Source organism: Microtus oregoni, unplaced genomic scaffold (assembly GCF_018167655.1).
Source record: "Microtus oregoni isolate MIOR12 unplaced genomic scaffold, Mior012 000005F_ref0000423, whole genome shotgun sequence".
NCBI classification, from domain to species: Eukaryota; Metazoa; Chordata; class Mammalia; order Rodentia; family Cricetidae; genus Microtus; species Microtus oregoni.
In genome coordinates, this window is record NW_024543064.1 from 40,753,254 (window position 1) to 40,821,972 (window position 68,719).

Sequence of the window (68,719 nt, forward strand, 5' to 3'; positions counted from 1 at the left end):
GGTCTTTAATCCCAGCATTCAGGAGGCAGAGTCAGGAGGATCTCTGTGAGTCCCAAGCCAGACTGGTCTTCATAATGAATTTCAGGACAGCCAGGCTATGTAGAGAGACGCTCTCTCAGAAAACAAACAAAGCAAAGCAAACAACAAAGCAAAATAAAATCATGTAACAGAACGCTGAAATCACCAAGAACGATGACAACGATAATTAATGACCGGGAATCAGAAGCTAAATTTAAAATATGAGCGTGAGCTATGGGCCAGCACTGCAGTCTCCGGGTTTAAAGCTCTGCCTGTCAGAAGAGCTTTAAAGGAGTCAACGCTTTGAGAAGGGAGTCTTTGCTAGGACGGGGCGGAGTCTCGAGGGGGCGGGACGAAGAGGGGCGGAACCTCGTGGGGCGGGGCGCGGCGGGCACGGGGAGAGGGGCGGGTCCTCGTGGGGGCGGGGCGGACACAGGGAGAGGGGCGGGGCGGGCACGGGGAGAGGGGCGGGTCCTCGTGGGGGCGGGGCGCGGCGGGCACGGCGAGCGAGGCGGAGTCTGTGTTTCGGTCAGGCTGCGGCTGCGGCTGCGGCTGGAGTGGTGTACTTCAGAAGAGCGAGGCCGAGGCCTGGGCCCAGCCCGGAGCCGCTGCCCGACCCGAGCCTCCTGGAGCCCCCTCGCCGGCTGATCTTAGGGGTGGGCTCGGGCTCGGCCCGCCGCCGCACGCAGGACCGAGACTGCATGCCGGAGGACCAGGCCCACGCAGCCATGGTGAGCTAGCGCGGCCTGCCTACCCCCACAATCCCCGGGTGGCCCGAGGATACCAGGCAGCCTAGCCTCCTCACCCTTCTTCCCGCACTCCGGTCTCCGCCTTCTCCGGCCCGTCGTTCCCCATCCAGCAGGAGCGAATCCCTTTAATCTCCCTCCTCTCCGGTGACACCCTTTTGTCCCCCCGTGACAGCCTCCTTCGCGTTCTCCATTCCCCCAACCCCCGTCCTTAACCCTTCCCTTTTCTCCTCAACCATTCTCCCTTTCTCCTCTGTAATCGTTAGCTCCCCCCCTTTTCTCCCTGTTTTTCGTTCCCGCATTTGCTTGCTTTCCCTCCTCGTCCCCCTTTCCCCTTCACCATTTTATCTCCGTCGCCCCCTCTTCCCCTTGGTCTTCGACCATCCGCATTTCCTCTGCCCCTTGTCGGATGTCCCCCGTCGCCGGCTCGCACATCTGTCCCTTTTTCCTTCTTCAGACTTCAGGGGGCTAAGCAGGAACAATTTGAAGGCGATTGCTTCCCGGGAGCTGTTGGGCGGGCACGTACAGATTCGAAGCCTACCTTTCCCTTTTCTGTTTTGGAGGGCGGAAGGGGGGAGATGGGAGGTATGGAGAAATAGCCTGGAAGCTTTACTACCCAGTGTCATTGCAAAAAATTGAGTGATAGTGTGTTACAGAGAACATATTGTGTCCGTATGTGATCATCTGGCCTTTTGACAGATATATCTAAAAAGGTTTTGAAAATTTTTGTTTCAAGTGTGTTTGCATGTGGAGTTACAGTTCCGGAATTTAAAAGCCTTTTTAAATTTGCAAACATGACATTTATTGCTCAGAACAAATGATATGTTTTTGTTGGGAGGCAGAGACAAGGGCGTTTGAGGTCTGAACATCACCTTGGCAGTCAGATTGTGACAGTCTTCTGAATTCCTTTTCTAAAGGTGCGTTTGTTTTGCCCTTTCCGCCCTTTCTTGGAGGGACCTTTCCTTTGCACATTTTCTTTCTGCTTCAAAATGGCTGTGGCTACAGCCCTTTGTAAGTGAGATGAGTTACCCGTGTTTTACAGTATATATATTGAAAACATTGTTCTGTCATATACAGTAAGCTAAATTTTGATCTACCTTCTAGTCAAAGGAATAATACATTCTACTGAAAAGGATTCAGGCTAATCATAGTTTCCTCGTTTCTTTATTTCTCCATCTAATTTTTAGGAAAGTCATTTACTGTCTGGTCGTTTAACATATAAACATTATAAACATTCCCTAGCTCCCTTGATTGCCATTCATACATTGTCATTCTCCAGTGACATTGCTGTCATTGTGTGCTAATCTGTTCCTTCCCGTAGAATCTAGATTTCGGAAACAACTGTGCCTTACTTAATTCCCTTTATTTCCAGGGCCCAGATCAGGTAGACACTTGAATGATTCGATTATTGGTCTTATTCCCCAGCTGACAAGCACAGTCTCACACTGAAATTGGAGGCACCTAACAGACTGAAGCATCTTGCTTTCGGTGTGAAAAGGAAGATAGTGGGCTGTCGTGATAGTGACAGACCAAAGAGCCATTTTGCTGGAGAAGATACAGACTGCTAGACTTTTGGAAATGTGGGCCTTCCCACTGGGATTCAAAAGAGTCATTTGAGCTGGGCCTGAAACATGTATAGAATGTATATGCAATATTTGGGAATGAAGGAGAAAGCTTCATTATAAATTTGAGTAGAAGGATGAACGAAATTTAAGATGTGTTGTGAAAGCCAGGTATGGTGGCACATGCATTTAGTCCCAGCACTAGGGAGGCAGAGGCAGGCAGAACTCTGTGAGTTCAAGGCCAGCCTGGGCTACACAGAGAAATCCTGTCTCTGGGGAAAAAAAAAAAGAAAAGATTTGTAGTAAAGGGTTTCCTGTTTACTGCCTGGAAGGAGGAAGGATGTGTATAGGAAATGAGGTGAGAAAGATCCTGTCTTAGTCCAGTTAGGGTGCTATAACAAAATATCAGCTGGCAAACTTACAGAAAAATGTAAGAGTTTTAAAGTATAGGATATCCAGGAACAGGTGCCAATACACTCGTTGTCTGAAAGGTGTTTTCTTGTGTGTGTGTGTGTGTGTGTGTTAACATGTGTATAGTGTGGGTGCATGCGTGTGTAAGTGCTCATGTACATGCGTATGTATATATGAATGTATGTGTGTGTGTAGGCCAGAGTTGCTTTTTTTAATTAAAATTTCTTTGAGATTTTTAATATGCAAAATGCCTGTGTGTATGATACGTACTGCTTGTGTGCCTGGAGGTCAGAAAAGGGTGTCAGAGCCCCTGGAACTGGAATTATACATGATTGTAAGAATGAATTGAACCCTGGTTTTTTGAAAGAGCAACAAGTGTTCTTCACTGTGAGCTCTCTCCCTAATCCTCTTATTTATTTAATGTTTTGAGACAGGATCCCTTACTGAAACTGAAGCTTGTCCGTTTGTCTAGGCTGGTTGGCCAGTGAGCTTCAGAGATGTGCCTGTCTCTGCCTCCCAGTGCCAGGGTTCCGGGCACACATCGCCATGCCCAGCTTTTTTTTTTTTTAAATATTTATTTATTTATTATGTATGTATACAATATTCTGTCTGTGTGTATGCCTGCAGGCCAGAAGAGGGCACCAAACCCCATTACAGATGGTTGTAAGCCACCATGTGGTTGCTGGGAATTGAACTCAGGACCTCTGGAAGAGCAGGCAATGCTCTTAACCTCTGAGCCATCTCTCCACCCCAGCTTTTTTTTTAAAAAAATATTTATTTATTTATTATGTATACAATATTCTGTCTGTGTGTGTGTCTGCAGGCCAGAAGAGGGCACCAGACCTCATTACAGATGGTGTGAGCCACCATGTGGTTGCTGGGAATTGAACTCAGGACCTTTGGAAGCGCAGGCAGTGCTCTTAACCTCTGAGCCATCTCTCCAGCCCCCATGCCCAGCTTTTATATGGGTGCTGAGGATCTGAGTTCAGGTCCTCCTTTCCAGGACAGCATTTATACGACCGCTATTTGCCCAGCCCTTTCTTTTACCACTCCCTACAGCAAAGCCTCAGTGTGGCCCTGTGTAGTGGAGGATAATCTTGAGCTCCCGAGCCACCTGCCTCAGCTTCCCTGGTGCTGAGATTTTAGGTGTGTGTCTAGCCTTGTTGAACCCAGACCCTTGTGCATGCCAGATAAGAACTCTGTCATCTGAGCTGTATCCTGAGTTGCATCCCACTCCTCCCCCCTTGTTAAATATGTTTTGTATATTTTATTTTTCGAGGCAGGATTTCTCTGTGTAGCCCTGGCTGTCTTGGAAGTAGCTCAGTTTACAAGGCTAGCTTCGAACTCAGAGATCCGCCTACCTCTGCTGGGGTTAAAGACATACACCCGGCATCCTTATTTGAGCAGCCTTGCTATCTGGCTTGCCATGTAGTTCTGGCTGGCTTCCACCTGGAGGGTGTCTGCCTGCCACAGCCACCTGAGTGCTGGCATGCACCACCATACCCAGTGTCTAGTGGGAATTTTTGCACTGGTTCATAGACGCATGTTTTCCCTGTACTTGTTGGATAAGCAAGGCTGCTCCCTGGGGCTTCTTTTAAATAAGGGCACTAGTCTCATTCAGAGGGTTCTGCCTAGCTGATCTAATCACTTTCTGAAGGCACCATCTTGTAGGCTAGAATCGTAAGACACTCATCATAAGCATTTGGGGGAAATACAATCAAACCACAGCAGATACTTGGGCGTTATTGGGTTTTTTGTTGTTTTGTTTTGTTTTTCGAGACAGGGTTTCTCTAACTTTGGATCCTGTCCTGGAACTCGCTCTGTAGACCAAATTGGTGTCAGACTCACAGAGATCTGCCTGTCTCTACCTCCTGAGTGCTGAGATTAAAAACATGTTCCACAACTGCCTGGCCAGCTTTATTGTGCTTTAAACTTCATGTTCAACTGACTTGTGTTGTTCTTGCTTGTTCAAATATGTATGCACAGTAAGAGTGTATGGGAGGGTGAAGAAGGAAAGTACTGGCCTATTGGGAGCCGGAAATTACTAGTAGGGGCTACTTTTTGTTTTCCTTGCACAGTGTGTTTAATAAATTTTTAGTAAATAATTGAATGGTTATTAGAAAGCTTTGTAGTATATATTTCCAAATGTTTGTTATGATGCATTGGATACTTGAGATATTTAAGGCAGCGATTCTCAGAGTTTACTGTGAATCAGGAAGGCTTTGTTGGGCTCCGTGCCTCTAGAGTTTGATTCATTAAGTTTGGAGTTGAGCCTGAGAGTTGTTTTCTTTCAAGAACTCTTGTAATGCTGATACGTAAGGCCTAAGACAGTCCTGACCTTCCATTCATCTAACAGTGTTTCTGCCATTTGACTGTGTTTGCATTGGGAATATCACAGATTGTGAAATAGGTGTGGTCCCTACCTTTTTATATGTTTGTGAATATAGAGTAGTTTTTAGGTGTGAAAGGTTTAGCATACTTAAAATGTGCTAAGAAAGACATGGTGGCATCATGGAGTATGATAGTCAGTGGTGGCTTTGGAAAGGATCCTTCTTTCAAATGGAGACCCGAGGAATTAATTTAAGAGAGTTCTGTTGTGGAGAGGCTGGTATAGTTAGAAGGAACCACGGAACCACATGTGCCGTTGACTTGCCATCCAAGAAAGTCAAGGAAATCCTGGTTGTCCTGCCTACTCCTCAAAAGACAAAAAACAAAATAACAACAAAAACCCCTAGGTCACGCTCATCTCTGTTATGCAGCTCTTTCATAGGATATATCTCAATTGCTATATTGTTATATTTTTAGCTGTTGTTGATTATTAGAGTGTCTCATCTTCAGAGTATAAAACATGGATGCAGAGATGGCTTCTGGCCAGCTGCTGAGACCTGGATGATACTGTATAGGCAGCTTGATTGCAGTGGTTTAAATAAATAAATAAATGAAAACTGGGTACAGTGGCACATGCCTTTAATCCCAGCACTTGGGAAGCAGAGAGAGGCAGAAGGTTCTCTGTGAGTTCAAGGCCAGCCTGGTCTAGTAAGGAGTTTTAGGACAGTCAGGACTACATAGAAAGACTCAGTTTCAAAAACAAAATCCACATGAGGAAATAGTGACTGGTTAAGAGCACTTGATGTTCTTCCAAGGGATCTAAGTCCAGTGTCTAGCACCAACATTAGGTGGTTCACAGCTACCTGGAACCCCAGCTCCAGGGAATTTGGTTTCCACAGGCACCAGCATTTATATGCACATATACTGACATACATATTTAGAAATCAAATTAAATCTTTTTAAAAAGTGGTGGAAGTGTAATAGGGACTATTGGGAGAAGATAGATGGGGACAGAGAGGTAGAGAGAATGGAGGGAGGGCCAACAAAACACATGTGACAGTGCCATAAAGGACCCTGGGAAGAAATTGCTTCGTGGTTCAAAGTGATTCTGATGCTCCTCCATAGGACTTCAATTTGGGTCTCAGCACCCCCATCTTATGATTCAGAACCTCTTGTAACTCTAGCTCCAGAGGATGTGATGCCCTCTTCTGGCCTCTGAGTGCCTCAGGCACCTGCACTCACATCCACATACTCAGACATGAATGCAACATAATTAAAATATATTAGAAACAACAGTATAATAGTTGAATGTGAAAAGTCTTCCATATGCTCCAGTGTCTAAAGTTAACTTCCGTATGGTCTTCTGTTGTAGGCTATAGAACCTGGGGAAGTGTGTTACCACGGGGCATGCTTTTTGAGTTAAAGCTGGGCCTGATTTAGGCCTTGGCTCTTTGCTGTCTACTTGCTGGTGGGATGTAAGCAGCTGCCTCACTTTTCCTGACATGTCATTCCCACGATGGCAGAACATAGTCTTGAACTGTGAGCCAAATCAATCTTTCCCTTTAATTGTTCTTGTCGGGTAGTCCTAGCACTATGACGAGAAAAGTCACGGATACCAAAGATGCTGAAAGTAAAGTGTGTAGATAAAGGCATGAGGATCAGGGCACAACTGTTGTGCTCTTAAACTCATGGTAGCTCTGGTTACTTGTGTTACAAGATCTACCCTAGACTGGGCTCATCACTAATCTGTCATGGAGAGGGAGAGGCTCATGGGTCCTATTTTTCTCTGACATGAAAATAGAAAGGGGGGCTAGTTAGGAAGAGTAAGGGGATCAGTGGGAAGGGGGCAAGAGAGAATAAGGCAGGGGAGCTTAGGTTAGTGCATACTTAGTCTCAGGTGACAGCAGGAAGATTCAGAGTCATTCTTGCTGATTTTCAGGTCTGGTGTGGGCAGTGCTTCTGTATATGTGTTGCTTTTATTGGTTAATGAATAAAGAAGCTGGCTTGGCCTGTGATAGGGCAAAGCAGAGCTGTTACGCCCAAATCCGTGGGTCCCCACAAAAGCCAACAAAGGAAACCAAGTCCCGTATGTAAAAGCAAAGAGCCTTTATTTTAATCAAGTTTGCAAGCTCGGTCTCTCCACATGTTCAACATATTGGAATATCTGGAGAGCCCCAAGCTTAATTAGAATTGGGTTTTTATAGTAGTAAAGGTGGGGGTGAGGGGTCTCTGAGGTTCAGGACCCCTGATTGGCTGACATTTGTCTAGGTGTCCTGGTGAAGTGCTGGCAGCTGTTTCTATACAGTGCTTGGAATGCCAGGAATTCCTTTGAATGGTCTGCTCTTGGGTGGGGGTCAGGTAATCTTGGCCTGCCAGGCATTGTCTCAAGGTAAACTACTGAGACTCCAGACTTCATTTAAATTTATCAATGGCCAGAGTCCCAGGTGGTAATGGTTGGAGGAAGTAAAGAACTTCCTTTCTGCCCAGACTTAGATTATCAGGGCTGGCTCTCACAGAGCTAGGAGGGGAAAATTAAACCGAATGCTGGGAGAGAGAAGGCAAAGTCAGTGAAAAGCCGTGTAGCACTGCCAGAGACAGACCGAAATTTGCCGGTAAGCCACACCCACACGGTGTTTCACAGATTAGTTGAAATGGGTTAAGATGCTAGAGCTAGCCGGGAGGTGGGGGCGCAAGCCTTTAATCTCAGCACTCAGGAGGCGGATCTCTGTGAGTTCAAGGCCAGCCTGGTCTACAAGAGCAAGTTCTAGGACAGAGAAAGCTACGGAGAAACCCTGTCTTGGAAAAAAAATAAGCTAGAGCTAATAGGCCAAGCAGTGGTTTAATTAATATAGTTTCTATGTGATTATTTCAAGTCTGGGCAGCCAGGAATGAACAAAGCAGCCTCCTACTACAGAGGTCAGCCTGTGCTACAAGAGACCCTCTCAAAAAGCAAAACAGAATAACAACAAAAGTCACTAAAGGTCACATGAAGGTTTAGCAGGATGTGTTCTAGAAACTGTGACTTTAGCATTGAGGGTGTGGTAAATTAGACAAACAAACCTGTGGTCAGACTGAGAAGACCCTGAATCACATTAAAAACCTTAGTCTCTTGAAAAGCTTGTTGTTTGCTGCTTTTTTGAGATGGGCTTTTGCAATATCCAGGCTGGACTTGAGTGGTAGATTCAGGTGATCCTGTGCCTCACCCTCCCAAGTGCTAGGCCTGCAGGTACAGCCACGGTCACCAGGTGGAAAGACTTCACAGGAAGTAGTGTCATATTTGAGATGGAGGAAGGATGGCCCTTAAGTGAATTATGAAACTTGGTCTGGGATGGGGACAGCTTTTGTTCAGTACAAGTAGGCAGTGTATAAACTCTCACTATGTCATAATAGCAATTTCCTTGAATTTATTTATTTATTTATTGGTTTTTCGAGACAAGGTTTCTCTGTAGTTTTAATGCCTGTCCTGGAACTAGCTCTTGTAGTCCAGGCTGGCCTCGAACTCACAGAGATCTTCCTGCCTCTGCCTCCCAAGTGCTGGGATTAAAGGCGTGCGCCACCACCACCCAGCTGAAATTATTTATTTTAAAATCATTATATTATCTGTGTGTTGAGTGTGTGTGGAGGTCAAATGACAATGTACAGTAGTCTTTTCCTTCCACCATTGGGACCTGTGGATTGAGCTCAGGTTGTCCGTTTTCAGCAAGTGCCCTTACTTGCTGAGCTGTATCACTAGCCCAGTAGAGTGGTTTATTTTTTTTTTTATTTTTATTTTTTATTTTTTTTGTTTTTTTTGAGACAGGGTTTCTCTGTGGTTTTGGAGCCTGTCCTGGAACTAGCTCTTGTAGACCAGGCTGGTCTCGAACTCACAGAGATCCGCCTGCCTCTGCCTCCCAAGTGCTGGGATTAAAGGCGTGCGCCACCACCGCCCGGCTAGTAGTGTGGTTTAAATTGGAGGAAGGAGTATAAGAAAACAAACTGCAAGGACCTGGCATGCCACTCTTCGGCTAAGTGCATTTTTTTTTCTTTCTTTCTTTTCTTCTTTCCATCCTTCTTTTTTTGTTTGTTTTTCGAGACAGGGTTTCTCTGTGGCTTTGGTGCCTGTCCTGGAACTTGCTCTGTAACCCAGGCTGGTCTTGAACTCACAGAGGCCCGTCTGCTTCTGTTAGTGTTGGGATTAAAGGCATGCACCACCACTGCCTGGCTAGACTAAGTGCATTTTCTATAGTGACCTCGCTTTCTATAGTGTGGAGTTGAGAGAAGTGTGTATTTATGTTAGTGTTAGAATTTTGCTTACTGATTCTCAGTTTCTTTTTTTTTTTTTTTTGGTTTTTCGAGACAGGGTTTCTCTGTGGTTTTGGAGCCTGTCCTGGAACTAGCTCTTGTAGACCAGGGTGGTCTCGAACTCACAGAGATCCGCCTGCCTCTGCCTCCCAAGTGCTGGGATTAAAGGCGTGCGCCACCACCGCCCGGCTCTCAGTTTCGTATAAACTGCCGTTAGGGATTTATGAAATTATTAAAAACAGTACACACTTGTAATCCCAATATTTGGAAAGTACAAGAGTATCTAGAGTTTGAGGCCAGCCTGGATTACATTGTGAGCCCTTTCTCAAAAAAAACCCCAAACAACACAGGGTTTAAAGTGTCGCTCAATCTTAGCGCACTTGCTCAGCATGTTCAAGGCACAGGGTTAGCGTTCCAGGACCACAAAACAACAGAATTACTAAATACAAACCACAGAATAAAAATAAATGTAATAAAATCCTTTATTCATTAAACAAAGTTCTTGTAAAAGTTAAGTATTAGACTATTAGCATTTTCTAACTTTATTAAATTTTTGGTTGCTTTTAAAGAATTTTTAGCATTACAGGTGATGCACTCCTGTAATCCCAACACTCGGGAGACAGAGGCAGGACAGCTTGGTCTACAAAGAGAGTTCCAGGACAGCCAGGGCTACACAAAGAAACCCTGTCTTGAAAAAAATAATTTTTTATTGATTTATGAGTTAGAGTCTCATGTAGCTCATGCCGTCCTTGAACTCCCGCTCATTCTGTTTCTCCCTTCCAAATGCTAAGCCTGGCTCTCCTGTTCCTTAAAGGAAAGGTAATTAAAGGTAATTACTGTTAAAGAGTTTAAGTTTTTCATAAACTTGACTTCTTAGATTTGAAGAATGTATTAATCAAACTTTTCATACCAAGGACTCTTGTTTCACTGGTGTTCATATTTGCTAATAACATAAAGGCTCTTGATTGGTTGGCTGGATTTTTGTAATGCTGAGGATCAAACCCAGGCCCTTGTGAATGCTAGATAAAGGCTTTACAACTTAGCTCTATCCTGAGCTCAAATTTTGTAGCATTTTATTTTAACTGTCACGATCAGAATTGAATCCAAGTATTCTGTATAATAGGGACATGCTCTTCCATGGTGCTACATAGGTAGTCTTTGGTTTGAGATTTACACCCACTATGCAGCTTTAGATGGCTTTGAACCTGCTTTGTTACCCAGGGTGGCCTTGACTTTTCATTCCTTCCGCTTTACTTTGCCTTTGCTAGAATTAGAGGTGTGCGCCATCATGCCTAGCTTACTTTAGTATTTTAGAGCTAGTTTTACACACATCCCATCTATTCCAAACTACAGTCTGATGAGATAAAGTAGAGGTCTAGCTTCACTTCTTCTGATGAGGAAACAAGGAAACTTAGACGTTAATTGCTTTTCCTTAGACCATCTAACTAATAAGTAGCAAAGCCCATAACTGCTCTTTACGTTATTAAACCTGTACCTGTGAACTCTGTTGTACTTTAAAACTCAGACTTGTGGCTAGGAGGGAAATAATGTTGAGGCATTTCTGTGTTATCACTCGGTATGATCCATAAATGCCCAGTGATTACTGACCTAAATTTTTATGTCTTAGGATAGCTTTATTACATGACCAAGGAAGGAAGCAGGGAGGGGATTGATTACTGTTTGAGACCTTGATCTTTTTTGCTAGAACTCTGCCTCCTTGCCCTTTAGGACATATCTACTTGCCATATTGGCTAGGTTCTGAAGTGATGCATGCAGAAAATTTAATTTTTAATCTAAGAGTTTCTAAAGAGTAATTAGTGATTTCTTTTAGTAAAGCAACTGGGGATAGCTTAGCAGTAGAGCATTCGATAGCACGGAGGAGACGTGATTCTGAGTTTGAGCCAGCTATCGTGTCACACGCCTTTAATCCCAGCACTGGGGGTGGGCATGGGGGAGTGCTGTCTCTGAATTCAACTCCAGCCTGTGGTAGGAGACTCCATCTCAAAAACAAGCAAAGGACCTTGGGTTTGAGCCCCAGCACAAAAAGACAGACAAACAAAAACCCTACGTCCAGTAGTTCATAATATCTGCATTCTTTTTTAAAATGTGCATTGGTGTTTTACCTGCATGTATGTCTCTGTGAAGGTGTCAGATTCCCAGAACTGGAGTTACAGACAGGTGTGAGTTGCCCCAGGTTCCTTGGAAGAACAGCCAGTTCTCTTAACTGTGGAGCCATTTCTTCGGCCCCTAATATCTGTATTGAGGATGATATCACCTATGTCCTTTAGACTACTTATTGACTTCTTCATTTGTAAGGTGTCAGAAAGGGGTAGAATAGAGGATTTGATTACATCTGGTCTCAGATGCTTATTTCTAGAAGCCTGACTTGATGGAATTATTGGTACAGAATAATGGGGGGGGGGCTATAGCTCAGTGACACTCTGTACTTGTATAATCCCTACCCTAGCACTGCAAAGAACCAAGAGGTGCTTTCTTATGAAGTATGGTGGTAGGAAGTCAGGATGGGTATGTGTGCGCTTCGGTGATGCTTGTCCACCTTTCAGTTCTAACCCGTGACTTAGTATCTCTGGGTACTAGACAAAGGCTTTACAACTTAGCTCTATCCTCAGCTCAAATATTGTGGCATTTTATTTTATCTGTCACGATCAGAATTGAATCCAAGTATTCTGTATAATAGGGACATGCTCTACCATGGTGCTACATAGGTAGCCTTTCTCTAGGTGTGAAGTACACCTAACAGTATATTTGTGCTTGACGATTCACTGTTTAATGCACGTTTGTTGCTATGATGTAGTAGGTGTTATTTTAGGCTTATGACTGTATCAGTGAACAAAACATTTTTTTCCTGGTGGAACTCACATTCTATAATAAGCACTGACTCAGCAGTTAGTACATGCTGGGCACTACTTCAGGAGTGCTGTATTTAGAGTGTATTTATTTCTGACAACAGATAGTCTCATGAGGTAGGAACTGCCTTATGCATTTTTCTAGATCATGAACTGAAATACAGGAAGACTAAGTCCTTTACCTAATAAGTTTACATAGTTTTGTAAATGGCATTTTAATCCAGACAACTGAAGTCCAAGTACAAGATATTACTTAGTCCTTCAAAAAGATGTTAATAAAAAAGGAATGAAGAGTGCCGCATTGGGAGTGTGGAGGTCACAGAGGAATGTGGCAGGAGTCAGTTCTCTCCCACCACGTTATTTCAGGGATCACACTGGGTTATCAGGCTTGGTGGCAAGCACCTTTACCTGCCAAGCTCTTCTCTGGCCCCTAGGCCAGTTTTAAGCAATATAGTGAGACCCAATCTCTAAAATAAAATAATCATTTCTATCAAAAATTGTTATCTAATTTTTAAAAATATTTATTTATTTATTTATTATGCATACAATATTGTCTTGTGTATATGCCTGAAGGCCAGAAGAGGGCACTAGACCTCATTACAGATGGTTGTGAGCCACCATGTGGTTGCTGGGAATTGAACTCAGGACCTTTGGAAAAGCAGGCAATGCTCCTAACCTCTGAGCCATCTCTCTAGCCCCATGTTATCTAATCTTTTAAGTTACTTAATTTCTTATCCAATATTTAGAAAATAAAAGATTGCTATAGCTTAGTGATAGTTTACTTGGCATAAAAAAAGCTCTGGGAAAAAAAAAAAAAAAGCTCTGGGTTTGAGCCCCAGCACTACAAACAATGATAACATTAAGCCAGGCGGCACCTCAACATCAGGATTGTTAGTTCTCAGAAGGCAGAGGTAGAAGGATGCCATGAATTAAGGACAACTTGAACTTCAGAGTGAGACTCTATCTCTAACAAAACCAAGACTGTGAAAGTAGCATAGTGTATAAAGGCACAAAGCCTGATCTCAGTTCAGTCCTTAGGACCCATGTGGAGAGAGAAACAAATCTTAGAAGGATTAGAAGGGTTGTTGAGGGAAGTGTATCACTGAGGATAGGCCAGAGTCTCTGTCTCTCTATCTCTGCCTGTGGATCAGGATGTAGAACTCACAGCTACTTCTCAGCACCATGTCTGCCTATGTGCCATCCCCAATCAAATGCTTTTAAAGAGTGGCCTTGACCGTGGAGTCTCTTCACAGCAGTAGGACAGTGACTAAGACAGGTGTGCTGACCTCTGCATGTATATGTTGGCATGTGCTCCCATATACACTATACATCCCTACATGTGTGCGTGCATACACACACACACACACAATAGCTAAATAAAAATGTAATGGAATGACTCTAGAGGAAGGTGTTTCTAGGCAGGGGTTTCTCTGTGTAGCCCTGGCTGTACTGGAGCTCTCTCTGTAGACCAGGCTGCCCTCAGAGATCCACCTGCCTCTGCCTCCTAAGTGCTGGGATTAAAGGTGTGCACCAGCACTGCCAGCCTATAAAAGTACTTCTTACAGATGAAACAAAAACAGCTTTCATGTGTACAGGAAAAGGTCACTAGTAGTGCCATTGTTGTCTCTTGATGGGCTTGTCAACCTTAGGAGCCTTTCAAGTAGTAGATGACATTTTGAATTTGATTCATAAGAATTAGGACTGAGACCACCACATAAAGGCAGGAATTCTAAAGTACCCACACTCCTGGTGAAAGGGAAGACTGTAAAAATACTTATTTGATAGAGTAGGGAGATGTGATGTTAATTATTTGTTAACTTGACACACTCTAAAATCACCTGGGAAGAATTTCAGTGACAGACTGTCTACATTAGGTTGGCCTGTGGGCTTGTCTTTGGGGGACTGTCTTGGTGCCTTCACAGATGTGGAAATACTTAGCCTGAAAGTTAGTGGTACAGTTCAGTTCTCTGGCTTTGGGTCCTGGGCTGTGTAAGAGTCGAAGGGTAGCTGAGTACCAAATGTGTATGACTCGTCCCTCTGCTCTTGATTGTAGATGTGATGTGAGCAGTTTTAAACTCCTCACACCTTGATTGACCTGTGATGTACTGAAATCTGGAATTGTGAGCTAAGACAAACCTTTTCTTCCTGCATTTCTCTATTAAGGTTCTGTCCATTCAGATAACTCTAGTTTGTGTGCTAAGTGGACATAGCACAGAAGGATTCAGACAGGAAAGTCAACAGTTTTAAGAATTTTTGGCTTTATGCCTGCACGTGGTGATGCTCACCTTTAGTCTTAGTACTTCAGAGGTAAAAGCAGGTGGATCTCTGATTTCCAAGCCAGCCTCATCTATATATTGAGTTCTAGTCCGGCCAGAGGTAGATACACAGTGAGACTCTGTCTCAAAAGACAAGAAAAAGGAGTGCTGTCTTCAGTGTGGGGAGAGCCTATGAAGACCTGATAGCGCATCGTGGTGATGACTTAGGAGGGCTAATCTGCCCTTCCTCTGAGGCCTTCCCTATCTGCCTCTGACTGGTTAGAATCAGCTGGGTGTTCACATGTACCCAGTGTGGTTTCCCTTGTAGTACTTAAGGGATGGTGGAAATTTGTTTCAGGATGTCTGTTCTTCTGAGATGCACATAACAGACTATGTCCTACTGCCTAACACAGTATCTGTTGCTGTCATGGTATTTATTGTCTGTCTCATAGGCAATAAATAGTTATTGAATGAGTAAATAAGCGTTTTATTCTCCACTTTTCTGGAAATTAATTTGTTCGCTTTTGTGTTTCCTTTATGCTCTTTCCTGTGTTCCAAGGAGGAAGCATCTCCCTATTCCTTACTTGACATCTGTTTGAGTTTCCTGACCACTAACCTTGAGAAGTTCTGTTCAGCAAGACAAGACGGAACACTGTGTCTGCAGGAACCCGGAGTATTTCCACAGGAGGTAGCTGACCGACTGCTTCAGACCATGGCATTTCATGGTAAATGATGAAAGATGGAAGACACAAATTGTGTGCTGTTAATTGGCATTGGATTGTAAAATACTGCTATGGCCCCTTTAATTGTTTTCTTAGAAATAGTAGAAAAAGTCAGATGAGCCTGATTCTAGGAAAAGGAATTCAGTTACTGACCTGTTTTTGCTTCAGATTTAATGCTTTTTTTTTCCTTTCCAGTCTAGGCAAACCATTATTTTTCTTTTTTGATTTAAGAAGTAATTTTTTAAAATACACACATATTTAGATTTATTTATTTTATGTGGATGAGTGTTCTGGCTGCTTGTATGTATGTGCACCATGTGTGTTCCTGGTGCCCATGGAGATCAAAAGAAGGTGTCAGATCCCTTGGAACTAGAGTTAGGGACGGTTGTGAGTATTTGTGGGTGCTGGGATCTGAACACTGACCCTCTATAGAAATGTCAAATGCTCTTAACCACTGAGCCGTTTCTCCAACACCTAAAAAGTGATTCTTATAGCAAAAGGAACTTTTCTAACTACAGTATTTCTACATAGACGTCAACAGGTATAGAAATACCTTACATCTTCTCTTGACAGTGGGAGAATCATACTATTATGAAAAAACTGGTTTCTGGTCTTGACTCTTTTCTGTTGTTGTTTTTTTGTTTGTTTGTTTGTTTTGATTTTGAGTCAGGGTTTCTCTGTGTAGCCCTGGCTATCCTGGAACTCAGTCTGTAGACCAAGCTGGCCTCAAAGTCAAGAGATCGTCTGCCTCTGCTTCACATACATGGGTATGAAAAATACTGTTGGGTGCTGGAGGTGGCTCAGTGGGTAAAGGACTTCAACAACATGAAGTACTTCAGCATTAGGATCCCCAGTGTCATATGAGAAGCCAGGTGTGGCTACACCCAGCACTTGCTAAGGAATGAAGACGAAAGGATTATTGTTGCCACCCTGATTTAAAATAAATACTTAGAAGAACCATTCGCTCCCGGTTCAGTAAGAGACCCTGCTGCACAGGAAGAAGACTAACAACAGAAGACTGGAAAATCTCCTCTGGCCTCTGCACATACTTTTTTACCCCCACCCATATAAAGTAAAAAAGAAGAAAAAGAAAGAAAAATATTGTTAGGTGTGAATGCATATTATGCATCCCAAAGAAGAATAAGAAAATGGAGCTGTAATTGAGTTATTTGGTATAATTTAGAAAAGAAAACCTCTATATTTGATTATTTTCACTGAATTGCTTAACTCACATTCTGACACAGGAACCAGAATAACTATCAGTAAGTAGTATATATTAAAAGTAAGTCACGCCGGGCGGTGGTGGCGCACGCCTTTAATCCCAGCACTCGGGAGGCAGAGGCAGGCGGATCTCTGTGAGTTCGAGACCAGCCTGGTCTACAGAGCTAGTTCCAGGACAGGCTCCAAAGCCACAGAGAAACCCTGTCTCGAAAAAACCAAAAAAAAAAAAAGTAAGTCGCTTAAAATGCTGTGCAACAGTTTAAGAGATTATGTAATATCAGTATTTCTCAGTGATCATGCTCAGCATGTTCAGTCTCAAAATTTGTTTTAAAAGTATGACAACTTATGCTGGAGAGGATGTGGGGTAAAGGGAACACTCCTGCATTGCTGGTGGAAGTGCAAACTGATACAGCCACTTTGGATTTCAGTATGGCGATTTCTCAGAAAATTAGGAAACAACCTTCCTCAAGATCCAGCAATACCACTTTTGGTTATATACCCAAAGGATGCTCAATCATACTACAAGGACATGTGCTCAACTATGTTCATAGCAGCATTGTTTGTCATAGCCAGAACCTGGAAACAATCTAAATGCCCCTTGACCGAAGAATGGATAAGGAAAATGTGGTACATTTACTCAGTGGAGTACTACACAGGAGAAAAAATGACATCTTGAAATTTGCAGGCAAATGGATGGATCTAGAAAACATCATATTGAGTGAGGTAGCCCAGACTCAGACAAATATGTACTCACTCATAAGTGGCTTTTAGACATAAATCAAAGAAAAACCAGCCTACAGTTCACAATCCCAGAGAACCTAGAAAACAATGAGAACTCTAAGAGAGACATACATGGATCTAATCTACATGGGAAGTAGAAAAAGACAAGATCTCCTGAGTAAATTGGGAGCATGGGGCCCCTGGGAAAGGGAAATATATAGCTCAGTAAAAACAATTTAAAAAATTAAAAATAAATAAAAAGCCAGATGTAATGGGCCCCTGAAATAGCTTAGTGGGTAAAGGTACTTGCTGCCAAAGCTGATGACCTTCAGTTCCACAGGCCCATATGGTGAAAGGAAAAACCTGTCTTACTCCACATGTACAGTATAACATGCATATATACTCCAAAAATAAAATAAATAAAAGCTAGGTGTATTGGCACATGCCTGTAACACTTGGGAGGCCGGAACAGGAGAATCAGGAGTTCAAGGTCTTCCTCAGCTACAGAGAGAGTTTGAGTTCAGTCTGGACTACATGAAAACCTATCTCAAAAAAAAAAAAAAACAGTTTCAGTTTTTTGTTATATTAGTTTCTTTTCTGTTGCTAGGTTTTTAAAATTTGTTTGTTTTTGGGTTTTGGAGACAGGGTTTCTCTGTGCAGTCCTGGCTAACTGTTCTGGAACTCCTCCTGTAGACCAGGTTGGCCTTGAACTCAGAGATCTGCCTGTCTCGAAAAACCAAAAAAAAAAAAATCAGTAAGATTCATTATAGCAAAATAAAAAGTTCAAGTTTTAGATACACAGATACACTACCAAGAGAGATGGGACCACCTGAGGAGTTCAGTGGAAGGAGGAGCTGGTTATAGATGTGAATGAGGGGGGTTATCTGTGTTGATTGACAGGGTTGTTGTACTGCCTTTTGTCTACACATCCCTTAGCATGATGCAACTGATTTTTTTTTATTTTATTTTTTGAAACAGGGTTTCCCTATGTGTCATATTCTGTAGCACTGTTGTCTAATAGGTCATTTCCTTTTTTGTTTCAAGGCAGGGTTTCCCTGTGTAGCCCTGGCTGTCCTAGAACTAGCTCTGTAGTCCGGGCTGGCCTCAAACTCAAGCGATCTTTCCACCTCTGCCTGCTGAGTGCTGGGACTAAAGGTGTGCACTGCCATGGCCCAGCATTTCTAAGAGGCTTTTACTTTGCTCTGTTTTTTTGTTTGTTTGTTTGTTTGTTTGTTTTTGCGTTTGTCCTATAATTTCTTCTTTTATCCCTCTTTCTTTAGGAAAAAACTTTATTCTACTTTAGTGTGTGTTTGTGTGTGCATGTGTGTGTGTGTGTTTGAGGCAGAGGGTTTAACTAAATAATGAACTCAAAATGATCTCCCTGCCTCAGTCTCTCCAGTATTGGGATCACATGTGTGTACTACCATGCCCAGATCTTTTCTTTTCTTTTTTCCCCCCAAGACAGGATTTCTTAGTGTAGCTCTGGCTGTCCTGTAACTGGCCTTGAACTCACAGAGATCCACTTGCCTCTGTGTCCCAAGTGCTGGGATTAAAGGCATATACCACCACTGCCTGGCCAGTGTTTCAAGCACTGTCTACAAGTTTGAGGCCAGTCAGAGATACAATGTGAGACTGTGTCTCAAAAACAAACAAAACGCCAGACGCTGACCCAATGGCTCCCAAGATAAATAGCACCACTGCCAAGCCTAAGACCTGAGTTCTATTCTGGGGATCCATGTAGAAGGAAAGAACGAACTCCATAGAGTTGTCCTCTGACCTCCACACTTATGCCATGCCATGTGCAGACATGTGCACACACATGAATAAATAAGTACAATTTCTAAAAATTTAAGAACTAAGCCACACGGGGTGTGGTGGCACGCGTCTTAAATCCCAGGAGTGGGGAAGCAGAGGCAGGTGGATCTCTGGGAGTTTGAGGCCAGCCTGATCTACAAAGCAAGTTTTGGGCAGCCAGGTCTGATAAACACAGATACCCATCTACAAAACAAAACAACAACAGCTTCAAAAACACTAAACCAAAATAAAAAGGTTTCAGATCTGGCTAGTGGATTTTTTGCCTGTTTGTTTTGAGGCAGGGTTTCTATGCAGTGCTGGCTGTGTAGATCAGGCTGGCCTCGAACTCACAGAGATCTGTCTGCGTCTGCCTCCTGAGTGCTGGGATTCAAGGTGTGTGCCATCATCCCCAGCTCTGACTAATAGTTTAACAATGAATTCTAGCCATTATATCTACTAAATATATTGTGTGTATGTCTATATATGTAATAATGTATTGTGAATTTAAAAGGTAGTCTAGAAATATATTGGTATCAATATGTTAGTGTAAAGTTTAAACGTTGCTCATATATAAACTCTGCAAGGTCCATTGAAGATTCCCTTTCTTTAGTTACATTAGTATCCAGGTTGGTAGACACTCAGCCCTCATAATACAATCTCTCTAGAACTTGAAGCTTCTCCTTTGTCCCAGAAGGAGAGGAGCGTGTGGGGAATCATAGTTGACACGCGGGTGCTTAAGCCTACAGCCCCTTGACTATATGTGGTATATCTAATTGTAAGGAAGCACTGGGGATCGCAGCTGCCTGTGTGTCTCAGAGTGAAGACAAACAGGTGTTGGTGAATCTCTATTTGCTATTACCAGCTCCATAATCTTGGAAAGTCCCCTTTTGAATCTCAGTCTACGTAATAGTATCTTCATCTCACAGAATTGTATCAAGTGTAATAAAGCTACATGGAATTATGTTAGAAACTTAAAATGTGATGGAAATATTTGCTATTCTTTGACTGTTTTTTGTTTGCTTCTTTGTTTTGTTTTTAAGTTAAAATACTGCTTATTTTCCCCCAGGTCTGCTGAATGATGGAACTGTGGGAATTTTCAGGGGTAATCAGATGCGCCTAAAGCGAGCTTGCATTCGCAAAGCAAAGATTTCCGCTGTTGCTTTCCGGAAAGCCTTCTGCCACCATAAGTTAGTAGAACTTGATGCCACGGGTGTGAACGCCGACATCACTATCACAGACATCATAACTGGCCTTGGCAGTAACAAGTGGATCCAGCAAAATCTTCAGTGCTTAGTACTAAACTCATTAACTCTGTCCCTCGAGGACCCGTATGAGCGGTGTTTCAGCCGACTTTCTGGCCTTCGCGCTCTGAGCATCACTAATGTCCTCTTCTACAACGAAGACCTGGCTGAAGTCGCTTCCTTGCCTAGACTGGAAAGCCTGGACATTTCTAACACCTCAATCACAGATATCACTGCCCTGCTGGCCTGCAAAGACCGACTCAAGTCTCTCACCATGCACCATTTGAAATGTTTAAAAATGACTACTACCCAGATCCTTGATGTTGTTCGGGAACTAAGACATCTGAATCATCTTGACATCTCAGATGATAAACAATTCACATCAGACATAGCCCTGCGATTGTTAGAGCAAAAGGACATTTTGCCTAATCTTGTCTCCCTGGATGTTTCAGGGAGGAAGCATGTGACAGACAAAGCTGTTGAAGCCTTTATACAGCAGCGGCCCAGCATGCAGTTTGTAGGTTTGCTGGCCACAGATGCTGGTTACTCTGAATTCCTTACGGGCAAAGGACATTTGAAGGTTAGATCTTAAAAATGTATTTTGTCTGACGGTCAGTTGTTTACTTCCGCAAGATCTCACTAGGATAACGGTCTATTATATGAAACAAGGCATGGAAAATCATTGTATAGTGGAAAGGCTTACATTAGGCTAGTAGTATCAAATAAAAGTCCAGCGGGGCCAAGCATACTCATGGAGGCGGAGGGAAGTGAATTTCTGTGTGTTCTAGGTAGCAAGGGCTACATAGTAAGACCCTGTCTCAAATGTCCAGTGGGGCCTGTGGATGGAGTTCATTTGTTAGGGTGCTTACCTCTAATCCCAGTACTCTGGGCAGGCAGATTTCAGAATTTGAAATTCTGGTATACATACTGAGTTCCAGACTAGCTAAGACTACTTAGACCCTGTCACAAATAATATTAATAACAACAGCAACAATAGTAATAATGTTTTAAAACATTTGGACAGGAGAGATAGATGGCTAAACAGTTAAGAGCCCTGGCTATACTTGCAGAAGACCTGGCCTCGTTCAACCCCCATCACACCCACATGGCAGCTCACAACCATCCGTAACTAGTTCTAGAGGATCTGATGTCTTCTTGTAGCATTTACAGGCATTAGACATACATGTAGATAAAATCATACACGTAAACAAGTAAATAATTTAAAAACACTGTAAAAAAATAAGGCATGGTATTTCATGTCTGTAATAGCATAGGAGACTGAGACAGAGGTTTTGAGGCTAGCCTGAGCTACATAGCAAGGACCAGGCAAGTCAGGTCTACATAACTGACTCAAAACAGACAAAGGCTCCTTAGAACTTCTTTATTCAAGTATGTACAAAGGTTGATGTTTCCTTTGACTACTGATTTGACAGCTCAAAAATAAGACAGGTTGAAGGAAAAGAACTGAGATTGCCTGTCTCTTTTGTTAGAATTTATCCAATTTGTATGGGTGGTACTGGTGCTTGCCTTTAATCCAGCACTCAGGAGGCAGAGGCAGGCAGATGATCTCTGACGTCAAGGCCAGCATGGTCTACGGAATGAGTTCCAGGACACCAGGAATGTTTGGAGAAACTCTGTCTTCAAAAACAAAACAAAACAAAAATCCAATTTAGTGTAATTGCTAAGAGTCATGTCTAAAATGGTTATTTCAGTTTTGTGTTACCATGAGTTTAGCTTGGCTTTTGGCTATAAGGCCAAGTAATGGATCCAAGAAACAGCCAGTATACTTTCCCAGTATTCCTATGGGGCAGGTGTTTCTAAGCACCTGTTGTATTTATTGTACTTACATAAGCATTACTTATTTTGGTGTCTCCATAGTCCTCTTGCTTCAGATTCCTGGGTTTTGGGATTACAGATGTGAGTCGCCATACCTAGTTAGGAAAATGGTTTTTCTTTTTCTTTTCTTGTGTTTTGTTTGTTTTTGTTTTGTTTTTAGTTAGTTTTGTAGCCCTGCCTGGCCTGAAACTCACAATGTGGAGGGACTGACTTTGAATTTACAGTGATCCTTCTTTCTGCCTTTACCTATAGAGCCGGGATTAAAGCTGTATGCCACCATACCCTGTCCCAAAAGACATTCCTTTTATTTTGTGTGTACAAATGCGTTGCCTGGATGTATGTGTACCATTTGTGTGCCTGTGCCTGTGCCTGAAGAGGGCATCACATCTCTTAGGACTGGAATTCCATACAGTTTCAAGCTGCTATGTGGGTGTTGGGAATTGAACTCAAGTCCTCTGGAAGAGCAATAGCAGTGCTCTTAACTGCAAGGCCATCTCTCCAGCCCCAGAAATGATTTTCTAGGAGTGATAGCCAGCTGATCTTAGAACCTGTTCTGTGCATTGGACAGTTTGAATCTCAAGTGTGTGTGCTTCCTACTCTGCCTGCCCACCTCTACTGAAATAAGTCTTGGTTTGGCTTTTCCTGGGTTTTCCTTTACACCGTAGCTGGTTTTCCGACCACAGAATTCCTTCAATGGCTTTTGTCATCATTCATTTCCTAATCTTGCACTTCACAAGTAAGGTCTTAAGTTTGTTGGCCACCTAACTCCCAAGGCTTACTTTGTCAACCAAGCTGTGACTCTGAACTCTGAAGAATTCCTTGACATCTCCTAAACCCAAAGTTGATTCTCATACTTGGTCCTGTCCGACCCAGAGAGGTATTTGACAGTTACGTTGCTTTCCTCCTTGTAGTACTTTTGCTTTATTAAACTTAGCTTCTAGGACATCATACTTACCTTGTTTGTTTTATTTTATTTTTTTTCTTGTTTTCTTTTACTGTGTTTTTCCTCATTTTTAAGGCTTCTGCTGTTACAGTGTTCTATGCTATAGCCCTGCAAATTTGTATTTTATTTCTATAATTAATCTTACCCAAAAGTTTAAGAATCAACTGTTCTTTTTTTAGAAAACTTTTTTATGGCCAGGTGGTGGTGGCACATGCCTTTAATCTCAGCATTCAGAAGCAGAGGAGGTAGATCTCTGTGAGTTCGAGGCCAACCTGTTCTACAAAGCGAGTTCCAGGACAGACTCCAAAGACGTCTTGAAAAACCAGAAAAAAACAAAACAAAACTTTTTAATGATTTATTTATTTTTATTTCATATGCATTGGTGATTTGCATGCATGTATGTCTGTATGAGTGCATTGGATCCTCTGGAACAGGGTTACAGACAGTTGTGAGCTGCCATGTTGCTGCTGGGAGTTGAACCAGGTCTCTGAAAGAGCAGCCAGTGTTCTTAACCGCTGAGCTATCTCTCCAGCCCTGCAATTATTCTTTTATCTTAGTTTTGTTTATTGTATTTTATTTTGTATGTTTTTTAATGTCTTAATTTTTGTTACATTTATTTATTTATTGGGGAGGGTGTGCATGCTTGCTGCACATGTGTGGGGGTTATCAGGTGTCATTATCTTCTACATCATGTTGGTGCCCGGAATTGACCTCAGACCATCAGACTGACTCCTTCAAATTGCCCTCTAACCTCTATATATGTGCCATGGCACACATACTCAAAAAATAAAGGCAAAAAATTTTTGAATGTCTTTTTAAGATTTATTATAGGTAGAGCATAGTGATGCACACCTGTAATCCCAACACTCAAGAGGCAGAGATAGGCAGATCTCTGAGTTTGAGGCCTGCCTGGTCTAGAGTGAGTTCCAGGATAGCCAGGACTACTTAGAGAACCATGTCTTGAGAAAAAAAAAAACCCTAATTATCATCATTATCATTATTATTATTGTGGGGGGGGAGAGAGAAAGAGAGAGAGAGAGAGAGAGTGTGTGTGTGTGTGTGAGAGAGAGAGAGAGAGAGAGAGAGAGAGAGGGAGGGAGAGAGAAACTGGCAGCTAAAGGAGCTGGGGATACAGATACTTGTGAACTGCTCAGTGTGGGTGATGAGAATCAAAATTCCAGTCCTCTGCAAGAGCAATATGTTCTTTTTCTCCTTTCTCTCTCTTTTTGTTTGAGACAGGGTTTTCTGAGTAGTTGCCTTAGCTGTCCTGGAACTCACACTGTAGACCAGACTGGCCTTGAACTCACAGAGATCCACCCGCCTCTGCCTCCTGAGTTCCGAGATTAAAGTTGTGCACCACCACTGCCCAGCCCAGTATGCTCTATTAATCACTGAGGCAGCACCCCGTGCCTGAAGTGTCTGCAGCATCCCTTAGTGTATAGGTGCCTTCTCCATGCCTGGAGTGTCTGCAGCATCCCTTAGTGTATAGGTGCCTTCTCCATGCCTGGAGTGTCTGCAGCATCTCTTAGTGTGTAGGTGCCTTCTTCTCTTCCCTTTCACTTTTTTTTTTTTTTTTTTTTTTTTTTAGATTTTTAAGTTTTATGTGTGGTGCTGGGAATCAAACCCAGGCACTCTATAAAAATAAGTGCTATCTCTCCAGCTCTGACCCCCCACCTTTTTTTTTTTCTTTTGAGACAGTATCTCACTATGTAGCCTTGACTGGCCTCAAAATCAGAGATTCATCTGCCTCCCATGTTCTGGACTTAAAGGCATGCAATCTTGTGCCCATCTTCCCTCACCCGTCTTGTTTTTGAGACAGGGTATCATTATAGCTCCTGATTCACCTGGAACTCACTCTGTAGACCAGGCTAGCCTTGAACTCAGAGATCTCCTGCCTCTGCCTCCTAATTATTGGGATTAAAGGTATGTACCACGCCCAGCAATCCTCTATTTTCTTCCCTTTTTTTTCCTATTATAAATATGAATACATTCATATATATGTGCCGTAGTATGTTTGGTGGTCACAGGCCAACTTGCAGGATTTGCTTCTATGTGGGTCACAGGAACTAAATTCAGGTTTTCATGCTTGATGGCAGATCCCTTTCCCAATGATCTGCCTCATAGGCCCTTCCTTCCTTTTCTTTTCCTTTAAATGTGTCTCCTGGCCCAGCATGGTGGTGTACACTTTTAATTCCGGCACTTGGAAGGCAGAGGCAGGTGGATCACTGTGTTTACAGCTAGCCTGTCTACACAAAGAGCTCTTGATCAGCCAGTGATACATAGTGAGACTGTCAGAAACAAAACAAAACAAACAAAAAACAGTCCTTTTGACTTTTACAGTTCTCCTCAGAGTAGAATTTCAGAATTGTTTTATTTTTTGGCTACACATGTTCATAGTCCATATTTCTTTCTGTTCTTTTTGAAGGGTTAGGAGTTGGGATAGAGTCTTGGTGTACCTCATGCTGGCTTGGTACTTACTGAGTTATCTCACCAGTCCTGTATCTTAATCATTTCTTTTTCTCTTACCAGGTTGACTATAAAGTTACTTTTTATTATCTGTATTTGTTTGCATGGTGCTCCCTGAACCACAGTGTAACATAAGTGTATTTACCTGTGTGTTTGCGCAGTGCTCCCTGAACCACAATGTAACATGTGTATTTACCTGTGTGTTTGCGCAGTGCTCCCTGAACCACAGTGTAACATAAGTGTATTTACCTGTGTGTTTGCGCAGTGCTCCCAGAACCACAGTGTAACATAAGTGTATTTACCTGTATAAATTAAGTTAGATTCCATTTTGAATAAACCCTCTTATGGCGCTTGATCGATCTGGGGGAAATTAAAGGTTTATTTGATGCATACATAATAAGTGTTCCTTCTGAGCCATGCATAATGCTAGTCACTGTTGACATATGTTGAGTGGTACATGGGTCAGTAAAGTGGGAGAATCATAACTAGGAAAACGAAATTTGGAGGTAACCTGGTTTGAGATTGGTGTGTCAGCAAGGCTTTCTCTAAGATTGGATTGACTTAGGAAGGGTTAGTACAAATTAGTTAAGCAAAGAGAGAAAGTTTTAAGTTGACATTGTATGTGATGACCTTTTGCTGAGATAGAGCGTGACTGAAGCATCATGGAGAAAGGCCAGTAATCCCAATAGATAGATGTTTTAAGGGATGAGTTTTCCATAAGAGGCATCTTAAAAGCCTCAGTGAGACAGCAAGGCCTGATGGAGCGTGAAATGTCTTGAGATTTATTTTAGGTGTTGGGCAGGAAATACCTACAGGCTTGTGTTGGGCTCTAGTCCAGTGTGTCTCTGGAGATGATGGCTGTGGTGGGTTAGGAAGCGTTCTCATGTGTTTCAAGCCTTAGTTATGCTGAGCGCCATCTCTCCAGCTGATGTTAAGATGGAGAAAGGTAGCGGGTGAGAAGAATGCTAAACACTCATCTTTTGGCTGTTCAAAGGTGTCTGGAGAAGCCAACGAGACTCAGATTGCAGAAGCATTAAGGCGGTACAGTGAAAGGGCGTTTTTTGTCCGGGAAGCTTTGTTTCATCTTTTTAGTTTGACTCATGTGATGGAAAAAACAAAGCCAGAAATCTTAAAGGTAAGAACAAAAACAGGTGAAAAAAATTGAAATTACTAGTAGATTTTGTGTGTTTTGACCTTTATTTTTATCTTTCTCTCTGTCTATCTCCTTTGTTTTGTTTTGTTTTTTGTTTTTTTTCCAGACAGGATTTCCCTGTAGCTTTGGAGTCTGTCCTGGAACTCTCTCTGTAGACCATGCTGGCCTCGAACTCGCAAAGATCTGTCTGTCTCTGCCTCCCAAGTGCTGGGATTAAAGGCATGCACCACCATTGCCCAGCTAAGATGTTTTTGAAAGCTGAAAAAGATTTTTTTTTCATTTTTCTGTTATACTGGGATTAAATACAAAGCTTTCCATATATTAGACAAGTACTTCACAACTAAGATATATCCCATCCAAGAAAGAAAATTCTTTTTGGGGGCAGTAGGGGGGTTCTTTTCTTTTTTGAGACTGTGTCTCCATGTAGCTCTGATTGTCCTAGAATTCACTTTGTAGACCAGTTTGTCCTCTGCTTCCCAAATGCTGGGATTAAAGATTCTGTCCTAAAAATAAATAAACAAACATGAATATTTAACTGGGCCTATAATTCCAATTATGCAGGAGGCAGATGCAGGAAGATTACATGTTCATGTTTGACCTGTATCACAGAGTGAGCCCAGGGCCAGCATAGGTTATATACAAAGTGAGAAATGGAGGCTATAGCTCAGTGGTAGAGCATTTCCTAAAATGGATGCATAGCCCTAATGTTTATATTTATTCCCCAGTATTTATACACACACACACACACACACACACACACACACAGATTCACTTGGAAATGGTGGTATTAGGCCATAACTCTTAGCATTCAGGAGACTGAGGCAGAAAGGTTACAAGTTCAAGCCCAGGTGAGCTAAATAGCAAGTTTAAGAACAACCTAGGCTTTATAAAGAGAGCCTAGGGGCTGGGGAGGTGCTCCGGAAGTTAAGAGTACTCTGGGTTTTGTTTGTTTGTTTGTTTTGGTTTTTTTTTTAGGTTTGCTTGTTTATTTATTATGTATAGTGTTCTGCCTGGTCACCAGATCTCATTATTGGTGGTTGTGAGCCACCTTGTGACTGCTAGGAGTTGAATTCAGGACCTCTGGAACAGCAGCCAAAAAACAGCCAGTGCTCTTAACCTCTGAGCCATCTCTCCAGCCCTGCTTGTTGCTCTTGCAGAAGACCCAGATTTGATTCCTAGCACCCACATGTAAAGAGACTTTTTCAGTTAGTGGGAACAATCTGAAGAGTTAGATTTTATTTTCCATTTTATAAATTGTGAAACTGAGGGCCTGTGTCAGAGCCGGAACTGATTTGATCCCCTAAGTGTCTTAAATTTTTTAATGGACTGCTTGGGTAGGAACTGTAACATTTTATTATTTTCACTAATGCCTGTCACTTCCTCCGTATAAACCAGTAGATGCTGGTATTTGCTTTCTCCCCCCCCCCTTCCAGTTTTTGTTCCTTCGCTTCTCTTTTTTTTTTTTTTCACCAGATAAAAAAGTCCTGGCTGGGACTGGAGAGATGGTCCAGTGATTAAGAGCACTAGCTGTTCTTCTAGAGGTCCTGAGTTCAATTCCCAGCAACATATGGTGGCTCACAACCATCTATAATAAGATCTGGTACCTTCTTCTGGTGTGCAGACATACATGCAGGCAGAACTCTTTATACATAATAAATCAATCAATCAGTCAATAAATCTGTCCGGGCACACAATAAATCCCAGCACTCAGGAGGCAGAGGCAGGCAGATCTCTGTGAGTTCGAGGTCAGCCTGGTCTACAAGAGCTAGTTCCAGGGAAGCCAGGACTGTTACACAGAGAAACCCTGTCCTGAAAAAAATAAATAGATAAACAAACAAATTAGTTTTTTTTAAAGCCCCAATTCTCCTAGAACTCACTCTATAATCTAGGCTGACCTCAAACTCAGAAATCCATCTTCCTCTGCCTCTCGAGTGCTGGAATTAGAGGTGTTTACCACAATTGCCCAGCTTCAGTTTTGACTTCTATAAAACTAAGCATAGAGGACTAGATCTCTAGTCCTGATTTGAAATATTCATTTGTTTAAAGATTAAAGCCCATTCACATAAAGAGTTTTGCTGTAAAAAAATGCAAAGGGGAAAAATGGCAGTTGATTAAAGAAATAGGATTAAAGGAGAATTTCAGTTTTTTAGACAGGATCTTGCTATGTCACCCATCTTGGCCTCAAATCTATAGTCTTCCTGCCTCAGCTCCTAATACTGGAGTTACAGGCAAGTTCAGTGCTCCCTTATTTGTAATGAATAGCTTTTTTATCATTTATTTTAAATTTATTTCATGTGCATTGTCGTGAATGTGTCAGATCCATGTGGGTGCTGGGAATTGAACCTGGGTCCTCTGGAAGATCAGTCTGTGCTCTTAACCACTGAGTCATTGCTCCAACCCCTTAAATGAATAGCTTTTAAAATATGTCTATCTTTCCAATCCAGAACTTAAAAAATGACATAGAGGTAATTATTTTCTTGAGTAGACAGACGAAGAAATGATCTGGCATATCCATGGAAGGATCAGCTTTAGAGAGGATTGGGATCATTGTTTGGCAAGGTGCCATATGGATTTCTATATCCTGGTAAAGAGAATACATGGGCAGTCAGAATCTGAAGTTTCTTTTCTAGTTACTTGAGTGTTCTTAGTGTGGTTGAAAGCTAGGTTTTCCAGGGCTGGAGAGAGGGCTCAGTGGTTAATTGAGAGCACTTGCTGCTGTTCGGAGAACCTCCGGGGCTTGGTTTCTAGCACCCTCGTCAGGCAGCTCACAACTGCCAGTAACTTCAGTTCTGAGGGATCGGCACCCTCTCTGGTTCTTGTGAGGGCACATACACACATAAGTAAATAATAAAATAAAATAAATTTTAAAGAAAGCTAAGTTTTCAGCTGAATTGAAGAGTGGGGAAGATTTTAGAAGGGAAAGAAGACAAATGAAGAATAGTTGTATAGTCCTTGAGAGGATGGATTTTATTGCATTCCAGCTGACAGCACGTCACGTCAAGGAAGGAAGTTTGGGAATCGGTTTAGGCTCCTGACTTAGGAACATGTCTTTGAAGTTATCTAGAACAGCAACACAGCCTTGTTATATAAAGAGGGTTTGTGTTTATGGAATTAATAGGACTAAATGTTTTGTTTTGTTTTGCTTCAGCTTGTGGTTACTGGGATGAGAAACCATCCTATGAATTTGCCTGTGCAACTGGCTGCAAGTGCCTGTGTGTTTAACTTAACTAAGCAGGACCTTGCTTTAGGCATGCCTGTCCGACTCCTCGCTGACGTAACCCATTTGCTGCTCAAGGCCATGGAACATTTTCCTAATCACCAGCAGGTAAGCACCTGTGAATTCCCACTCAGATATTCTTAGATTCTTCTTTACTGCCTCCTATTTCCATAACAGTTCAATTTAATAACTAAGCCTTCTTGTTGGTTGTTTTCTTCTTTTGAAGCAGGACCTTTTGTAACCCAACCTGTCTTGAACTCCTGAACCTCCAGGTCCATTTCCAAAGTACTGAGATTATGTATGCATCACCATGCCCAGAATTAAAACTTATTGGTGTTCCAGGCATGATGGTGTGTGTCTCCCTTTACTCCTAGCATTTGGGAGGCAGAGGTTGGTGATCTCTCTGAGTCTAAGGATAGCATGGACTATATATAGCAAGTGCCAAAAATACATAGAGAAAATGAAAACAAAAAAACAGAACCAAAAATGTATTGGTGTTATTAACAAATGAAAACTGAGAAAAATAAATTCAGAATAAAAGGTTAGGAAGTAAGGGTGGGGAAAAATGGAGTGATTGTAATAGATAATGGATGTGGGTTTTTGTTTTTGTTTTCAGTGTTGACACTCAATCCCAGGGTCTGGCCAATGTTAGGTACTCTGTCATTAAATTGCATCCTCAACTAGATTTCTTTTGGAGACAGGAAAACATGCTAAAAACTGAACAAGAGATGTGGCTCAATTGATAGAATGTTTGCCTGGAATACACAGAGCCCAGGTTTAATCTCCACCACTGAATAAAACTGGGTATGGTGGTGTCTCGCTGTAATTCAGAACTCAGGATGTGGCAGCGGGAGGAGCAGGAGTTCAAGAGCATGTTCACCTACACAGCAGGTTTGAGGCCCAGTTAGATTACAGGATACTGTCTCTAGGAAAAAAAGGAACTGTGTGAAAACTAATTGTGGTATAATAGGTTTGTAACTCTGTGCATAGACTAAAAAAAATCACACAGCCGGGCGGTGGTGGCGCACGCCTTTAATCCCAGCACTCGGGAGGCAGAGGCAGGCGGATCTCTGTGAGTTCGAGACCAGCCTGGTCTACAAGAGCTAGTTCCAGGACAGGCTCCAAAGCTACAGAGAAACCCTGTCTTGAAAAACCAAAAAAAAAAAAAAAAAAAAAAAAATCACACAAAGCAGGGATTGTATACTATGTGAATTATATCTTGATAAATCTGCTAATCTGTTTAAAAAATCTGTACAAATATCATATATAATGACAAAAGTTAGAAGCACCGAAAACGTATTAATCTGGTGTTAGTCGTACAACAGAGTTCTTAAAAACAGTAGTGAATGGCTGGGTGTGGTCTTTTTTGTTGTTTTGTTTGTTTCTTTCTCGAGACAGGGTTCCTCTGTGTAGCCCTGGCTGTCCACTTACTCTGCAGACCAGGCTAGCCTTGGAATCAGAGATCTGCCTGCCTCTGCTTCCCAAACTCTGAGGTGTGCCACCACTGCCTGGTAGTTAATCACATCTTTAACTCCAGTGATGCCAGCACTTAGGAGACAGAGGCAGGCCATTCTGGTTTGTTTGTTTGTTTGTTTGGGGTTTTTGAACCGGGTTCTCTCCTGCTTTTATGCTTGTCCTGGAATTTGCTCAGTTGTCCAGGCTGGCCTTGAACTCACAGAACTCCGCCCTGGTCTGCCTCCTGAGCCACGGGATTAAAGGTGTGAGCCACGTAGAAAAACCCTGTCTCAAAACAAAGTATAATACTTAGTTAGTATTAGATTATTAAAAGCAGCTCTAGAGGGATGAAGGTGGAAAGAGAGGCTTGGTCTGGTTCTAGGTGGTACCATGTTTATTTACAGCAAAGTAGCATTTTTGTCACTCAAATGCTAGAATGCGTAGATGGCTGAAATGCCTACAGAGGAAGATGGGATACAGCCCCTTATGGGGCAGAAATAATTTCTGTAGTTCACAAGGGAAGCTGGGAAGTGTAGTCTTTTAGCAAGAAACTATCAATTGCAGCTGCAAACCACAACTTAGATCAGTCTCTGCAGAAGCCTACATATATGATTTCATGTACTCACTTGAAAAAAATCAAAAGTTACCCAGTGTATTAATTATTAGTATTTCTGTTGAGAAGGGGGCGTAATTTTTGCCTTTTCTCAGTGCTGGCATCACAGGCAGACCTGTGCACCATATCATTTTTATCCAATGCTATTTAAAGGTAGAAATAAGACCGAGTGATAGTGGCAGATGTCTTTAATCCCAGCACTTGGGAGCCAGAAGCAGGCAGATCTTTGAGTTTGAGGCTGGGCTGATCTACAAAGAAAGTACCAGGGCAGCCAGGCCTACACAGAGAAACACTGTCTCCAAAAACCAAAACCAAAAAAGAAATACATGTTGTAGTTTTTGAAGTTATTTAAAATATAATATATTCAAAGTTAAAGGCTTTTAAATACAAAATTTGTGCAGGCCAATGTGGTAAATTCCTGTAATGCAAGCACTTAGGAGGTGAAGCTGGAAGAGCAGGGATCCATGGTCATCCTTGTCTGTGTAGTGAGTTCAAGCCAGTCTGGGATAAAGGAGACCCTGTCACAAATCCATCCCCTCCAAAATAATTCTTAGGCAAGTGGTGTCTATCTATTAAAGATTAAGAGGTACTACCTTATAATAAATGTATTTTATAAATATTTGTCTATTTAATAGCATTTAGGGAGTTGAGAGATTGAGTAAAGTACTTGCTGCACAGTCAGGAAGACCTGAGTTCAGATCTCCAGCACTGTAGGGGCAGAGGCAGGTGGATCCTGGGAGTTTTTTGGCCACTAGTCTAGGTGAAACTTTAGTTCCAGGTTCAGTAAGTATATTATTTACTTTTCCAGTTTGTGATAAAATATTCTGCCGAGATCAACTGAAGGAAGCATTTACTTTGGCTTATAGTTTGAGGTTACAGTCCATTGTTGGGGGAATATCCTGGACCAGGAGGATTGGATGGTGGTGGTTTCTAGTGTTTAGCACACCTTTTCCCTTTGTACAGTACAGGGTCCTCGTTTAGGGAATGATGTCACCTACAGTAGGTGAGTCTTCTCACATCAGTTAACCTAATCAAGGCAACCCTGCAAGAGATGCCCAGGAGCCCATCCCTCAAGTGGTTCTAAATCACATCAGATTGACAGTTGAGATTAACCACCACAGTAAGAGACTTTGTCTCAAAATATAAGATGAAGAATAATAGTGAAAGAGTACCAGTGTATACCTCTGGCTCCCACGTATTCATACACATCAAACCACCCATACCACAAATAAAATTGTTATTTATTTATTTGTTTTTGGTTCTTTTTTTTTTTAAAGGTTTATTTTTTATGTACACAGTGTTCTGCCTGCATGTATGCCTGCAGGCCAGAAGAGGGCACCAGATACCATTATAGATGGTTGTGAGCCACCATGTGGTTGCTGAAAATTGAACTCAGGACCTCTGGAAGGGCAGCCAGTGCTCTTAACTTCTGAGCCATCTCTCCAGGCCTATTTTTGTTTTTTTGAGACAGGGTTTCTCTCTATAGCCCTAGCTGTCCTGGAGCTAGCTCTGTAAACCAGGTTGGCCTGCCTTTGCCCTCTGAGTACTGAGATTAAACATGTGCACCACCACTGCCCTGCAAATTGTTTTAAAATAGAACATTTAAATGTTACTTAATTTATGGGGCTGGAAAGATGGTTCAGTGGTTAAAAGCACTTTCTGCTCTTTAAGAGAATCTAGATGTATTCCCAACACCTACATAGCAGCTAACAATCACTTGTAAAACCAGCTTCAGGGGGAATTCGATGCCCTATTCTGATCTGTACAGGCAGTGCACACATGTGGTACCTGTGTATACTCACGTGCATGCACACACGCACGCACACAGATATTATATAAATAAATCTGAAAAAAGGACTTAATATTTAGATAGCATGCTGTTATGTACCTGTAATCCCAGCTACTAGAGAGGTTCAGGAAAGAAGATCTCTTGAGCCCAGGAATTACTGGCTATTCTGCTCCACCTAGCAAGACTCCTGTCAAAATAAGGAAACCCCTCACAGAAGGAAAAGTTGCAGCTGCTGGATGCTGTTACGAGCATTTTATTTTTCAGCTGTTTGAACTGAATGCCATAGGCTGTTGAGGGAAGTGAGTAGTACTGTCAGGTACATGGTGTATGGACAGGGACAGGGAGACTTCCAAGAACAAGTGATGGAGTCACATCTTGGAAAACGGGTAAGAAAAGCAGTGGGACCTGTATGGAATGTGCATGCCATTCCAGAGGGCGAGTTGTTGTGACCAGAATGTAGGAAGGACAGTGTAGGATTAGGCCAGCGATAGCCAAATTTGGTGAATGGCAGTATACAAAATTCTTAAATATTTGCATATTTGAGGCTAGAGCCACAAAAGTCAAAATTTCAGATGGTCGGAACTTGGAGATTGTAACAAATGTCATCTTCTCTGTTTGCTTATGGTGTTTTGCAGAAGGAATAAACCATCAGTCAGATGCAGGGATGCTTTTCTCTGTTACCAGTTTAAGCCATCAGTTCAGTTAAGCTTAGTGTCTCTTTATTCAGTTTAGGATATGTGCCCCTATGACAAGGTCTGCAATTCAGATAGAAAAACACATAATGTAGCACAACACAGTGAATACTAAGAAACAAGTCAGCTTAAGAACCCTAATGTCAAAATTCAAAATCAGGGCTGGAGAGATGGCCCAGTGGTTAAGAGCATTGCCTGCTCTTCCAAAGATCCTGAGTTCAATTCCCAGCAACCACATGGTGGCTCACAACCATCTGTAATGAGGTCTGGTGCCCTCTTCTGGCCTGCAGACATACACACAGACAGAATATTGTATATATAATAAATAAATAAATAAATAAATATTTAAAAAAAACAAAATTCAAAATCATAGACTGGGGGAAAAAAACCTTCGATGCTTGATGCCTATGTGTTACTCAGAGAGCTTCCTATTTTAGGGCATTTCAGATTTTGGATTTTTATATTTAGTCTGCTCAATTGGTAATGTTCCCAATTATTTATTTATTTATTTTTTGTTCAGATTGTTTTTGTTTTGTTTTTGTTTTTTCAAGACAGGGTTTCTCTGTGTAGTCCTAGCTAGCTGGAACTCTCTTCGTAGACCAGGCTGTTCTCAGACTCACACAGATCCACCTGCCTCTGCCTCCCAAGTGCTGGGATTAAAGGTGTGTGCCATCACTGCCTGGAGATGTTTCCAAATCTAAATGCTTGTCCTTCCTACACTCTGGTCACAAGCTGCTTGCCTAGTGTGGCCTACCTATTTCCATAATAGGTCGACTGTTTTTCCTAACCATTTTTCAATATAATGGCTCCAACAGAACCTGCTCTTTGAAATCTTGCCGTACATTAAAAGCTCTGAAATCCGGTGTTTGTTCTTCCAGACATTTCAGCTAAGTAGTACTGCACTGCTGGGAGCTCAAGAAGAGGCAGTTAGGGCAGTTGAAAACTAGGAAAGCATCCTGAGAGATGTAAATACCAGGACCTAAGAATATAGCTCAGTTGAGAGATTGTTTGCCTTGAATATACAAAGTCCAGGATTCCGTCTATTGGAGTAGGGTATACACTTGCTTGCCTGTAACCCCAGCACTTCAGATGTGAAAGCAGGAAGGTTAAAAGTTCAAAGTCATCCTCAGCTACATAGTAAGTTAGAGGCCAGTTTAGGCTGCATGAGACCATGTCTCAAAACAAACAACAAAAACAGGGTGGGGGTGGAGAGTTGACTTAGCGGCCAAGACTCACTCTTACAGAGGACCCAGGTTTGGTCCCCAGTATTGGCATAGAGGCTGACAACCTCCTTGTGATCCACTGCTATCCTCTGGCCTCTGCGGACAGTAGGTACACATGCTGGGCACACACATACTCAGACAGAACACTTGCAAAATCAAAATACATTTCAAAGATCATAATTTAATGTGCTGATATAAAACCTGAATTGAATTCCCATGTTTAAAAATACAAAATTTTCTTAGGCTGGAGAGATGGCTTAGAGGTTAAGAGCACTGGCTGCTCTTCCAGAGATTCTGAGTTCAATTCCGAGCAACCACATGGTGGCTCACAACCATCAATAATGAGATCTGGTGCCCTCTTCTGGCGTGCAAGCATTCATGCAGGCAGAACACTATATAAATAATAAATATATAATTAAAAAACAAAGTTTACATAAAGCAATCAATTTATTTTGATAGCATTTATAAAGAATTAGTTTAAAGAATATAATTTTGAGCCTGGCATGGTGGCACATGACTTTAATCCCAGCCCTCAGGAGATAGAAGCAGGTGAGGTCTGTGAGTTTGAGGCCAGCCTGGTCTACATAGTTAGTTTCTGGACAGCCAGAGATATATAATTGAGAGATCTGTCTCAAACCAAGAAAAAAAATTGTGTTTTTCAAGATTTAAAAACAGTAACTGGAGCTTAGTTGTATAGTTGTATAGCTTAGTTGTATAGTTGTAAACTGGAGCTTTTTCATGAACCCTGGGTTCCATCTCCAGCACTCAGCATGCCCACACTCTCCTTACACACATTTAAACAATAGTTTTTAAATTTTTTTTAAAAAAACTTGTCTTTGGTTAACAGGTAACAGAATGATGTTCTTTTCGACTTTGTTTTGTTTTCTCCTTTTTATTCTTTAGTTACAGAAGAATTGCCTCCTCTCACTTTGTAGTGATCGAATTCTTCAAGATGTCCCATTTAACAGGCAAGTAATAGCTTGACAACGGGAGTTCAGTCCCCAGGACCACATGGTAGAAATATGACTCCCTCAAGTTGTCCTCTGACCTCTGTGTGCATGCTTTGTGAGAAGATGTGTGTGTGTACACACTCACGTATAAATAACTTTTAAACGTTTTTATCAAAGAATATGCTTAAAGCTGTGATGTTGATATACTAAAATGTTTTATTGTAGAAGATAAAATGCCAATTTTGACTGTATTTCTACATTATTGTGTCTTTGTGTGTATTTGTGTGTGTGTGTATGTATTGTTATTGATATGTGTGTGCACCATGTGCTAATGTATCAGTGTGAAAAACAGAGGTTGACGTTGGGTGTCTTCCTCAATTGCTCCTTACCTTATTTTTTTGAGACAGGGTCTCTCACTGAACCTGGAGTTCACGGAGTGGGCTAGACTTCTGGCCATCAAGTCCCAGGGATCCTCCTGTCTCTGCCTCCCCAGAGTTAAGATTACAGGTATGCGTTGCCATGCCGAGCTCTTTGACATGGTTGCTGGGGATTCAACTCAGGTCCGCATGCTTGCACAGCGAGCACTTTACCAGCTGAGCTTTCTCCTCAGCCCCTATGCTCCTGCTTCTCCACCATTGCTATCATTTTGATGAGCACAGTGGTGCAGGCCTATAATCCCAGTAGGAGAATCAAAAGTTCAAAGCCTACCTGGCACCTTATTAAGACTGTCTCAGAATAAAAACAAAGAGCCAGGTATGGTGGCACGTGCCAGTAATCCCAGAAGGTGGAGGCAGGAAGATCAGCAGTTCAAGGTCATCTTTGGCTACACAGAGAGTTTGAGGACAGCCTGAGCTACACGAGACCCTATCTCAAAAAGACATAAACAAGGGCTGGCAAGGTGGCTCAGCTGGTAAAAGCACTTTCCACAAAAGCCTGACCATCTGAGTTCAAACTCTAGAACCCACAGTGGAAGAAAAGAACTGAGTCTCAAATGTTGTCCTCTGACAGCCACATGGATATCATAGCATGCATGCACACTCATGCACATCATAGACAAACACTCACACTACCAAAAAGGAAGATAAAAATAATAAACACTACAGTAAATAAAATAAGAGAAAGGACTGGGGCTATATCTTTGGTAGCGCTTCTGTCTAGACAAGGCCCTGGGTCCATCCCCAGCATAGGAAAGAAACCAAAAAGACACTAATGGTAATTTGTTATTCTCTCTCATTAAGAGAAAGCTTCCCTTCTCTTCCCACACACTAAGTTGTAGCATCAGCCCTCACCTGACTCCCTAAAATTATGCCTGGATCTCCAGTATTGAGGAAACCCTCTTGTGTTTTCAGGTTTGAAGCAGCCAAGCTTGTCATGCAGTGGCTTTGCAACCATGAAGATCAAAACATGCAAAGAATGGCAGTTGCCATCATTTCCATCCTGGCTGCTAAGGTAACGTTTCTGAATGACTTCCTAAAGGCAATTGTTTCTCGTTACAGTTAATACTGCCCCCTTCCATTTGTGTGCCAGAAAAGTTAGTACACCTCTTTGCTAGCCTGCTTATTTGTGTTAAGTGTTGCAGAATTGGAGGCTAATGAGCTGGTTGTCTAGCTATGGAGGCTGTTGTGGTGAATTATAGTAAACTTACACCCATGAGTACTTGGACATTTACTTTGTCTCATATTTGCTTCCAGCTCTCTACAGAACAAACCGCACAGCTTGGTGCTGAGCTCTTCATTGTCCGGGTGAGTTTATTTCCCTCTTTTTAGAACACTACATACTGGTTTGGTTTGTTTGTTTGGTTGGTTTCTTGTTGTTTTTTAACTTTTAAAAATGTATTTATTTTCCGTGTATGGGTGCTTTGTTTCCATGTATGTCTGTGCACTGTGTGGAGTTGACCCAGTGCTTGTGGATGCCAGAGGAGTAAATTGGATCCCATGGAACTAGAATTACAGTTGTGAGCTGCCATGTGGGTGCTGATAATTAAGCCCAGATCCTCTTGAAGATTAGCCAGTGCTCGTAATCTCTGAGTCATCTTCCCAGTCCCTATTAGTATTCTTCTCTTTTCTTTTTTCCCAGTCCCTACTAGTATTCTTCTCTTTTCTTTTTTCCTCCTGACAAGTAATGTGATATGTCTTTTGTGGGTTTATATGGGTATAGGTGTTTGTGTTTCTGGGGAGCTAAGCCAGGGCTGCACACATACTAAGTCGGCTTTCTGCTACAGAACCACCCCTGTCCTGGCTTCTCTCTTTATTTTTAATAAATTCACTTTTTCTAAATGATTGTATTCAATTTTTTTTGTTTTGTTTTGTTTTGATTTTTGGGGGTTGTGGGCTTTGAGACAGGGTTTCTCTGTGTAACGGTCCTGGCTGTCCTAGAACCCACTCTGTAGACCAGGCTAGTTACAGTAGACGTAGCTTACGAGAAGACATGTCAAAGCTATTGTCATCCTAATATCCAATGTTAACTTCAATTCTCTTACTATTGTGTGTAGCCCAAGAGGGACTTGAAGCTGTGACAGTCCTCCTGCCATAGTCTCCTAAGTCGGGTGTTACAGGTGTGAGCTACCACGCCCAGCCTTTTCCTTTTTTTCTTAAAAAAAAAAAAAAACTTGAAATTTGTTAGAATTAGGCCTTCTAACTCTTTTATCAAGTTGATTATGACCAAATTACTTAATATTTTAAATTTAGTTTGTGTCCCTGGGAAATGATACTATAAGTATTATTAACTATAAGTTAAAAAATGCTAGTTTTGCCTCCCTTCAACCCCTCTTCATTTTCTTAAGTCCCAGGCTTTATTAGAATGGTATTCTATGACCAGTTAAGAGAGTTGGTTCACGACCAGTGAGATGGCTCAGCAGTAAGGCAACTGCCACCAAATCTGGTGACTTGAGTTCAATCCCTGGGATCTAATGGTGGAAGAAGAGAACCAACTTCTGCAAGCTCTCTTCTGACTACAGAAGTTCAGTCCTTCATGCATTTCATTGTCACACACACGACACAAAATCAAAATGAGTTTAAAATAAAAAAGAAGATATTGCACACACATGAAAGACGGAAGGAAAGAAAGCAAACAGGCAAGCAAACAGAGGTCTGAGGATATAGCTCCGTGTGTGAAATGAACACACTTCATCCTCAGCACCACATAACCCCGTGTGGTAGTACATGCCTGCAATTGCAGCACTTGGGAGGTGGATGCTGGAGGACAGGAGTCCGATATCATTCTTGGTATATAGTGAATTTAAGGTGACATGAGATCCACCCTGCTCACAGAGAAAGGGACCAAGAGAGAAACAGAGGGTAGAGAGAACACAAATAAGTACTTTTCGTATAGTCCAGTTTGCAGTTCTACACAGTACTAGCGAAACTATTGTTTACAGAAAAACAAATAGAAATAAGGGAAGGATAAGAAGGAAAAATGAAGGTCCAGACTAAGGAATTGTTGACTGAGAAAGGAGAATCTTGACTTAGAGACTAGTTTTGGCTGCTGTCTTAGGGTTTCTGTTGTTGTGATAAAACACCAGGGTCAAAATCAGATGTAGAAGAAAGAGTTTATTTCATCTTAGTTTGTCATCTAGGAAAGACAGAGACTGATGCAGAGGCCATGGAGGAATGCTTGCCCTGTCTGCTTTCTTACACGTCCTTAGGACTACCTATTCAGAAAAGGCACCATCCACAATGGGCTGGGCCCTTCTATAGCAAGCACTAATCAAGGAAGTACACTACAGAATTGGCCTACAATCTTACGGAGTTATTTTCTCATTGAGAGTCCTCTTTGAGGGGCTGGAGAGATGACTCAGTGGTTAAGAGCACTGGCTAGTCTTCTAGAGGACCTGGGTTCAATTCCCAACGACACATGGAACTGTCTGTAACTCCAGTTGCAGGGGATCTAACACCTTCACAGCAGAACACATAAAATAAATTTAAATAGATGATTTTAAAAAAGAAAGAGAGTCCCTCTTCCAAAGTGACTGTAGCTTGTGTCAAGTTGACTAGCCCTGGGTTGTATAGCAAAACTATCTGAAGAAACAAAACAAAAACATACTAGGGCTAGCAAGATGGCTCACCAAGAAGATGCTTTCTGCCAACCCTGTTTCAATCCCCAGGACCCACAGGGTGGAACTCACAGACCTCTACAAACATGCTGTGACTTGGACATGCGCCCCCTACTAGATAGATGGATGGATGGATGGACAGATAGACAAAGTTTTAACCTTTACAGGGAATGCTTTATTTATTTATTTATTTTTTGAAATATTTATTTATTTATTATGTATACAATATTCTGTCTGTGTATATGCCTGCAGGCCAGAAGAGGGCACCAGACCTCATTACAGATGGTTGTGAGCCACCATGTGGTTGCTGGGAATTGAACTCAGGACCTTTGGAAGAGCAGGCAATGCTCTTAACCACTGAGCCATCTCTCCAGCCCCTACAGGGAATGCTTTAAACTATGAGAATATTCCTCATGGATTTGTGCTTATTGGTAATCTCAGATTATGACAACTCAATAATGAAAAATTCTCTTTTTCTTCCTTAGCAACTTCTTCAAATAGTGAAGCAGAAAACTAATCAAAATTCAGTGGATACTACATTGAAATTTACTTTGAGTGCACTCTGGAACCTCACAGATGAATCCCCAACAACATGCAGACACTTCATTGAAAATCAAGGGTTAGAGCTCTTCATGAGAGTTCTAGAGGTTAGAATGAGAATATACTTAGCCGCTGATGTGGGTGATTTCTTTGAGCACTTATTTGTTATATTTGTTTCTTTAGATAGTTACACATTCTCTTTCTTTTGTAGTCTTTCCCAACTGAGTCATCCATTCAACAAAAAGTTCTAGGTCTTTTGGTAAGTTATACATCATTCCTGATTAATTCAAAAGCATAATTATTTTCTGTCTGAGTGTATACATTGAAAGTTGCTGCTTGGGCCCTCAAGGCCCAAGTTGGTTAGGATACTCCTCGCAGAACCTACAGTGATATATTATTTGTGTTTTAATAAATAAAGCTTACTTGAAGGTCAGAGGGCAAAGTAGCCACACTAGTAAGCTGTATAGGCCAGGCAGTAGTGACACACACCTTTAATCCCAGCAGCCACACTAGTACACTAGTTAACCATAGAGGCTGGGCGGTGGTGGTGCACACCTTTAATCCTAGCACTAGAGAGGAATATAAAATGGGTGGAGACAGGTCTCGGGCTCAGTCTCAGTCTGAGTATTTGTGGAGGTAGGTTGCCCATTTCAGTGGAGGTAAGAGCCAGTGCTGGCCACTTTGCTTTTCTGATTTTAGCTTGAACCCCAATATCTGTCACTGGGTTTTTATTATTTGTGCTACAGGAGCCTGATGATAGGAGCTTGATCCTCAAACCACATGATAGACGAACTCACCTCCAAGTTGTCTTCTGACTTATACATGTGAGATACACACACACACACACACACACACACACACACACACGATAAATAAATGGGGATATAGGTCAGTTAGAAGAGTGTATGCCTAGCATGCATGAAACTTGGTTTTCATCCTCTACATCACATAAATTTGCGTGTTTAAAGAAAGTATAAACCATGAGTATAAAGCATAAGAATGAGATTACATACACCTGTAATCTTACCACTTGGGAGGTGAAGGATAAGAATAGGAGAATCAGAAGTTCAAAGCATCTTCTGCATAGCCAGGGTTTCATGATACCTTGTCTCAAGAAGAAAGAAGGAAGCTGATGTGGTAGTGCAGGTGAATCTGTAAATTCAGAGCTAACCTACATAGTGAGACCTATCTAAGAAAAAACCAGAAGAAATATAGAAAGATGATGTTGTGTTGTTTTTGAACATCTAGAGAAAATGGAAAATAGATATAATTATTAAATTAAAAAGATAAAACAAGCCTGGTGTAGTGGTGCACCCCCTCAATTCCGTACTCAGGAGACAGAGACAGGTGGATCTCTGTGAGATTGATGATAGCCTTGTCCACAGAGTGAGACCCTGTCTTGAAAAAAGGAAAAAGAAAGTGTTGGTTGCTCTTCCAGAAGACCCAGGTCAAGTCCCTACACCCCTGTGGACAATCACAGTCACCTGCAGCTCCAGCCAGGGGATCACAAGCCTTCCCCTGACCTCTGGGTTCTGCACTAGGCTAGTGTTGAACTTAGTCAAAAAAACTTTTTGGAGAAAGACTCTTATGATGACAGCCAGTATCAGGATGGCAGCTCATATCATGAATTACAAGCATGATGCAGAAGGGGCACCAGGAATGGTGCAAGACTTTGAAACCTTGAAGTAAGCCCCTAGTGATAAACTCCTACAACAAGCCACACTTCCTAAACCTCCCAACAGCATCATCAGTTCAAGTATCTAAGAGTATAGGGGACATTTATTACCCAAACTACTGCTATTCCCCTTACCTCTACTTCAGTCTGCAAAGCGACCAGCTTGCATACTTTGTCAGAGATCACCAGGAGTGCTTGTCTAGTGTCTGAAAACAGTCCTCTTAACCATGTAATTTGCATAAGACTAACTTTTTTGTTTTGGTTTTGTTTTTCCAGTTGGTTTCTCTGTAGCTTTGGAGCCTATCCTGGAACTAGCTCATGTAGACCAGGCTGGCCTCAAACTCACCGAGATCCGCCTGCCTCTGCCTCCCGAGTGCTGGGACTAAAGGCGTGCGCCACCACCGTCCAGCTAAGACTAACTTTTATACCTTCTTTTCCTCCCAGAACAATATAGCTGAAGTACAAGAGCTCCATTCTGAACTAATGTGGAAGGACTTCATAGACCATATCAGCAGTCTCCTGCACAGTGTGGAAGTAGAAGTCAGTTACTTTGCAGCTGGGATTATCGCCCACTTAATATCCAGAGGTGAACAAGCATGGACCTTGAGCCGTAGCCAGAGGAATTCTCTTCTTGATGATTTGGTAGGGTCATTTGATATTTTCTGGAATGATATAAGTTAAATTGTTATAGTTAAATATGAAAGCTTCATTATGAAGTAATATTGTTAAAAAATAAGTATTGTAATATATCCTATGTTTTATGTCTTCTAGCATTCAGCTATTTTGAAATGGCCAACTCCAGAGTGTGAGATGGTAGCATACAGGTAATTAGCATGATTATTAAGTAATCTGGTCACTTTTTTTTGTTTTTATGATCATTACTTCAAGTATCTCTCATAGTATTAGTTTTGAGTAAAGTCATGTAAAGTAACTGCTCATGGTGGTACATGCTTATAATCCCAGCACCGAGGAGGCTGAGACAGGATTGCCAAGTTCCCAGCCAGCCTGGGCTATAGGACAAGACCTAGTCTCAAGGGGGCTTTAAAAAGTATTTTGAGGGGGCTGGAGAGATGGCTCAGTGGTTAAGAGCATTGCCTGCTCTTCCAAAGGTCCTGAGTTCAATTCCCAGCAACCACATGGTGGCTCACAACCATCTGTAATGGGGTCAGGTGCCCTCTTCTGGCCTGCAGGCATACATACAGATAGACTATTGTATACATAACAAATAAATTAATAAAAAAAAGAAAAAAAAGTATTTTGATTTATTTTCTACTATTCATTCAATATTCTCTTCTTTATCCATATTTATTGAAAGTAGATTCTCTGGAATTTGTTCTCTGCTGTTCAAATTTAAAGAGATTGAGAAGGCTGGGGTTCTCTACCTGGTACAGTGCTGTCTGTGATTTATAAAACCCTGGACTTTGGATCCCTGTCACTACATAAACTGAGTGTGACTGCTTGAGACAGAAATGCTAATTCTGCAGCCTGGTCTACAAGAGCTAGTTCCAGGACAGGCTCCAAAACCACAGAGAAACCCTGTCTCAAAAAACAAAAAAAAAAAAAAAAGAAAAGAAAAGAAAAGAAAAGAAAAGAAATGCTAATTCTGGGGCAGTGGAGATAGGAAGATCAGAAGTTGAAGGTCATCCTAGGCTACAGGAGACCTCAACTCCCATCCTGCCCTTACCCCCCCCCCAATAATAACAACAGTAACAACAAAAACTGCATTCTGGAAGGCTAAATCTGTCTATGACAATTAAGTGATAATATAGGCAACTTATTGTCTGAAATATTTGCATCGCTGCATAATTTTATCATAACTTATTTTTATTGGTTACTTCATACATTCTGGTATGTTATTGACTTGTTTTAGATTTGATTTTAATTTTGTGCGGATGGGAAGTGTTTGGCCTGATTGTATGTCTGTATACCATATCCATACAGTTCCCTCAGAGACCGTGGAGTCAATCCTCTGGAACTGAAGTTGAGTTGCAGATGGTTGTGAACCAATGTGGGAGCTGGGAATCAAGCCTGGGGCTTCTGGAATAGCAGCCAGTGCTCTTTTTTTTTTTTTTTTTCCGAGACAGGGTTTCTCTGTGGTTTTGGAGCCTGTCCTGGAACTAGCTCTTGTAGACCAGACTGGTCTCGAACTCACAGAGATCCGCCTGCCTCTGCCTCCCGAGTGCTGGGATTAAAGGCGTGCGCCACCACCGCCCGGTGCAGCCAGTGCTCTTAACTGCTAAGCCATCTCTCCAACCCCTCTTGAATAGTTTTTAAACCCATTTTGTTTAGAACAACACAAAGAGAAAACCAAATCTGTGCCTTCTTTGTGGTGTTCTGTCAGTTATTATCGCCAGTCTCCATTCCTACTTTATACATCAAGGTCTTTAAACTATCTGTCTGTCTGTTTTGGTCCTCCGAGACAGGGTCTCTCTGTCTAACAGTCCTGGCTATCCTGGAACTTGCTTCATAGATCAGGCTGGCCTCGAACTCACAGAGATCCATGCCTGCCTCTGCCCCCTGAGTGCTGGGATTAAAGTGTGTATCTTAAGGCCGTGTGTGTTATCTCTATAACGCCAGCACTCAAGAGGCAAGATAATTCAATGGGTAAGGACTTAGCTGACAGTTTGAGTTAGGTTCCTCCACTACAGTGGGTAAGGACTTAGCTGACAGTTTGAGTTAGGTTCCTCCACTACGGTGGAGAGAGATTGACTGCCAAGAGTTGTCCTCTGACTGCTTGCTGTTGCGCATGCACTCATACACACTACACAGTAATAATAACTTTAAAAAAGAGGCAAATGGAGGAGAGCGAGCTAGGCTACATAACACATTTAAGGGCACCTCAAACCTACTAAATGGTCTTATAAGTAAATTTATATAATTGGACATATGAATATGTTTAAACACTGGGGAATTCTGTCACCATCTCAGAAACGAGAAGACTCGCCTGTGGTAAAGTTTGTACTCCCTGCTGTTACAGGCAATGGCTAAAGATCAGGGGGCAATTGTCTATTCTTGACTCAGTGGTGTTATTTTATTAGAATTCCCTAAGTCAAAGGATGCTGCCTTTTACCATTGAAAGACACTTACTGTGGTCTATGTATAATATATCAAATAAAGAGTATTTAGCAATGTTTAAAAAAAAAAAAGAAAGAAACTCATTGTAGTGGACGATGAATGCAAGCCTCCTCTTTCTATAAGAAGCTCATGACCACAGAAGTAGCTCCTGGTATTTTGGCTGAAGAGTGAAAGGATTATGTAGTCCAAATCAGTGGTGGGAATTACAGTGTTTTCCTATGACACAAGCGGTTCTGACTGATGGTAGAGGGTACCTGCTAATGACTGAAGGGCTCTTTGTTTCCTAGGTTTGTCCCCTCGCCTCCCCGCACAGGGTTTCTCTTTGTTGCCCTGGCTGTCCTGGAACTTGCTCTGTAGATATGCCTGCCTCTGCCTCTTCAGTGCTGGAATTAAAAAGGGCGTGTGCTCCAAAGGGGCATTCTTATAGACCAAGGAGAATTGGAGAGAGGAAGCACAAGCCTCAATCTGAGTGGTCTCAACTTGGTTATTGGAGAGCAAGAACGGTTTGGGAAGGGATATTCCTGGACTGAAAGATACTGTGCCTTAGCAGTCAGGGCCCAAAAGAGCTAGCAGAATATTAAAACTTCTCAGTGTCTCTCTCCAAAGAAGATGGTATCTGCCAGTATTTCAGGAGCCTTTAAAGAAAGTAAAAAGCAGGACCAAAGCACCCAAGATTGTACTTTTACGTCACTCCAGTCAAAATAAAATCTTTAAGTTAACAACAGCTGGGGAGTGGTAGTTGCACGTGTCTTTAACACCAGCTCTTAGGAGGCAAAGGCGTGGATCTCTGAGCTCAAGGCCAGCCTGGTCTACAGAGTGAGTTCCAGGACAGCTAGTGCTACACAGGGAAACTCTGTCTTGACCCCCCCCCCCAAAAAAAAAAGACAAAGGAAAAAAAGAAGTGAAGTCGGGCGGGTGATGCATGTGAGGGCTTGTGCCTGTAACTGTAGCACCAGGGAGGCTAAGGTAAGATCACAGGAAATTCAAAGTGTTTAGCATTGGTTAAAGGGTGAGACTGTCTTTAAAAAAATAAGGAAAAGTATTTAAATCTTTTTCTTATGATTATTTATTTTGTGTGAGGAGCAGGGATGCTTGTGTATACTATTGTATGCATGTGAAGGCCAGAGGACAACTTTGAGTTGGTTCTCTCCTTCCAACATGGGGGTCAGCGCATTGAACCTAGGTTGTTAGACTTGGTAGTAAGTGCCTTTTTTTGCTAAGCCATCTCACTAGCCCAGAAAGAAAGATTTTTAAATGTATGTTACTTTAATTTTTTTGGAAAAGTCATGTGTTTTATTTGTAATTTTGCTCTTACCTACACTGCCTTCCCTTCCTCCCTGTCTCTGACCTCTTGCTTTCCATACGTAGTCATTCTGCTTCTCTGGAAGGGCAGCCAGTGCTCTTAACTGCTCAGCCATCTCTCCACTGTCAAAGGTGGTGGCTGTAGTTTTGTAGGCATATTTGAGTTCTCCTTTTTTATTGCACTAGCCTACATGTCTGGTTTTGTCCCGGTGCGTGCTGTTTTGTTATGGCTCTGTGGTATAGTTCGAGGTCTGCCATCTTCAGCAGTGCTCTTTTCTGCTTAGATTGTTTTGACACATTCAGGATCTTTTCTGTTTCTTTTTAGAAGTAGATTATTATTTGTGTGTGGGGTGCTCTTGCCAACATGCATTAGACAGGAGAACCTTTGCAGTCAGTTGTTTTCTGTCCAAGGTCTGGAGCTCACTTTCTCAGGCGACCTGCACTGCAAGTGTTTACCCCAGAGGCCATGTCACAGCCCTGCTTGTGTGTTTTAATGAGAACTTTAGGGTGGCTTTTCTAGTTCTGTAAAGAATGTCATTGGATTTTCATAGAGGTAGTGTTGAATCTGCAGGTCGCCTTCAGTCACGTGACCATTTTCACACCATTAATTACACCAGCCGTGAGCTTGGAGGCCTTTCTGTCTTTCAGTGTGTCCTCCAGTTTCCTTCTTGGTATCTTCAGGTCTTCATTCTAGAAGATTTTAGTTCCCTGGCTAGGTTTATTTCTGGATATGTTATTTTTTGTGAAGTTATTCTGCATGGAATTTTCTTCCTTGAATTATTTCTCAGTAAATTGCTACTGCTATATAGAAAGGCTACTGATTTGGCGGTGTATAGCACGAATAATGCAAACCCAGAGACAGATATTGGGGTTCAACCTGAAGATCAGAAAATCAAAGCAGCCAAGCCACTAGAGAGCTTTCACCTCTATGAAATCCTCAGACTGAAAGGAGATCCTGCCTCCACGAATCCTCAGAATCAGACTGAGTGTGAGACCTGTCTCCTCCTGTTTTATACTCCTCTCTAGTGCTGGGATTAAAGGTGTGCCACCACTCCCTGGCCTGTATGGCTGACTGGTGTGGCTGCTTTGCACTGATCTTCAGGCCATCCTTACTTATTAAAACACAAGTAATATACCACTATAGGGATATTGGTTTTGTATGCTGCTACTTTGCTGAAAATATTTAATAGGACTAAGAATTATCTGCAAATAGTAATAATTTGATACCCTCCTTTTCCGTTTATGCCTCATTTATTACATTCTTTTGTCTTATTTCTCTAGAAACTTGAGTCCTAAATTAAGTAACAGTGGAGGAAGTGAACACCCTTGTCTCAGTCCTGGTTTTAAAGGAAATACCTTTTTGCCATTTGGTGTATAGTGGGAGCCTGCATGGGTCTGTTGTATCAGGCTGATGTGCTCAGACTTTTATCATGAGAGCTGAACTTTGAGATGATCGATATTTTTGTTCTCAAGTCTGTTTACGTGCTGTTTATTGATGTGCATATGTTGAGCTATCCTGAACCCCTGGAATGAAGCCAGCTTGGTCATGATACACAGTCTTCTAAACATATTCTTAAATTTGCTCTGTAAGAATTTAATTTACTTTTGGATTTTTTTATTTGTTTTGGCAGTTGGTTTATTTTATTTTATTTATTTTTTAGGCAGGTTTCACTACATAGCCCTGACTGGCCCAGAACTCACTGTTTAGACCGTTAGCTCCTTGTGATCTGTCTGCCACTCGAGTGTTGGGACTAGAGGTTCACCACCATTCCTGCTTCCCTCCATCCTCTTTCAGTCTTTTTGCTTGTTATTAATCTGTTTTAAGTTGTGTATGTCCTCTTGGCTTAATTTTAGTAGATCATTTAGAATATTATCCATTTTTCCAATTTTCTGTAATATACTTTTTCAAATATTCTCTAATTATCCTCAGAACTTCATTGTAATCTGTTATAACATCTTTAAAATCTCTAATTGTATTAGTGTGGGCCATCTCTTTCTTTTGGTTAGTTTGCCTAAGTGAACTGCCCATTTTAATTTTTCTAAGCCACTCCTTGATTGATCTGTGCATTGGTTTAGTCTCCATGTTCATAGCTTTCATCCCTGTTTATTGTTTCCTATCACGCACTGTGTTGGGGTGTGCTGTTTTTCTAGGTCTGTGAGGGTACACCATTAGGTTATTCTTTTAAGGCTCTTACGTGGCCCAGGCTGTTTTTTTCTGAAGCTAGCAGCCCCAGATGCCCCAGGTGCATCTGTGTGCATAGCTGTTCCAGCTCCTTGGTGAATGACTCCCCTTATTAATATGCACGCCTTTACTTCTTCTCCCCCCACCATCCCCTCATCTGTTTTTGTTTTTGTTTTTTTAAAGATGCATCTTTCTTCCTCACTCTGGCTGTCCTGGAACTCAGTCTGTAAACCAGTCTGACCTCAAACTCACAGAACTCCATCTGCTTCTGCCTCCCGATTAAAACTAATTTTAAAGTGTAAAGTGTACTTTTTCAGATATCTAAGGGGGAAGACCAAAAAGGAAAACAAAACAAAGACTTTTGAAAATCCTCACCCCCTCCCTTCATACAGTGTATTAAATACCTTTTGTGTGCTACTGTGTCTCAGTGCAATCCTTTCTGAAGTAACTGTGACAAAGAGAAGATGTGTATTGACCCTTTGTATCAGTCTAGAAATAGCATGCCTTTTCTTAACGACGTAAGAATCACTGCTTAGAAAATGATGCTTGTATAAAATGTGACTTTGATTCTTTTGTTTTGAACCTTTAGGTCCTTTAATCCATTTTTCCCACTGCTTGGCTGTTTTACAACACCGGGAGTCCAGCTATGGGCAGTTTGGGCCATGCAACATGTTTGCAGCAAGAACCGTATGTACCAAAATTAGAACTATGGTTCAGGTGAAATGCTCCTTTACAGAAAGAAAGTCATTTTGAGGGGTGAAGGGTTGTTGAGTCTTTCCTATGTAGTCCTGACAAGCTGGGACAGAACTGACTATATAGCTCAGGCTGGCCATAAACTCTCAGCAGTTCTCGTGCCTCAACTTTCTGAGTCGGTGAGATGGATATGTACCACCATGCCTAGAACATGGCTGGACAAGTCGTGTGTGTGTGTATGCCTGTATGCGCACACGCACACACCTTCAGCCCAGAAAGACAAAGGTTTTTTGTTTTTTGTTTTTTTTTTTTTTTTTTAAAAAAAAGATGTTGGTTTGGTTTGGGGTTTTTTTGGGGGGGGGGTGTCAAGACAAGGTTTGTTCTTTTTTTTTTTTTTTTTTTTTTTTGATATTTCGAGACAGGGTTTCTTTGTAGCTTTGGAGCCTGTCCTGGCACTAGCTCTTCTAGACCAGGCTGGCCTCGAACTCACAGAGATCCACCTGCCTCTGCCTCCCGAGTGCTGGGATTAAAGCGTGCGCCACCACCGCCCGGCAAGACAAGGTTTTGTAGTAGCTACAGAGCCAGTTCTGGAATTCTTTCAGTACACCAGACTGGCCTTGAACTCGTATAGATCTGCCTGCCTCTGCCTGAGTGCTGGGGTTAAAGGTGCCACCACACCCAGCTCAAAAGCAATTTTTAAAGTGTATATCCGACTGTTTTCTGTTTTGTTTGAAATAGGTCTTACTATATAGACCAGGCTGGACTTGAACTGACAGAGATCCACCTGTTTGCCTCCCAAGTTCTGGGATTAAAGGGATGCTCCATGACTCCTGGATTTTTAAGTACATTTACTTGCAAGTGTGTGTGTGCATGTGTGTGTTTCTCTGTGTGTGTGGGAGATACACACATGATTTTGTGTGTGCATGCACCCATTCAAAGGCCAGAGGAGGGTGTAGGTGTCTTTCTCTCTTGCCTTCTGCCTTATTCTCACTGAACCAAAAGTTTGCTGTTTTGGGTAGGTTGGCTGGCCAGGGATTTAATGGAACTGGCCTTTCTCATCCCATAAAGCTGAAATTACATGCACACATGGCCATGCCTGACTTTTTATGTGGGTTCTAGAATTAGAACTCAGGCTCTTGTGCTTGGACAGCAAACCCTTGTACCCACTGAACCATTTTCCCAGGCCCACGACACTTAAAATATAGAATAAGAGATTTAGGTCGTGTTACGAATTAAGTGAATCCTTCCAAAGTGTTTGGCAGGTGTGCTTTGTGGCACACTTATGTTCCACTACTAAGGAAGTTGAGACAGGGTCAAAAAAAGTTTAGAGCCAGTCTGATCTGCATGACAAGACCATGTCTTACAAGAAAAACAAATCAGAAAGAGAGAAAGAAATAGGTACGTTTAAAAAAAATAGTTGGGTAGCCAGGCATGGTGGCACACGCCTTTAATCCCAGCACTTCTGAGGCAGAGGCCGGTGGATCTCTGAGTTCAAAGCCTGTGTGGTCTACAGAGCAAGTTCAGGGACAGCCAGGACTACACAGAGAAACCTGTTTCAACAAAACAAAAGGCTGGGCTAAAGAGATGGCTCAACAGTTAAGAGCACCAGCTGTTCTTCTGGAGGATCTGAGTTTGGGATTCTCACATCCACATAGTGATTCAACCATCTGTAACTCCAGTTCCAGGGGATATGATACCTTTTTCTGCCTTTCGCTGGGTCCTGGCATAAAAGGGATACACAGACATACATGTAGAGAAGTAGACAAAATACCCATACACATAAAATAAGAATAATTCTTTTTAAGATTCCTGAATTCAAAGAAATAAAGAGATTAATAGAGGTGAACGCTTGTCCTGGAATTAGCTCCTGTAGACCAGGCTGGCCTCGAACTCACGGAGATCCGTCCTCTCTCTCTCTTTTTTTTTTTTTTTTTTTTTTTGGTTTTTCGAGACAGGGTTTCTCTGTGGCTTTGGAGCCTCTCCTGGAACTAGCTCTGTAGACCAGGCTGGTCTCGAACTCACAGAGATCCGCCTGCCTCTGCCTCTCGAGTGCTGGGATTACAGGCGTGCACCACCATCGCCCAGCTTTTTTTTTTTTTTGACAGAGTCTTTAGTATGTAGATATACTTCATGTACCACCATGCCTGGCCTTTGATGTATTTTGTTTTGTTTTAAGCTCTGGAGAATTTGTTTGGTTTGTGGGATAACTTCAAAACAAAAATATTTTAAGAGAAATGTCATGTTTTCTTTCAGCTTCAAGGTATTGCAGCATGCTGATTGAAGAAGGAGGACTGCAGCATTTGTACAACATCAAAGAGCATGAGCAGACAGACCCCTACGTCCAGCAGATTGCTGTAGCCATTCTGGACAGTTTAGAAAAGCACATTGTGCGCCATGGGAGGCCCCCTCCCTGTAAAAAGCAGCCCCAGGCCCGACTAAATTGATAGCCATAGACAGTTAGAAATGAACAGTGGAAATCATTTTTGTGGAATGGTGTGCTCTCTGGTGTGGGGATGTCTGTGATAAGAGTCCTGTGATCCATCTGGGCTTGGTAATGTACAGTCTGATTTGTTCTGTGATTTTTAACTTAGGAGGAGAAAGGTCTTCCTTCATTATTATCTTTTAGGAAATCTTTCATGTTTGAACTTAACCTGTGCTTGAGATTCTACAGTCTTATGATAAATTGCACGAACCCTTAGGCCAGACTTCTCTCGAGCCCTTCCAGGTAATTTGCAGTGTGAGCAGGGCTGCTGACGCAACATCAGCACTGTTCGATTGTAAGATTTATTACGCTTCTGTAAAAATGCCTTCATTCTCTGTGTGTCTTCCACAAGATGCACTTGTTTGTATGAGTGGAAACTGTTGTGCCTCTGGAAGCTCTGCTGTTTGGAGCCTGGATGGCAGTCAAAGAAAAACGAAAGAGAAGCTATGAAAGAAGAACGGAGTTGAAGAGGAATTAGACATTGCTTTTTTAGCTCTGAGAATGGACAGGTTCTCCTTGAGCCCCTCTCCCAAGGCCGGGAGCAGGAGCTGTTCTCCAAGCTGAAGTCTGGGAGCGTGGACTCTTTCTGCAGGCTTCTAGAACTACTTGCCCAGTTACATAGTGTAGCGTCACAGCATTGCATGTCAAAGCCTCTCAGAGACACTGGCTGTCATGCTGTAAGAGTGCGGTTTTTTAAATGTCGCTGGTTAAGCTGCCTGTTTTACCCCTTCTTTTCCAAAGTCATTTTTATTCAGTGGAGTAGACTATTTACAGAGTTAACTTGCTTAGTTAAAATACAATTGACAACAGAAAAATTGCTATAAAAATTTAACCTTGAGTTGGGGTGTGGCTCAGTGGTAGAGTGTGTTCTTAGCATGTATGGATTCAATACCCAGCACTACATACAGAAATGTTAATTTTCTCTCTTCTGATAAAATATGGTTATCTGTTAGCATAAATGGCTCATACCTGTACTCACTCAGGAGACTGAGGTGGGGGGAGGGTGCCATGAGTTTGAGGCCAGTCTGTGTCAGAGAGACTGTTAGTGTATCTTCATTATGTGTCATGTTAGAAGAAGATGTCCACACCTCACTTCAAAGGTGCAGGAGAAGAAGAGGCTGCTAACTGGTTACACGTGCAGCCGCGTGGGTAGAAGGAAAGTTTTGATGGACGTCTTTTAGACAGTTGCCTGCCCTTTAAGATAGTTGATATAATGAAGAGTCAGTTATTGTCCTACAAACCTGGGATATATCAAGTTACCAACAAACTTAATTTCCATTTTAAGATGGAAATAGTGGAGACCTATAATCCAGTAATCACAAGGGTGAGACAGAAGGAACTAGAAGTTAGAGATGAACTTAGACTACAGAGTAGCAAGCCCGCCTGGGCCATAGAGGGAAACTGTTTCTCACAAAACAGAGCAAATTTTTAATTTTAAGGAAGCTTGGCAGCACTTGCCCTTAATCTAAAGCACCACAGAGCAGGTGGCATGATAGCGAGACCCATCCCAAACAAGTACAGCAGCAGCTCGTTCTGTGAGCGGGCTGAACCTGAAAGTTCTTATGACCACATTTTATTCCTACACATCTAAAATGCTTTCAATAGAACTTTAAAATGATATTTTTAAATAACTCACCAATATTTCAGTGTAAAGGGGAGCTAGTTTAAGCTGGGCATGGGGGCTTGTAATGTAGAATATGAAGGCAAGAGGATTGTGAGTTCTAAGCCAGCCTGGGCTACATGAGAGTCCCTGCCTATAAAAAAAAAAAAAAAAAAGAAAAAAACCCAACAAGCTGATTGACTCATTCGTATGCTTTTAACATGTCTGACTCATGTTTATACTGCTGTCGCACTTCAGACTTGAATGTTTAGGGCTTCCTTTGTAGGAATGAATACTGAATCAAACTAAAAGAAAACAGATACACAGAATTATCAAAAAGCCATATAAAACAGTGGTTTAATTCTTACTTCATTGGTTCCAGGGATTTTTAGAGCCATAACATACATTTTTGCCTGAAATGGTTGCTCAAACCTATGATTGCCACGGAGAGAGAGGGTTGTTGGAAGTTTGAGGCTAGCCTGGGCTACCTAGTGATGCTTGTCTCAACAGCTCCACCACAGAAGGATGCATTCTTCATAGTTAATCATAGTTTAGAGAAAAATTCTGTCAAAGGAGTTTTGCTTTTTGTTAACATTTCACCCCCAATTTTAATGTCTAAAATTAAAATTTTGACAGCAGGATATTCTGCAGTAAATCACAAGTTGGTGCTATTGACCAGCCAGGTCTACCTAGTATGCTTGGGGAGAGCGTATTTGAGAACTTTGGCTTCAGATGTCAGGACAAGAGTGCATGTTGCTATAGAACAATACTAAACTGTCTGCTTTACTAATCTTTAGAATAAGAAGCCAGCTGTGGTGGCATACACCTGTAATCCCAATATCACCAGCTGCATAGCAAATTCAAAACCCTGTCTCAAGAAGCAGAACAAGAGTAGCCAAAACTACAGAATTTTTCACAGTAACCTGATACATGAAGACTCAAATACATTTCAGTTTATATTTCACAGGTCAGTCAAGACTTCATTCCAGACCTAAACAAAAACTGTTCACATCCCAAATATATCAAGATGTTAACACCTCTGTGCTTTTGATTTTTGGTTGTTGGGGAGTGGTGTGTTTTTGTTTTTGAGATAGCGTCTCACTAAATAGAGACACAGGGTTGTGGTCGACTTTGATCCCACTCAGCTGACAACTCTGCGTAAGTGCTAAGATTCCAGGCACGTGCTGCTGTGTCTGGCTCTGGGACGGTTCTGAAAGCTGTCATTAAGACAGGATTTTCAATTCTAACTGAAAATAGCTGAATATAGCTAAATCCTGAGTATAGCCAAAATATAGTAAATACATGTATGGTTGTCCAGCCAGTCTCTAACAGGTCTCTCCTTCATAATTGGCGACCATAATGAAGTACTTGCTACTCCCAAAGTCATTGGCTTAGGGGTGTGCTTTCAAGCAGCTTAGACTAAGCTGAATGACCTTGTTGAACCCATCAGTGTACTCAGACACAAGCCATTGAGTAGTAACACTTGGGTCAGCTGAAGGAAATACATGCACACGGTCCCAGGCCCAGTCCCCAGCATCCCGCCCAGCAAGGAAATGAAATAAGACTTCATAAGATTGTAATCGAATAAAGCAAAGTATAGCAGATCAAAGCATCTGGTGTTTGTGCATCAAGTAAGTTTTGCTGTGGTCTTTATACTCTGACTTTTTCTCCTGGGCTGAGAGTGTAACTCAGCTCAGTACTAGGGTGAGTGGCTCTGAGTTAAATTCCTACTATCAGAAAACTAAAAATCTTAATAAAACCATAAATCAAGAAGTAATGGGGTGGACACAGTGACTACTGATTGTAGCTGATTTAAAGGTTTAAGAGAGCCCTATCAGACCCACAGGCTCAGAAATCGACCATTACTGTTGCTGCTTGTTAGCCCGGCAGGCGAGTTCACCCACTCAGGATGAATGAAAACCGCCCTGGGAGTTCGCTTCTCTATTTTTTGTTTCTAAAGAATCAAAGGTTCATGTTTCAAACCACCAACCAGCCATGATTGGTGGCTCACGGCTTTACTCCAGTACTTGGGAGGCAGAGGCAGGTGGATTTCTGTGAGTTTAGGGTTCGTCTCATCGACATAGTTCCAGGAGAGCCAGGGCTATGCAGGGAGACCTTGTGTCAAAACAAAAACTGCATCACTCATATAAATCCAGTTAATGATATTTCTCTTACAAATGAGTCCTTTTATGCTGGCCTGTTGTCTTCCTATTCAATTTTTATATTTTTTACTTGTTTTTGTTTTCCTTTGTTCTGTTTCATGTAACTAGAACTAGTTTAGAACTCTCAACCATCCTGCCTGTGAGCCCCAAACACACCACCTTACCACCTTCCTGACTGTTAGTCACTTCAGCATGACTGTTGAGATAACACTGGTCTGTCTTTGATGCTCTTCAACCATACTTCCCCCCTTTGGTATATGTTACTGAACACATTAAATATGCAAAATTGGGGTGACTTATTGAACAGTAAGTTTGGCTTAGTTTTTGGTTTTGCTTCATTTTTTATTTGAAACAGGATCTTACATACCCCAAGCTGGTCTCAAACTATGTATCTAAGGATGACTTTGAATGCTGCCTCCCCATGCTAAATGTTGAGATTACAGGCATGAACCACCACCCCCAGCTATTTTTGCCTTTTTTTTTCTTTTCTTTTTTTTTTTTCAGTTTTTTGAGACAGGGTTTCTCTGTGGCTTTGGAGCCTGTCCTGGAACTAGCTCTGTAGACCAGGCTGGTCTCGAACTCACAGAGATCCGCCTGCCTCTGCCTCCAGTGGTAAGAACATGCCAGGCAGTGTGCTAACATATGCTGTAACCTAACATGCAAGTCCTGGGGCAGGAAGATTGTGAGGTCTATACTGTCTTCCCCTATATTCTCAGATGCCAGGGAGGCTGAGGTAAGGTCATTTGAGTACTTAAATTTGAGGACTTAAGTGAGATGTGAGTTTAAGATGAGCCTGGGTAACATAAAAAGATCCCCCCACCCCCAAAGCTTCAGAGAAACTCTGTCTCAAAAAAACAAACAACAGGGCTGGAGAGATGGCTCAGTGGTTAAGAGCACTGACTGCTCTTCCAGAGGACCTGAGTTCAGTTCCCAGCACCAACATGGCAGCTCACAGTTGTCTGAAGATCCAGTTGCAGGGGATCTGACACCTTCACACCAATGCACATAAAATAAAGTTAAATAAACCGTAAAAAATATTTTTTTAAAAAAAAACAATGCCGGGCAGTGGTGGCGCACGCCTGCAATCCCAGCACTCGGAAGGCAGAGGCAGGTGGATCTCTGTGAGTTCGAGGCCAGCCTGGTCTACAAAGGGAGTTCCAGGACAGGCTCCAAAGCTACAGAGAAACCCTGTCTCGAAAAAACCAAAAAAAAAAAAAAAAAAACAAAACATGCAAAAAAAAAAAAACAACAACACACACACACACATATAATTGTTAGTTGGGTGTGGTAGTGCATGACTTTAATCCCAGGGTTTGGAGACAGATCCCTGAGTTTGAGGTTAGCCTCGTCTGCAGAGTGAGTTCCAGGACAGCCAGGCTACACAGAGAAACTCTGTCTTGAAAAACCAGTTATACATATTTTTTTCAAGTTTTATCAAAATTATTTTGTGGCAGATCATAAATCTATTTCATTAATGGTAAGACTTGATTTTGAGCTTACTTTATGGAAAACTTTGAGTTCCTTTAAGGATTTTGTTTGTTGTTGGTTTTTTTTTTTTTTTGCAGGGGAGGGTTGTTTGTTTTTTAGATAGGGTTTCTCTCCTGGAACTCACTTTGGAGACCAGGCTGGCTTTGAACTCACAGAGATCTGCCTGCTTCTCCCTTTTTTTTTTTTTTTTTTTTTTTTTTTTTTTAGTCAAGAGTCTTAATATGTTGCCCTGTCTGTCCTAGAACTCGCTCTGTAGAGCAGCAGGCTGACCTGGATCTGTCACAGAGATCCACCTGCCTCTGCCTTCCAAATGCTGAGATTAAAGGTGTGCACCATTACACCGGACTCTTTTAATCTTATTTTAATCAACTTTGAAGCAAGAAGTTTTTTAAGTAATGAAAGGTGAGTCACTTTTCATAAAAGGAAATCTTTGGGAACATTTTTTTCCTCTTAAAGAATGTCAAGATTTCTCAGTCTGCAGAAACACCTTTTTTCAGTCACCGACTTGTGTGGGCCAGTGAGATGGCTTAACGGGTAAAGGCGCTTGCTGCCAAGGCTGAGCTCCCTTCCCTGTGGTCAAAGGAGCCAGCTGACTCCCACAAGCTGTCCTCTGAGCCCATGTATGCATTATGTACACACTCATGCCCCACATTAAATAGAGAAGTCTAACAAAATTAATCACCAACTTTTAATGTCCACACTGAGGAGACAAAGCAGAAGGGTCTTGAATTGGAGGCCAGCTTGAGCTGCTAAGTGAGGTCCAGGCCATCTTGGGCTATATAGAAAAACCTTATTTGCAAAGTTCAAAATAAGTGATTAATGACAAAAATAAAATCTTTGATTCTGCAGGATTCCTCTGTCAAATTTTAAACTTGTGCATATGAAAAACTGTCTTTTCTTTGAACTCCTATGTGTTTACCTCTTCAAGGAATGGAAACCCATCAGGAAACTGAATGTGTATATCTCAGACAACAATCCTGAATTGTTTGGGCTAAAGGTATTCTGGTTATGGCCTGGTGAGCAAGAGTATTCTGCACATGAATCATGCTGTATATTCAAATGGAACAGTACTTAAGTATTAATGTTGTATGTACAAATTGGGATTTTTTTGCTTAAATAAATGTTACAAATTTTACGTAAATATGTCTAGTTTCACTCATATACTTTGAAATTTAATATTAAGCCAAGCTTTATGTTCCTTAGTAATCTATTGTGACGAGTGCTTTCTGAAACTTGCAGAACTAGAACATCATTCCTTAATGAAGTACGTATGTTAGAGCCAGACTTGCTGGTATACATCTGTAATCCCAGCACTTAGGCAGACTGAAACAGGACTCAAGTCCAAGGCCAGCCTGTATGATATAGTGAGACACCCCACACACACACTTCAGCAACAAAATTTTGTTTTAAAATAAAGTTTGGGTTAACCCTGTCTCGAAAAACCAAAAAAAAAAATAAAAAAATAAAAAAAAAATAAAGTTTGGGTTCATCACTCATTGGTAGAGGGATTATTAAACATGCTCTGACACTTCAAGGAATTTTATTTTAATGGAGAAGCATAATAGATACTATTTAACAGTGTGTTCTACAACAGTCTGAAGTGCTTGTTAAAGGGACCAATGACCACATCTAATTTTAACTGGACAGTTGAGTCCAATTAGTCCAAAAAAATCCCTAGAGGGTAGGGCAGTAGTGGTACATGCCTTTAATCCCAGCACTCAGAAGGCAGAGGCAGATGAGTTTGAGGCCAGCCTGGTTTACAGAACTAGTTCCATGACAGCCAGGGCTACATAGAGAAACCCTGTCTCAAAAAACAAAACAACAGAAAAAAAGTTCTGGAGAAAATGATACCTGGGTTTGTCATCAACAGTGGAGATTGTGGGAGGCAGAGGTAGGTGGATCTCTGAGTTTGAGGCCAGCCTGGTCTACAGATCAAGTTCCAAGAGAGTAGGAGCTACACAGAGAAACCCTGTCTTGGAAATAAATAAAAATAAAACAGTTTATAGACAAGTCAACCTGACAATAGTGCCCACACTTAATCCCAGCACTGAGGGGACTTTGGTTAGATGTTTGACAGTCATTTTGCATACACAAATTTAAATAGTATTTTTAAAAATACAAAGTAAATAAATAAAAAACCTCACTGCCTAGGATGTTGCTACCATGCAAAGTTCCACCACACACATACACAACTGTGAACTGAACCTAGACACATGCTAGATTAGTGATCTACTACTGAGCTATAGTTCAGTCTTTTAAAACTTTCTCCTGAGATAAAATCTTGCTAGGTTGTCCATGTTGGCCTTGTACTCACCCCGTAACCCAGGCAGGTCCTGAGCTTGTGATTCCCTCTACCTCAGCGTTCCAAGCAGGCATTACTGTTTAGGCTCCACAGAATTATGAAAAGATGTTGACTGTAAGGGATGGAGATCTAATGCAGTTAATAATACTAGAAATCCTTTGTTGGCTGGTGAAAACACTTAGGTAGGTTAAGGCACTTGCCTCCAAGCCTGACAACTTGAGTTTGATGCTCAGAATCTAGATAATTGAAATGGATTATTAAAAATGCTGCAGGATCCCGGTGGTGGCAGGCAGCAGAAACACTGCAGGTCCCCAAGCGGTGGTAGCGGGCCGTGTGGCAGCAGGCCTGAGAGCAGCCAGTCCCAGGCAGGGACAGCTGCAGGTCCCTTTGCAGTGGCTGGTCCAGGGTAGGGAGATGCATGCCCATGCAGAGTGAGATTGGATGTTTATTTAGTGGTTATGGAAAGGAGGGGAGAAAAGTAGAGATGCAGAGAGAGAGAGAGAGAGAGAGCCCCCTGGGTTCGATCCCTGGCACTATATAAAACTGGAGAAATGATTCAGCAGTTAAGACTGTGTACTGTTGCCGGGCGGTGGTGGCGCACGCCTTTAATCCCAGCATTCGGGAGTCAGAGGCAGGCGGATCTCTGTGAGTTTGAGACCAGCCTGGTCTACAAGAGCTAGTTCCAGGACAAGCTCCGTATCTACAGAGAAACCCTGTCTGGAAAAACCAAAAAAAAGAATGTGTACTGTTGGCTTAAAACATTTTTTCTTGCTTGTTTCGAAATGGTGTATAGCTATATAACTAAAATGGCTTCCAAGTCAGTAGGTAGCCCAGGATGGAACCTATGTGGGCAATATCCTGCCTTACCTTTCAAGTACTGGGATAACAGGCTCTGCCACCACACCTGGATCCTACTTTTTTTTCTTTTAAGATTTATTTATTATATATAAAATGTTCTGCCTGCATATGCCTACACGCCAGGAGAGGGCGCCAGATCTCATTACAGATGGTTGTGAGTCACCATGTGGTTGCTGGGAAGTGCTCCTACGTGTTGAGCCATCTCTCCAGCCATCTCCGTGGATCCTACTCTTGTAATGTTTTTATTTTCTACACAGGATTGTGGATCCCAAGTCTGGGCATGAGTTCTGCCACTTGAATGCATCCTTAGACCTGTATAACTTTTTCTATATAATTCTTGTTTTAATTGTATTTTAAATTTTTTCTTGACAATTCCATAATGCATACAATGTTTCTTGACCTTCTCCAGAACACCCAACACATGCCTCTCCCAACTTCATGCCCTCTTTATTTTATTTTTTTTTAACACTTTATTTGATGTGCATTGGTGTGAAGGTGTCAGATCCCCTGGAATTGGAGTTACAGAGAGCTGTGAGCTGCCATGTGAGTTCTGGGAATTGAACCGGGGTCCTAGGGAAGAGCAGTCAGCATTCTTAACCACTGAACCATCTCTCTAGTCCCGTGTGTGTGTGTGTGTGTGTGTGTGTGTGTGTGTGTATTGGTTTTTCGAGACAGGGTTTCTCGGTTTTGGAGCCTGTCCCGGAACTAGCTCTTGTAGATCAGGCTGGTCTCGAACTCACAGAGATCCGCCTGCCTCTGCCTCCCCAGTGCTGGGATTAAAGGCGTGCCCCACCACTGCCCGGCCTCTGTATAATTCTTAAAATTCATTTTTCTTAGCATTAAATTGTCTGCCCAATAAGTGACTTAGTAGAGTTTTGTTTTTTTATCACCCCACCCTAGGTTTATCTTTTTGTTGTTTTTGAAACAGGATCTTCCTGTCTCAGTCTTCTTGTTCTCAGACTGCTGGGGTTATAGTCATGTACCCATGTCTTTGTGTCTTTATGTCCTGCTCTTTTGCTATATATATAACATGAGGCCTGGAGAGAGGATCAGTCATGAAGAGTGCTGGCTGCTCTTGCAGAGGGCTGGAACTCAAGTCCTAGTACCTACATAGCAGCTCCCGATCATCTGTATCTTCAGTTCCAGGGCATCTGATGCCCTCTTCTGGGGAGGTGCACATGTGGTGTACACACATAAATACAGGTAGAACACCCAAACACATGAAATGAAATAAAAATTCTTTTAAAGTTATTGTTGGTGTGTGTATTGGGTATTGGTACCCTCTCCTCTGTGCATGCAGAGGATGATGTTGGGGTATCTTCTCTCACTCCAATCACTCTGCTGACAGTCTCCAGCTGAACTTGGCTGGCTTGCCAATGAGAACGGACCTGGCAGTCTTGGCCATGGATGCCTTTACCCTCCAAGTCATCTCACCAGTCCAACCTGAAGTCTTTGTGTGTAAACAGGTATATGTGTGTGGGTGTACACACATGCCACATCAAGGTCAGTGGGGATCAGTTTTCTTCCACCACATGGATCCTGGGGATTGAATTCATTGAAAAGTTTCTATATCCCATAAGCCTCTCCGCCGATGTAATAATCCAAATCAGACCAAATCAAACTGAATTAGGAAAAGCCTAGGTTTAATGGATACAAACACTCCTGGGTGGCTTTCCAGCCCCCCAGAGAGGAGACAGGAAAGAAAGTCCAGAAAAACACGGGGAGGGGGAGTTAAAATACCCTGTGGGAGTGGTCATGAGCATTTCTGGGGAGGGGTCATCATTTGGACAGCTTTCTGGGTGGGGGTCAGAGTCTGGAGGGAGGTCTTTCCACTTTCTGGTGTCGTCAAAGATTTAAAGTTCTTGTCATACAAGTCTTCCACTTGTTTGGTCAGAGTTACTCCAAGATATTTTATGCTATTTGTGGCTATTGTGAAGAGCATTGATTCTCTGATTTCTTCCCCAGCCCTTTGTACAGGAGGGCTACTGATTTTTTTTTTGAGTTAATCTTGTATCCTGCTACATTGCTCAAAGTGTTTATGAGTTGTAGAAGTTCCTTGGTAAAATTTTTGGGATCACTTATGTAAACTATCATATTATCAGCAAACAGTGAGAGTTTGACTTCTTTTCCAATTTGTACTTTTCCAATTTGTATCCACTTGATCTTCCTTTGTTGTCTTATTGCTCTAGCTAGGACCTCAAGAACTATATTGAATAGGTATGGAGAGAATGGACAACCTTTTCTTGTTCCTGATTTCAGTGGAATCGCTAGGAGTTTCTCTCCATTTAGTTTGATGTTGGCTGTTGACTTGCTGTATATTGCCTTAATGATGTTTAGGTATGTTCCTCGTATTCCTGCTCTCTCCAAGATCTTTATCACCACTCATAAATCCAGTTCCAGGAGACAGGACACCCTCTTCCGACCTCTGCAGGCACCAGGCATGCATGTAGGACATATCCACACATACACGCAGGTCATACACACATACACATAAAATGAAATAATTTCTAGAAATTATGCTGGCTAGTTTTCATTTATTTATGCTTTTGGATTTATTTTGTATGTTTGAGTGCTTTGCTTATATGTCTGTCTGTGAACTACATGCAGGCCTTATGCCCAAGGAAGTGGTAAGCCAGCATGTGGGTTCTGGGAATGGAACCTAGGTCTTTGCCAGCTTCTCCAGCACCTAGTTCTTTTCTTTTTTTTATAATTTATTTATTTGCATTAGTGTTTGGTGACACGTATGTCTGTATAAGGATGTTGGGTTCCCTGGAACTGGAATTACAGACAGTTGTGAGCTGCCCAGGTCCTCTGGAAGAGCAGCCAGTGCTCTTAACCACTGAGCCATCTCTCCAGCCCCCCCCCCCCACCTCCTAGTTTTTATGTAAACTTGTCCCATGCTACAGTTATCTGAAAGAAGGGAACCTCAATTGAGAAAAATGCCTCCATAAGATCCAGCTCTTAAGATATTTTCAGTTTTTTTTTTTTTTTTAAGTTTTCAAGACAGGGTTTCTGTGTTTAGCAGTGCATTTTCTTGCTTTGTTTTTCTTTTTGGTTTTCCTTCTAGACAGGATTTCTTTGTAGCTTTGGGGCCTCTCCTACAACTTGCTCTGTAGACCAGGGTGGCCTCGAACTCAGAAATCTCCTTGCCTCTGCCTCTGAGTACTGACTGATGCCACCACTGTCTGGCTTCAGGGCATTTTCTTAGTGATCAATGTGGGAGCACCCACCCTATTGTGGGTGGTGCCATTCCAGGACTGGTGGTCCTGGAGTCTATAAGAAAGCAGGTTGCCCCCGCCCCCCAAAAAAGCTGGGTGGTGGTGGCACACGCCCTCTGTGAGTTCAAGGCCAGCCTGATCTAAAGAGAGTTCCAGGACAGCCAAGACTGTTACACAGAGAAACCCTGTCTTGAAAAACTAAAAAAAAAAAAAAAAAAAAAAAAAAGGAAAAAGAAAAAAAGCAAGCAAGCAGGTTGGGCAGGCTAGTCAACAGCAGTCCTCCAGGTTCCTGCCCTGTGGCCTTCCTGTCCTGACTTCCTTAGATGGTGAGACACATGTGGAAGTGTAAGCCAAATAAGCCCTTTCCTTCCCAAGTTGCTTTGGTTATGATGTTTATCACAGTGATAGCAACCCTAACTAGTGTACACCAGAGAAGCAGTTGCAGCCAGAGAGGAGAAGCTGTGCTACAGGCCCGAGATGCTATCTGATGCCATCCTTAGCTTCTGGCTTGGATGAAGCCAGTGATCTGTTAACAGATTCCGAAAGGTTTCTGTCTATTAGTCATAGATGCTACTTCAGACACAAGTGAGCTGAGCAAGGAATGGCTGCTGCAGAGGGCTCAGGCTAGCACAAGATAAGGTAATTAGCCTGTGGGCCTGCAACGTTCTGGGCTCCTGACTGCAGGGAATTCTAATCAGCCCCTCCGTCTCTGTAGACGCAGTTTCGGCTCACAACGCCACTTGAGATCTGGTGTTCAGACCAAGAGCCTTCCCGTTTACCTCTTAGCGCTGCACAAACATGCATGCCTTTCCCTTCCTAGTACGAAAATGAATACGGTCTCATAGGGGCTGGAGAGATGGCTCAGTGATTAAAAGCACTGAATGCTCTCGCAGAGGATCTGGGTTTGGTTCCTATGCGGCTGGTTCAGTCACTCATCACACTGTGTCCAGATGGTTCAGAACCGCTGCAGTTCCAGGGGATCTCACACATTTCTGACCCTTAAGGATTCCTATATGCACATGTTGCTGGGAAACCAGAGCAGGAGCCATGTTGGCTTTTCTTCAATACACGAGCCACATGGTGGTTAAGTCCCCGCACCCTACAAGGATAGGTTTCTACTTCTAGTTAGGAACCTGTGACCCCATGATGTATGACTCCCCCTGGCCTGCCCTTGCCCTGCAGAATGTTTCCAGGGGTACTTCGATCAATACTTGCACCCACCAACTCTGTGATGTGACTCCTTAATGACATGATGGATATTCTTATTTTCTCATTTTATTTTTGATAACTGCCAATTATCTTGTCCTTTTTGCAGCTATTTTCTATTGACCTTGTAGGTTTTTTCCCTCATAAAAGGACCTTAAAAAACTAACCCAGGTTGCTCTCTAAAATCCCAACTTAGTGGATCATGGTCGGGCACACACATACACATAAAATATAATAAATAAATATTTAGAACTCTTTGTGAGATGGGCATACTGGCGCTGGTCTAGGTGAGTTCAAGACCAGCCTGGTCTACATAGTGAGTTCCAGCAGAGCCGGGGCTACATAGAGAGATCCTGTCTCAAAAAAACAAACAAACAAACAAACAAATAAACAAGAACAGAAACAAAAAGAGATTTTAGATTGTTACCTTTTTGAGAGAGAGAGAGAGAGAGAGAGAGAGAGAGAGAGAGTTAAAACAGGTATCACTATGTGGCCCCTAGGTAGCCCAGAACTTAGGGATCAACCTGCTTCTGCCTCCTTCTTAAATGCGGGGATTAAAGGTGTATGCTGCCATCCCCAGCAAAAAAACTCCTTCCCTTGGCTCTTCTGATGCTCAGTTCTGTTCTTTTTTTTTTTTTTTCTGACACTGGTGGTTTATATTAAGCATATTTAAATACATTTTGGGGGAAAGTTTCCTGGTATAACACAAGCCCATGTCCACAATAAAGCTTAAGGCTTGATTACATCAAAATTCTTTTCACCACAGAGAAACCCTGTCTCGAAAAGCAAACAAAAAAAAAAAATCTTTTCAAAGTACTTGTCACTTCTTGCATGAAGATGGTTCTATAGATAGGCTACATATATGTGCTATCTTAAGGGCCTAGGGTAAGGCCTAGTGCTCTTAACAGTCATGTGCAGAGGTCACCCAGGCTATTAACCATTTCTGGCCCTGGTATGTGGGAGCCTGGGGGAGCCAGATGTGGCCTGGCCCTACAGATAGCACAGAGGTTCCCAGCCTTCTGGTCAGAAAACAGGTTATATATCTCTTCCTTTGAATAGATGACCCTGCGTGTTCAACATTCCTGGTTTCCCTAGTGCGTATCTGTGAGTGCAAGGACCTCTGTACCCTACAGGCCAGTCTACTTGTATATTTATTTACACTAACTCATAGTCTCTCTTTATAATGAATTTTTTTTTTTTTTTATTTTCGAGACACGGTTTCTCTGTAGTTTTGGAGCCTGTCCTGGAATTAGCTCTTATAGACCAGGTTGGCCTCGAACTCACAGAGATCCGCCTGCCTCTGCTTCCTGAGTGCTGGGATTAAAGGCCTGTGCCCCAACCGCCTGGTTTACAATGGAATTCTTAAATCTAAGTATACACTATTCTTTTTTTTAATTGATTTTTATTGAGCTCTACATTTTTTTCTGCTCCCCTCCCCGCCTTCAATCTTCCCCCAAGGTCCCCATGCTCCCAATTTATTCAGATCTTGTCCTTTTTCTACTTCCCATGTAGATTATATCTATGTAAGTCTTTCTTAGTGTCTGCATTGTTGTCTAAATTCTCTGGGATTGTGTTTTGTAGGCTGGCTTTCTTTGCAGTTTCTGCTCTTTCAGTGTGATGAGTGACTGAAACCTAGCAGCCATTTCCCTACACCTCAGCTAGCAGTGAAGGTAAATTGAGGGCCCCTGTAGCCAAGAGCCCTTTTGACAATCAGAGAGCTGTAAAAATCCCTAGGGGTTGGAAAGCTGTTGGGGCAGAGGTGGGGAACTAGTCCAGGCCTAGAAGGAACATCTGTAGTACCTTCTGTTTTTTAGAAGTCACTTGCAGAATTAAGAGACTTTTACCTTCTAGTCTAGAATGTCCCCACGTAAATCCTCAGTTCTACCTATTTTATTGGCAGTGTTACCAAAAATGGGAGGAGAGACGAGTGTTGGAGTGGCAGGTGATTGTGTAGGTTGAGGCGGGACCTAGTTACGGGCTCTTGGCTGAATTCCCTAAGTAGACTAGGCTGGCCTGGAATTAGTGTTGATTCTGCAGCTTCTCCTACAGAGACTGGGGACCTCCCAGCCAGCCTCACCTTTAGACTCTCTGGGGTCTTCACTTCCTTGGGATGAAAGGAGGACCTCAAGCGTGGTACCGAATTTCCTTCCTTGTTTTGTTTTTAGTAAAAAACGATTAAAGACTGTTTGTGGTTGGCTTTTGGGGCTCACCTAGCACCCAGGGAGGTGGAAGTAGGAGAATCAGTTCAAGGTCACCTTCAACTACAAAGCAAGTTCCAGGGTGGCTGAAAAAGAAAAGAGCCTGTGAGAGACAAGTATTTCCTGGTCATTTGCTCTTGAAAACTAATTTTAACATTTAAATTCCTTTATCTAGATGGGGACTTTGGGTGGTATTTTCCTTACGTTATCTTATGCAACCTTGGGAGAATTATCACCGGAGCACCAGATTTTACTTTTGAGGAAATTAAGTTTTAGAGACTAGGGATTTTAGCTTCTCTCTCTCTCTCTCTCTCTCTCTCTCTCTCTCCTCTCCCTCTCCCTCTCCCTCCCTGCCTCCCTCCCTCCCTCTCTCTCTTGCCTTGGCCTGGATCTCGACAATATATATACATTAAATGAAATAAGATGGTCTTAATGTAGTAGAGGCTAGTTTCAAACTATTTTTTGGATGACCTTGAACTGCTGACCCTCCTGACTCCCCTTCCCTGACGCTGTTAAAAAGGTCTGTGCTGACCTAGACAACAAAGAGGACCCTACATGGATCTACATAGAAAGAGGGAAAAAAAGCAAGACCTCCTGAGTAAATTGGGAGTGTGGAGATCACAGGAGAGGGTAGAAGGGGAGGGAGGGGAGCAGAGGAAAGAACAATAAAAAAAAAAAACAAGCAAAAGGGTCTGTACTGTGTTTTGTTTTTGAAATGTTGTTGTACGTGCGTGTCATGTGTGCAGGCAGGCGAACTCTGCATGCTGTATGAAGTCTGTTGTCCCCTTTCACCTTTGTGTGGGTTCCGGAGATGGTACTCAGGTGTACCTTCTTTTACTCGCTGAACCAGCCCCTAAAAATATTTTGTATAGTTTACATCTAAGAGTCCAAGTGTGACTGGTGTCATACTTCTAGGGGCAAGACCTTTGAAAATTTGTTTAAATTTGTTAAAGCATTTAAAAACCTGGGATATGGTAGTATTCCAGAGCACTACGCGTAATGCTCTAGGTTCCGTTTCTAACAGAAAAAAAAAAACAAAAAACAAAAACCAAACCAAACCAAACAAACAAACTTCAAGGGGCGGTGGCGGCACACTCCTGTCACCTCAGCCCGCGGGGTCACCTCAGCCCGCGGGGACGAAGGTAGGCGGGTGGCTAAATCCAAGGCTAGCCCGCCAAGAGAGT

The 68,719-nt window shown here is 42.2% G+C and overlaps 1 protein-coding gene across 1 annotated transcript; it reads left to right on the forward strand.

Moving 5' to 3' along the window:
* Positions 1-518: 518 nt before the first annotated feature.
* Positions 519-54,414, forward strand: Zyg11b (zyg-11 family member B, cell cycle regulator). The gene is made up of 14 exons (XM_041651361.1): positions 519-749; positions 15,028-15,193; positions 19,992-20,746; positions 26,406-26,546; positions 29,713-29,889; positions 36,457-36,521; positions 37,853-37,952; positions 38,195-38,245; positions 41,040-41,201; positions 41,306-41,353; positions 43,214-43,411; positions 43,541-43,593; positions 49,918-50,015; positions 52,275-54,414. The coding sequence occupies exons 1-14, from the start codon at positions 720-722 to the stop codon at positions 52,463-52,465; spliced, it is 2,235 nt and encodes a 744-aa protein (XP_041507295.1). The 5' UTR covers positions 519-719; the 3' UTR covers positions 52,466-54,414.
* Positions 54,415-68,719: the final 14,305 nt, after the last annotated feature.

Bases quoted from the DNA above. Each gene is read 5' to 3' on its own strand.
- Zyg11b (XM_041651361.1), top strand. From the start codon at position 720: ATGCCGGAGGACCAGGCCCACGCAGCCATG. The intron at 15,194-19,991 runs GTAAATGATGAA...ATTTTCCCCCAG, and splicing joins TCAGACCATGGCATTTCATG to GTCTGCTGAATGATGGAACT. The intron at 20,747-26,405 runs GTTAGATCTTAA...GGCTGTTCAAAG, and splicing joins CGGGCAAAGGACATTTGAAG to GTGTCTGGAGAAGCCAACGA.